Source organism: Zea mays, chromosome 5 (assembly GCF_902167145.1).
Source record: "Zea mays cultivar B73 chromosome 5, Zm-B73-REFERENCE-NAM-5.0, whole genome shotgun sequence".
Taxonomy (NCBI): Eukaryota; Viridiplantae; Streptophyta; class Magnoliopsida; order Poales; family Poaceae; genus Zea; species Zea mays.
In genome coordinates, this window is record NC_050100.1 from 58,236,216 (window position 1) to 58,300,492 (window position 64,277).

General features: G+C 52.6%; 1 protein-coding gene across 2 annotated transcripts; it reads right to left on the minus strand.

Moving 5' to 3' along the window:
* Window positions 1-32,753: 32,753 nt before the first annotated feature.
* On the minus strand, window positions 32,754-39,690 carry LOC100501494 (uncharacterized). 2 transcript variants are annotated; one of them, XM_020537505.2, is made up of 10 exons: window positions 39,283-39,690; window positions 38,860-39,136; window positions 37,374-37,649; window positions 36,776-36,873; window positions 36,381-36,636; window positions 36,152-36,289; window positions 35,666-35,993; window positions 35,357-35,559; window positions 34,873-35,069; window positions 32,754-34,767 (listed from the first exon to the last, which is right to left on the minus strand). In XM_020537505.2, the coding sequence occupies exons 2-10, from the start codon at window positions 39,053-39,055 to the stop codon at window positions 33,160-33,162; spliced, it is 3,300 nt and encodes a 1,099-aa protein (XP_020393094.1). In that variant the 5' UTR covers window positions 39,056-39,136; window positions 39,283-39,690; the 3' UTR covers window positions 32,754-33,159. The 2 variants fall into 2 exon arrangements, with proteins under 2 accessions (XP_020393094.1, XP_020393093.1); XM_020537504.2 differs by having other exon boundaries at window positions 36,409-36,636; window positions 39,283-39,688.
* Window positions 39,691-64,277: the final 24,587 nt, after the last annotated feature.

Genomic DNA, 64,277 nt, shown 5'->3' on the forward strand with positions numbered 1-64,277 from the left:
GAGCGTGCAACTGCCCTGCGGTTACGCGCCCCTCCATTTTCGGGGTAACCAGCGTTTAGGAAGGCGAACCGCCGTGCAAGGGGCATGCAACCGCCCCACGGTTAAGCGCCCCTTCATCTTCGCCATATCCAGCGGTTAAAGAGGCGAACCGCCGCGCAAGAAGCGTACAACCGTCCCACGGCTGTGCGCCCCCTCAACTCCCGCTGCAACTGGCGGTCCAACTCGGGGGGCCTAGGCCCACATGTCATGCAACCGGCGTGTCGGTTACCGCGTGCGAAGAAACCGCACCGCCGCTTGCGCCAATGCCATGTCTTCTCGGAGCTGTCACGGGAGTCTGAAAAGATAAATTTTTCAGAACCAGTGCAGCGACTCGAGGCAGCCCCACACATGGCCCAACAGTGCCATTAAGTACGATGGTCACGGGCCAGTCGGCCGTGGGAATAGGCGCAGCAGTTGGCATGGCCATAGGCGGGCCGACAGTAATTACAGCAACAGGCGCGCAGAAGCAACAGTCCAACCGCCAATCAGACTCTGGTCCCACCTGCAGGCTCGCATCCTCCCCTGAGGCGGGCCCGGGGGCCACTGTCGGTACCCTAAATCAGGGGTACCCTCTTCTACAGCATGAATACGCCGCACCCATGCGACGTCTCCTAGCCACACGAGGGACAGCGCCTGACCCCACCGCATGGGCAGGCCAAAGGGTGCCACGTGGCAAGAAAAGACAACACATCCCAGTAAGTCCGGACCCCCTCAGAAGGACACCGGACCCCTATACATATAAGTCTGGAGCCTCAGGGTATGTCCGAACCTCAGCAGGGTTCCGAAACGAGGAGGACCCTGGTATGAGCAGGGGTCCGGTGCTGACACGTGTCCGGGCCTTGCCCTCCACTTCCCGCTCAGACGGAGACCCGCTGCTTGTGGCCCATGACATAAGCTATCGGGCCGAGCCTGACGTGAAGTCGTGCAGCCCCTGCATTTATTGAGGAAAGGACGCGTCGCCTGCCACTGCACTGACGGGCGACGTTCCCTCTCAGCATTTAATGTGTCCCGTCCCATCCGCTGGAAGGCGGCGTCAAGGTCATCTAGCAGGCGGCGCGCCTGCTGGGTCTGCTGGCAAACAGTGCGCCCGTGCCGAGCGACGCGCTATACTCATCCTCCCTTATACAAGAAGCTTTCCCTACATGCTGAGGATACGCGGATCTCCCCGTTCATTCCAACGATCAAGCAAAACGCCTAAGCCCCTCCTCATCTCAGGATTTAGGGCGGGTGCACTCCGCCACCCGACCGGAGATCTACTCTCCGACAGGAAACTAAACTCTAAAGTAGATGTCTCTTATAATTTTCAATCTTGTTTGTTAAATTTGTATTAATTTGATACAATCAATTTAAATTTATCTTTAAATATTATACTTCTAGCGGGGACAGATTCCCCACAGGGTTCCTTGAGAGCACCTAGAGGGGGGTGAATAGGTGATCCTGTAAAAACTTGAAAACTTAAAGACACAAACTTGATTAAGTGTTAGCACAATGAAATCAAGTGGCTAAGGAGAGCTCTTGTGAACCACAATTGACACAGTGAGAACAAGCACAAGAGACACAAGGATTTATCCCGTGGTTCGGCCAAGTACAATACTTGCCTAGTCCATGTTGTGGCGTCCCAATGGACGAGAGTTGCACTCAACTCCTCTCAAGTGATCCAATGATCAACTTGAATACCACGGTGTTCTTCTTTCTTTACTCTTTCCCGTTTGCGAGGAATCTCCACAACTTGGAGCCTCTCGCCCTTACAATGAGATGATCACAAAGAAGCATAGATGTAAGAGTGGGAAGAGCAACACACACAAGCCTCAAAGCATGAGCACAAACACGCACACAAGTCACAACTTGAGCTCTAAAATCACACAAAGAGTTCTCAACTCAAGAGGAGCTCAAATTGCTATCCCAATGAATCAAATGCGCTAGAGAGATGTCTTGGTGCTAAGAGATGATCAAAGAATGCTTGGTGTACTCCATGCGCCTAGGGGTCCCTTTTATAGCCCCAAGGCAGCTAGGAGCCGTTGAGAGCAATCCAGGAAGGCAAACCTTGCCTTCTGTCGACTGGTGCACCGGACAGTCCGGTGCACCACCGGACACTGTCAGGTGCAGATTTCTTTCCTATTCTGGCGTAGCCGACCGTTGACGATTTGGAGCCGTTGGCGCACCGGACACTGTCCGGTGCCCGCATCAGACCGTTGGTTCGGCCACGCGTCACACGCGGATTGCGCGGCCGACCGTTGGCTCGGCCGACCGTTGGCTCACCGGACAGTCCGGTGAGCCACCGGACAGTCCGGTGATTTTTAGCCATACGCCGCCGTTGAGTTCCCGAGAGCGGCCAGTTGACCAGCGCCAGCCTGGCGCACCGAACACTGTCCGGTGCACCACCGGACAGTCCGATGCACCCAGACTGAACAGAGTCTTGGCTGCTCGAGCCAAGTCTTTTCCATTTGTTTTTTTCTCTGATTCTAGCACTTAGACAGATATGATAGTACACAAAAACCAATGTACTAAGTCTAGAATCATTCCTTTGTATTGATTTGCACTTTGTCCATCATTTGTCATAGTTTAACACATAACCATTTGTGTTGGACACTTAATCACCAAAATACTTAGAAATGGCCCAAGAGCACATTTCCCTTTCAATCTCCCCCTTTTTGGTGATTTATGCCAACACAACACAAAGCAACATATAGAAGTGCAACATCAATGCAAATTAGAACAAGAATTTGTTTTGATTTAAATTTGGCATATTTGGATCATTCTTTGCCACCACTTGGTTTGTTTTTGCAGATCAAACTCAATTTCCTATCTCTAAGTCAAATTCACTTGTTGAGGCATAGAGAAAGGTATTCTAAGAGAAATTGATCAAAGATTCAAAACTCCCCCTTTTTCCCATAATCAAACATTCTCCCCACAAGAGACCAACTTTTGAGAAGAAGAGACATTAAGAGAATTTTGCCAAAACAAAAACTCTAACTCTACTATTTTCAAAATTCTCAAGTGGTAGCTGATCCATTTCTTGCTTTGGCCTTATTTCTCCCCCTTTGGCATCAAGCACCAAAACGGGATCAATCTTGGCCCTTTAAACCCCATTGCCTCACCAAAATCTTCAAATAAGAATAAAAGGCAATAAGAGTATGGAGATGAACTTGGAGTTAGTAACCCTCTCATCGGAGTGCAGTGGAAGTCTTTCATGGTCCAAGTCCACCTTTCCCTTTCAATACACCTTTGAGACTAATTTAAGAACACTCAAGTACATGGTTAGTCTCAAAGAGTCAAGTTGTGGCATGCCTCCCCCTAAATATGTGCATCACTTGCAAATGGACTTGTGAGGTCCGGGGAGTGCTTGTACAATTTGAGCACCATAAATAAACAACAAAATGCATAAGGAACATGATCAAGGCATAAAACACATGGATGCTATAAATCAATCCAAGTTTCACGAATCTAAGACATTTAGCTCACTACGCAGCCTGCAAAAGGTTGACTCATCTAGAGGCTTGGTAAAGATATCGGCTAGCTGGTTCTCGGTGCTTACATAAAACACTTCGATATCTCCCTTTTGCTGGTGGTCTCTCAAAAAGTGATGCCGGATGTCTATGTGCTTAGTGCGGCTGTGTTCAACAGGATTATCTGCCATGCAGATTGCACTCTCATTATCACATAGGAGTGGGACTTTGCTCAGATTGTAGCCAAAGTCTCTGAGGGTTTGCCTCATCCAAAGTAGTTGCGCGCAACACTATCCTGCGGCAACATACTCGGCCTCAGCGGTGGATAGGGCAACAAAAGTTTGTTTCTTAGAACTCCAAGACACCAGGGACCTTCCTAAGAATTGGCACGTCCCTGATGTACTCTTCCTATCAACCTTACATCCAGCATAATCGGAGTCTGAATATCCAATCAAGTCAAAGGTAGACCCCTTTGGATACCAGATCCCGAAGCAAGGCGTAGCGACCAAATATCTAAGAATTCGCTTCACGACCACTAAGTGACACTCCCTTGGATCGAATTGAAATCTAGCACACATGCATACACTAAGCATAATATCCGGTCTACTAGCACATAAGTAAAGCAAGGAACCTATCATAGACCGGTATGCTTTTTGATCAACAGACTTACCTCCTTTGTTGAGGTCGACGTGTCCGTCAGTTCCCATTGGAGTCTTTGCGGGCTTGGCGTCCTTCATCCCAAACCGCTTGATCAAGTCTTGCGTGTACTTTGTTTGGGAGATGAAAGCGCCGTCCTTGAGTTGCTTCACTTGGAACCCAAGGAAGTAGTTCAACTCGCCCATCATTGACATTTCAAACTTTTGAGTCATCACCCTGCTAAACTCTTCACAAGACTTTTGGTTAGTAGAACCAAATATTATGTCATCGACATAAATTAGGCACACAAATAAATCACCATCACAAGTCTTAGTGAATAAAGTTGGATCGGCTTTCCAAACCTTGAAAGCATTAGCAATTAAAAAGTCTCTAAGGCATTCATACCATGCTCTTGGGGCTTGCTTAAGTCCATAGAGCGCCTTAGAGAGCTTACACACGTGGTCGGGGTACCGTTCATCCTCAAAGCCAGGGGGTTGCTCTACGTACACCTCCTCCTTGATTGGCCCATTGAGAAAAGCGCTTGTCGGCGTTTCGACCCCGGGGGGTCCCTGGACCGACGAGTAAATTATCGCTGTGTGTCCCAGCCCAGATGGGTCGGCGCGAGACGGAGCATAAGGGAGAACGATAGGGGGAATCGCGGCCTCGTGTTGTCCTACGCCTAGGGCGAATGCGCTTGCAGTAGGGGGTTACAAGCGTTCGCGAGAGAGAGAGAGAGAGAGCCTGTGCGTCAGCCCGTCCTCCCGCGCGGCCACCTTCTCGTACGAGGGCCCTGGACCTTCCTTTTATAGATGCAAGGAGAAGGCCCAGGTGTACAATGGGGGTGTAGCAATGTGCTAACGTGTCTAGCAGAGGGAAGCCAGAGTCCTATGTACATGCCGACGTGGCTATCGGAGAGGTTTTGGCGCCCTGTTCATGTGATGTCGTGGCCATCGGAGGAGCGCTTGAGCCCTGTAGGAGCACAGCTGTCGGAGCTGTCGGGTCCTTGCTGACGTCTCCTTGCTTCCGTAGGGGGCTGAGAACCGCCGTCGTCATGGAGCACGCGGGGTGCCATCATTACTTGTTTACCGGGGCGAGCTAGATGGGACGTCGGTCTTGTTCCCTGTAGCCTGAGCTAGCTAGGGGTAGGGTAATGATGTACCCCCCTGTGACGTGGTCGGTCCGAGCCTAAGGTCGGGCGAGGCGGAGGCTCCTCTGAGGTCGAGGCTGAGTCTGAGCCCTGGGGTCGGGCGAGGTGGAGACCGTCGTCCGAGGTCGAGGTTGAGTCCGAGCCCTGGGGTCGGGCGAGGCGGAGTCCGTCGTCCGAGGTCGAGGTTGAGTCCGAGCCCTAGGGTCGGGCGAGGCGGAGACCGTCGTCCGAGGTCGAGGTTGAGTCCGAGCCCTGGGGTCGGGCGAGGCGGAGTCCGTCGTCCGAGGTCGAGGTTGAGTTCGAGCCCTGGGGTCGGGCGAGGCGGAGACCGTCGTCCGAGGTCGAGGTTGAGTCTGAGCCCTAGGGTCGGGCGAGGCGGAACTTCCTATGGCGCTTGAGGCCGGACTTGGCGGCTGTCAGCCTCACCCTGACGGGTGGCACAGCAGTCGAAGCAGCGCAGGCGGCGCTGTTTTCCTGTCAGGTCAGCCAGTGGAGGGGCGAAGTGACTGCGGTCACTTCGGCTCTGTCGACCGAAGAGCGCGCGTCAGGATAAGGTGTCAGGCGATCCTTGCATTGAATGCTCCTGCGATCCGGTCGGCTAGCGAGGCGATCTTGGCCAAGGTTGCTTCTCCGCGAAGCCTGCCCGAGCTGGGCCTCGAGCGAGTCGGAGGTGCGCCCGTTGCTTGAGGAGGCCCTCGGGCGAGGCATGAATTTACCTGGGTCTGCTGTTTCTGCCCGAGGCTGGGCTCGGGCGAGGCGAGATCGTGTCCCTTGAGCGGACAGAGCTTTGTCATGTGTTGCGCCCATCAGGCCTTTGCAGCTTTGTGTTGATGGTGTTTACCAGCCGAGTTTAAGAGTCTTGGGGGTACCCCTAATTATGGTCCCCGACAGTAGCCCCCGAGCCTCAAAGGGAGTGTGTGTACTCGCTTGGAGGCTTTGTCGCACTTTTTTGCAAGGGGACCGGCCTCTCTCGGTTGCACTTTGTTCCGGTGGGTGCGCGCGAGCGCACCCGCCGGGTGTAGCGCCTGAGGCCTCGGAGGAGTGGTTTGACTCCTTCGAGGTTTTAATGCCTTTCGTGATGCCTCGGCCGGTCTGATTGTTCCCTCATGCGAACTGGTCGTAGCCCAGGTGCATAGTCAGGTTCTGAGTTCTCGGGCTGGTATGTTGACGCCGTCAACGGTTTGGCCGGAGCCAGGTTTGTGAGAGCAGCCCCCGAGCCTCCGCACAGAGCGAGAGGACGGTCAAGGACTGACTCGGCTTTTTTTTCATACGCCCCTTTGTCGCCTTTCCGCAAGGAGGAGGGGGGAAAAGCGCCATGTTGCCCTCGGAGGGCGCCGAACATGGTGTCTCCAGTGAGTTGCTAACGGGTGATCCGAGTGGACGCCCGTGCCCCATTCGATAAGGGTCGGCTAGTGGCCCAGAGGCGCGCTCCAAAAGTACCTGCAGGTGATTTGCCGGACCCGGTCCCGTTTGATAGGGTCCGAGGGCTCGATGCCTCCCTCTGATGGGATTCCGTTACAGAATCACTCCTGCTGGTCTTGGAAATATCCTAGGGTACCTCGGGAACGTAGCCTGAGCCTCGGCCATGTATCGGACGTACCCAGAGTCATCCCTTGCTCTGCGTGTTCTGAGGCGGCTGTCGAACCCTTCGGGGGGCCAGCCTGCGAACCCCTGATCAGTAGTGGGTGCGGAGCCCGAGTGGCCTGAGGCGGCTGTCGAACCCTTCCAAGGGGCCAGCCTTCGATCCTCTGACCAGTAGTGGGCGCGGAGCCCGAGTGCTCTGAGGCGGCTGTCGAAACCCTTCCGAGGGGCCAGCCTTTGAACCTCTGATCAATAGGAGGGCTCGGGGCCTGCTTCCTTCACAGAGAAGGATCCCTTTCGGAGTATCCCCTTTCCTGGTCCCTGTAGCAAGAGAGAGAAAGGGGAAGAGGAAAAGGATACAAAATTGAACGATGTGGCGCACCTTTTTTGACGCGGTCATCATGGCGGCGGTGAAGCGTCGCCCGCTTCGCATGCCAAAGGTGTCGCGTGCCCTGCCGCGGAGTTAATGCGACGGGACGAGTGGTTCGCGGGGCAGTCGTTGCGCGAGCCGTTCGAGGAACGGAACACGGGTGCGTCGTCTTCACGCCGTGGGAGAGGGCTCTCTCGCTGTCCCAGGAGAGGACATGAGCCTGCAGACGATTTGACTGCTGCTTCCGCCTGCCGCCGCCATTACTGCCGGCCCACTTTTGGCATATCGACCGTCGCGCCTTCTCCCGCGGCTGACTGACCCGTGACCGATGTGCTCGGTTGGCACTGTTGGGCCATGCGCAGGGTCGCCTCGAGTCGCGACACCGGTTCCGCAGTCGAGAAGGCGCGATACTGGCACAAGTGGCGGTGCAGTTTCTCGCACGTAGTAACCGGCACACCGGTTACATGACGTGTGGGCCTGGGCCTCCATGTTGGACGCGTCGAAGTCGAAAAGGTGCATCCCCTTGGTTCAGTTGCATGCCGCCTGCATGGCGGTCCGCCCTTTCGCCCGCTGGTTTAGGCGAAGATGGAGGAGCGCTTGTAACCGCTGGGCAGTTACGCGCTCCGCATGCGGCGGTTTGGCTTCTTCTGTCCTGGGCCAGCTCGCATGACGCGTGGGACCTAGCCCCCGTGTCGTAGGGGGAGGACCTTGGAGCGTCTCGGTGAAGACTTGGCTCGCAACGCCTGAGGACGCAAGTGGGGAGAGTCGCCTTTAAAAAGGGGGCGACCCCTTAGGTGGCAGCCATGCCTTCGCACTCCCCTCATGCATCGCGTCCTTCCACCTTCCGAGCCCCCGGATGGGGAGCACCCGCGTTGCTTTTGTCTTGCTGTCGTCGGAGGAGCGCAACTTCGCGGAAGTTGGTACCTTTCAGCCATCGCTCGGCTTCAAGGATTTTCATCAGGCAGCCCGGATGCATCCCCTCGCCGATGGTCACCCAAGACGGTGACCACCAGTTTGATGGTGGGGAGAAGCAAGCCGGGCTGCGACCTCTGCCCCGCCCTCAGCTTCAAGGATCTTCATCATCCTTGCTGGGGCAGAGGGCGAGCTGAGCCGGAGCTCTACCTCCCGTACGGGTCGACGGTCCACCTCCTCCTTCAGCATTCAGGGGAGAGGGCGCTCGCCGGCTTAGCGGAAGGGGCACACTTCGACAACGCGGGGCTGATCGGCCGCAAGCGTCGTCAGCTCCAGCATGCCTGGTTCGCTAGCTCAGCTGGCTCTGGCACAGCTTTCGGTGCCACCTCCCACCGCTGGGCGGGGTGCGGCTATCTGCCCGCCGTACGGGCGGCTGTTGCGCCGCGCGCACCAGGGGACCGCCCAAGACGTTGCGCGCTGCTAGGGCGGCGTTCGTGTTCTTGGGCTGTCCTGCCCTTGCTCCGGTACGACGCCTCCGCGCGGAGGTCGGTGCTCGCCTATCCGGGAGGACCCGAGTGGGGATCTGCCGGTGGGAAGATGGCTGCCGTTGTCGGTGCTGAGGTGGTGGCGGATGAAGAAGTCCTCGTCGCCGACGAGATCGCCGCCGCCATCTGCGCTCTGGGCCTCCGGCTCTTTGGCTTTGATAGCTTGTCCTCGCCCCTCGAATGGGGACGTGGGCGAGGGCCTTGTTGCAGCAGCGTCTGCCCTGAGGTCATCGCTGCTGCTGTTTGGCCGCCCGGAGCAGAGGTCGTTGTCGCTGCTGCCGGAGCGGGCGGCGGCGAGCCACCTAGGATTTTGTCGCCCCGCAGGCCCTCCAATGTGGGGGGTTGTTCGTACCTGCGGGGGTGGAACCGGAGTTCCGTTTGTAATGGCACCTTGAGTGCCGGTGTCTATTCATTGTGGCTGTCGGGGCCTGAACATCGAGGTATTTGAGCGCAATACCGTGTTTCTTCCTCATTTCGAGCACTAGGACTCGCCTGTCGGCTAGCTGAACCGCTTAACCAAGTGTGAGTTGCTCTGTGCGGAAGGTGACGAGTGAGGTATCCGTATCCCGGAGGCGTAGGAGTCCCTCGGCTCGGTCGGCCTTGCCACCCGAGGCTTCTCCTGCTCAGTTAAAGAAACCCTCGGTCGCTCTGTGATGAGCCGGAGCCGGAGGCAACAGTGTCAGCATGGACAGAGGCGGAGTCGGCTCGAAAAGAAAACTTTGTCGGTCCAGGAGCGGATGACTTCCCAGGCCGAGGAGGTGTAGCAGCGGCGGCTGGAACCTGGCCGGGTCGTCCACTGGCGGGACCAACGCTGGAGTCGGGTTGCCGAGGCCATGAGCCGGGCTGATGTCCTCGGGGGACAGCTGGCTGAGGCTACGGGGCGGCTGATCAAGTCGTCTGCTTGGGCCGGGTTTCTGGAGGAGACCCTGGCGGCGATGGCCCAGGCGCGGTGCTGACGTCTTCCTTCGAGGGGGAGATCCTCTGACCGTGTCGCCGTCCGAGGCCGGGTCGGATTCCGCCGAAGGTGGAGGAGACGCCGAGGGTGCTGCTGCCCCCTATTGATGTCTGAACCTGCAGGATCAGTTTGTCTGTAGTGTGCGTATGTTTTTTGTGGCCGCCGAGGCCCAGACATGTCATTGTCGTGTTATAAAGCTGCGTTTCTTTTCCTCTTGTTTTGAGTATCAGGACTTGCTCGTCGGTAGCAGAATCCTTTATCCGAGCGAGAGTTACTCTTCACGGAAGGTGATGAGTGAGGTATCCGTATCCTGGAGGCGTAGGAGTCTCTCAGCTTGGTCAGCCTTGCCTCTTACGTGTACTCTTACTCGTCCGTAGGATTCTGTTATCGATATAGTCGATAAGGCACGAAAAATCGTTTCGGCAGAAAAGCTTTCGAGCGTTAAGACTTGTTCGGCTAGCGGAATCGCTTATCTGAGCGTGAGTTACTTATCGCAGAAGGTGATGAGTGAGGTATCCGTATCCCGGAGGCGTAGGAGTCCCTCGGCTCGGTCGGCCTTGCCGCTTACGTGTACTCCATCGTTTTCAGGATCCCACTATCAAAGTAGTCGAAAAGCACGAAAGATGTTCTGGCAGAAAGACTTTTTCCGAGGAAAATTTTAACACAGAGGGGGCTCCCCCTTCTAGCCCCCGAGGGAGGGTCGGGCTTTGCCGAGGCAAGGCTGACCCTTCCTTGATGGTTAGACTTTATTTGTGTATGTAAACGAGGTATATGAACGACTTGAAAACATCTTAAGGGTAGAAGCGACGTAGCTGTCGGATGTTCCAAGCGTTGCTGTAGACCTCGCCTTGACTATTGGCCAACTTGTATGTTCCAGGCTTCAAAATCTTGGCGATGATGAACGACCCTTCCCAGGGAGGTGTGAGCTTGTGGCGCCCTCGGGCGTCTTGTCGTAGCTGAAGCACCAAGTCGCCCACCTGGAGGTCTCGGGACCGAAACCCTCGGGCGTGGTAGCATCGCAGGGACTGCTGATACCGCACCGAGTGTAGTAAGGCATTGTCCCGAGCCTCTTCCAGCTGGTCCAATGAGTCTTCTCGGTTGGTCTGGTTGCTTCGGGCGTCGTATGTCCTCGTCTTTGGGGAGACGTATTCTAAGTCTGTGGGCAAGATAGCCTCGACCCCATAGGCTAGGAAAAACGGCGTGAAGCCCGTGGCTCGGCTTGGCGTCGTCCTCAGACTCCAGACCATCGAGGGGAGTTCCTTCATCCATCGCCTGCCAAACTTGTTGAGGTCGTTGTAGATCCTCGGCTTGAGTCCCTGTAGAATCATGCTGTTGGCACGCTCTACCTGCCCATTCGTCATGGGGTGAGCTACGGCGGCCCAGTCCACCCGGATGTGGTGGTCCTCGTAGATGTCCAGGAACTTCCTGCCGGTGAACTGGGTGTCGTTGTCGGTGATGATGGAGTATGGGAATCCAAAGCGATGGATGATGTTGGTGAAGAACGCCACCGCCTGTTCGGACCTGATGCTGTTTAGGGGTCGGACCTTAATCCACTTGGAGAATTTGTCGATAGTGACCAGCAGGTGCGTGAAGCCCCCGGGTGCCTTCTGCAAGGGACCGACGAGGTCCAGACCCCACACAGCAAATGGCCAGGTGATGGGTATTGTTTGCAAAGCCTGAGCGGGCAGGTGCGTCTGCTTTGCGTAGAATTGACACCCTTGGCAGGTGCGTACAATCCTAGTGGCGTCGGCCACCGCGGTTGGCCAGTAAAAACCTTGTCGGAAGGCGTTTCCAACAAGGGCTCGAGGCGCTGTGTGGTGACCGCAAGCCCCCGAGTGTATTTCTTGTAATAACTCCTGACCTTCGGCGATGGATATGCATCGCTGGAGGATGCCTGAGGGGCTGCGGTGGTAGAGCTCCTTTCCGTCACCTAGCAAGACGAACGACTTGGCGCGCTGCGCCAATCGCCGAGCCTCGGTTCTGTCGAGGGGTAGCTCTCCTTGGTGGAGATACTGCAGGTACGGGGTCTGCCAGTTTCGATTAGGCGGGACCCCATTCCGCTCTTCCTCGACGCGCAGTGCCTCACCCTCGGCGGCCGAGGGTGCCTCGGGCTGGGCCGAGGCCTCCTTGGGCTCGGGCGTGTCGTCGGTCTTGACAGAGGGTTGATGTAGGTCTCGGAAGAAGACGTCCGGAGGAACCGTTGTCCGCCCCGAGGCTATCTTAGCCAGCTCGTCCGCAGTCTCGTTGTATCGTCGAGCGATGTGGTTGAGCTCGAGCCCATAGAACTTGTCCTCCAGGCGCCGAACCTCGTCGCAGTAGGCTTCCATCTTCGGGTCGCGGCAATGGGAGTTCTTCATGACTCGGTCGATGACAAGCTGCGAGTCGCCCCGAGCGTCGAGGCGCCGGACCCCTAGCTCGATGGCGATGCGCAACCCGTTAACTAGAGCCTCGTACTCGGCCACGTTGTTGGACGCCGGGAAATGGAGGCGCAGCACGTAGCAGAGGTGCTTCCCGAGGGGTGAGATGAAGAGCAGGCCCGTGCCCGCTCCTGTTTTCATCAACGACCCGTCGAAAAACATGGTCCAGAGTTCCGGTTGGATCGGAGCTGCTGGAAGCTGGGTGTCGACCCATTCAGCCACAAAGTCCGCCAGGACTTGGGACTTGATGGCCTTCCGAGGGGCGAACTAGATTGTCTCGCCCATGATGTCCACCGCCCACTTTGCAATCCTACCCGAGGCCTCTCGGCACTGGATGATCTCCCCCAGGGGGAAGGATGACACCATAGTCACCGGATGAGACTCGAAGTAGTGTCACAACTTTCGCCGTGTCAGAATTACCGCGTACAGTAGCTTCTGAATTTGCGGGTAGCGGATTTTGGTCTCAGACAGTACCTCACTGATGAAGTAGACCGGCCTCTGGACGAGCAATGCATGCCCTTCTTCTTGTCTCTCGACTACGATCGCGGCGCTGACCACCTGAGTGGTTGCGGCTACGTAGATCAAGAGGGCTTCTCCCGCAGCGGGGGGCACCAAGATGGGCGCGCTTGAAAGGAGCGCCTTTAAGTTCCCGAGGGTTTCCTCGGCCTCGGGGGTCCAAGTGAAGCGCTCGGCCTTCCTTAAGAGGCGGTACAGAGGTAGGCCTCTTTCGCCGAGGCGCGAGATGAAACGGCTCAGAGCCGCAAGGCATCCCATGACCCTCTGTACTCCTTTCAAGTCCTTGATGGGGCCCATGTTGGTGATGGCCGTGATTTTCTCCGGGTTGGCCTCGATGCCCCGCTCGGAGACGATGAACCCCAGGAGCATGCCTCGGGGGACTCCGAAGACACACTTCTCGGGATTGAGTTTTACGCCTTTCGCCTTGAGACACTTGAATGTCGTTTCAAGGTCAGAGAGGAGGTCGGAGGCTTTCCTCTCTTGACTACGATGTCATCGACGTAAGCCTCGACCATTCGACCAATGTGCTCTCCGAACACGTGGTTCATGCACCTTTGGTATGTCGCACCCGCGTCCCTCAAACCGAATGGCATAGTGATGTAGCAGTGCATGCCAAAAGGTGTGATGAAAGAAGTCGCGAGCTGGTCGGACTCTTTCATCCTGATTTGGTGATACCCTGCGTAGGCATCAAGGAATGACAGGGTTTCGCACCCAGCAGTGGAATCCACGATTTGATCGATGCGAGGCAGAGGGTAGGGAACCTTCGGACATGCTTTGTTTAGACCAGTGTGTAAGGAAAAATGGACCCCGGGCCATTTGGCTAAATGAGTTTTGGTGTTTGATGATTAACACAACCTGTGAACTAATGTGTTTGCTAGTGTTTATGTTTATAGTTCACAGGATGCGAAGAGGATTGGACTAAGACACTGAGGATGCAACACCTCAAATGAAGACATAAAAAGAGCTTAGAAGTCCAAGACTCAAGACCAAAGGAGCCCAAGAATAAAATACAGAAGACCTAGAAGATGGGCTGTCAGCTGGCGCACCGGTGGCACACAGTTGGCTCACCGGTGGCGCACAGTTGGCGCACCGGTGGCACACAGTTGGCTCACTGGTGGCACACAGTTGGCGCACCGGTGGCACACAGTTGGCTCACCGGTGGCACACAGTTGGCGCACAGGACAGCCAACAGAGTTTTCTGAGAGAAGGCACTGCACCGGACAATCACTATTCACTGTCCGGTGCACCTAACGACTAGCTCAGAACTAGCCGTTGGCTGCACAGCGTTGGCGCACTGTTGGCGCACTGTTGGCTCACCGTTGGCGCACTGTTGGCACACAGTTGGCGCACCGTTGGCTGACAGGACTGTCCGGTGTGTCAGAACTAGCCGTTGGCTGCACAGCGTTGGCACACTGTTGGCGCACCGTTGGCGCACCGTTGGCTCACCGTTGGCGCACCGTTGGCTCACCGTTGGCGCACTGTTGGCACACAGTTGGCGCACCGTTGGCTGACAGGACTGTCCGGTGTGCCACCCTTACAACAGTCTGCTTTCCAACGGCTAGTTGAGTTGGGGCCTATATATACTTCATCCAATCAACCATTTGAAGGTGTGGGAGCCCAAGCAACATACCAAGGCATATTGTAGACATTTCCAAGTGCTCAAACACCCAAGTGCTTAATAGAATCACTCGGTGATTAGCGTAGGTGCTTTGCGAAGTGCTTAGGTTAGTTAGACCGCTTTAGCGCTTGCTCTAGGTGAACCCTAGATTGTTGAGTGAGTTTAGATAAACCTCACAACCCCTCGGCTCTTGCGTGAGCCATTGTAATTGTACCGAGTGGGGCGAGAGTCTTGCGAGACCGTGACAACCGCGTTTGTGTCACGGCCGCCACCGTGTACCGGAGGGAACGAGGCCCGCGGCGTTTCGGCCGGAAGCTCGATAGTGGAGACGGCGGGGAGCGTCCGAGAGGAGCCGGAAGCGGAGCACCACTTGCGCGTGGAGAAGGCCCGTGGCTCTCTACGGAGTTACTCGACCGAGGTGCTTGGCCCTCGCGTGGGCTTCCCTTTGCGTAGGGGCACCAACGAGGATTAGTCGGGACCTTGCGTGGTTCCGGATACCTCGGTAAAAATACCGGCATCATCCACGAGAGTTTGCTTCTCTACTTTTCTCTTTAAGTTTCCGCATTTATATTAAGCATTTAAGTTTCAATCTTGTATACATATTTATTTAGTGTAGATTGAAACTTAGCCATTGCGGTAGAGATAGCAACACTTAGACAAAACCTAGTTTGCACTTTCTAGTTTGATTATTTGCATAGGTTTTGCTCTAGGGATTTAATTGTGGCCTAGTTTAGTTAAAGTTTTAGAAGTCCTAATTCACCCCCCCCCTCTTAGGCGTCACCCGTTTCCTACAAGTGGTATCAAAGCCCGGTTTGGCTCATTTGAAACGCTTTAGCTTCACCGCTAAAAGAGTCGACGCTTTTTGGAGGAAGGGATGGATACCCATAGGCCACCACACTTCGACGGCACTAACTTCCCATATTATAGTGCTAGAATGGCTTGTTACCTAGAGGCCGTTGATCTAGGTGTTTGGAGAGTCACTCGTGACGGGATGAAACCCCTCAAGAATCCCGAGAAACCCACCACGAGTGAGGAAAAAGAAATTCATTTAAATGCTAGAGCCAAAAATTGCTTGTATGAATCTCTTAGCATGGATATTTTTAATCAAGTATTTACCTTAAAAACTGCTAATGAGATTTGGCTAAAATTGCATGAGCTCCATGACGGCACATCCAATGTCCGTGAGCAAAAACATTGCCTTGTCTTAAATGAGTATAATTCTTTTGCTATGAAAGATGATGAGCTTGTTAGAGACATGTATTCTCGTTTGAATCTAATTATCAATGAGCTCAATTCGATTGGCATTAATAAGCTAGGTGATGCGGACATTGTGAGGAAGATTATCTCCCTGCTACCACAACAAAGATATGGGAGCATCATCACCATCCTTCACAACATGGAGGACTTGAGCAACATGACCCCGACCATTGTGATTGGGAAAATCGCGGCTTTTGAGATGTCGCGAAAAATGAGTCGGGGAGAGGAGCCAACATCCTCAAGACCATATGCTTTTGCATGTGATGATAGGAAGGGCAAAAAGAAGGCTCCCACTCTAAGTTCCTCAAGCGAAGAAGAGGAAGAAGAAGAAAGTGATGATGATGAAGATAATCAGCCATGCACATCATCCTCCGAGGACGAAGAAACAATCCGACGCGTCGGAAAGGTAATGAGGATGATCCGCAAGATTAATCTAATGGGTGTGCCCCTGCAGGTCGAGGATCTTCTCTTTAACATTGACAGGAAAAAGCAAAGGAAGAGAGGATGCTTCGCATGTGGGGAGAAGGGCCACTTCAGGGACAACTGTCCAAATATGGCCAAACCCAAAAAGGAGAGGAGCAAAGGCAAGGCGCTAACAAGTGTTAGAACTTGGGATGATTCTTCAAGTGAAGATGAACCTCCAAGGACGCATAGCCACCGGTCCTCATCACGCTCATCACGGTCATCACACAAATGCCTTATGGCAAGAGGTAACCAAAGCATTCCATCCTCTAGTGATGAAAGTAGTAGTGATGATGAAGGTGAGGGAAAGCCCTCTGTAGATGAGCTTGCGGAAGCCGTAGAATTTTTCCAGGATGTTTGCACTAAGCAAAAAGCTCAACTTAAAGCTTTGAAAAATAAGTTGATTAGCTCCCAAAATGATTATAAAGGTTTGCTAGAAAAATTTGAAACTTTTGCAAACTTAAATAGTGAGCTGTCAACTAAAATTGAGCTATTAGAATCTAGTGCTCCATCCACTGCTACCGATGATAGCCTTATTAAAAAGAATGAAAAACTTAAGGCTAAGTTAGCTAGCTCCCAAGAAGCTATTGAAAATTTGCTAGAGAAAATGGAAATTCTTAGCATACACAATAATGAGCTAACTACTAAGCTAGAAAACATTGGTAGCACCCCAGCAGCATCTTTAGTTGAAATACCTGAAATAATTAAGAAAGATGCTTCTACTTCCTGCTTTGATTTAATTGATGATTCTAACTCCTGCAACCAAGTCGTTGTTGAGAATATTGTTGTAGAGAAATGTTCGGATGAGGTTGCAAAGGAAAATGAACAATTAAAGCAAGAAGTGGCTCGCCTTGGAAAGGCTTTGTATGACAAGAAAGGCAAAGCCAAACAAATCCGACCTCCACAGGATAACACCACTGCGGGAGTGAACAAGCCTGTAGAGGGAGAAACTGTGATTTGTAGGCTATGCCACATGGAAGGCCACAAGTCTTTCCAATGCAAGGTGATGACCGGGGATAATCAAAGGCAAAAGCTCCAGCAAAAGCCATCAAGCAAAATCTTCAGCACCTACATCAAAAAGGTGAACAAAAAGGATGCTACACCATATTTGATCAAGAAGAAAAAGAATGGAAAGGTGATAGCAATCAAGGCCAACAAGCAAGGCAACAAAGGAAAGGGGGCCAAACGCATCTGGGTGCCAAAGGAAATAATTTCAACCATGAAAAGCACCAAGAAGGTTTGGATCCCAAAAGGGAAGTGAGTGGACCGAAGGTCTGCGGGAAATTTGGAGACTTCGCAAAGTTGGGATGTATATCATGGGATACATCATATTGGATCAAGTTTATTGCCAAGTGGGTTAGTGAAAATTTTGGACCCAAATTTCCCACCCATGACTAAGGTAACTAGATTTATTGTATCTCTTGTTTTTAGATATGCGTATCTATTTACCTTGTATCTAGTTTACCTTTCTTGCCTAGTATTACATTTGTTATTTACCTTTGTTTTAAATTATGCATACTAGGTGAATCATATGGTAGGATTGCTTGTTTTAAATTCATACACTTAAGCAAACCTACATGGCTTAAAATATTTATTTAAGCACGACACATAGCTTCTATATCACTCCATAGTAAATGATGCATCAATTGAAAATTTTGATTTCTACAAGTTGTATCATTTAACTTATATGTGCCAAAGTTTGGATTATAGATAATTTGCCCCTCTTGGTATCAAATCAAAGTGCATGTCTCCAACAAGTATTCAAAACTTGTATGCACATCTTCAGGGGGAGGTTACTCTATAATCTAATACTTTGAGACTAACACCTTTTCAAGTCTATTTCATGTGATAGTCTCATTGTAAGGAAAATGAGGTCCCCGGAGAAAGACAACAATCTTCCACTGCAAAATCTCCAAGAACTCTCATGTCTCTCAAGCTCGCCATTGAATTTCAATCGGTATCTTTTGAGACTACATCTAGTATCATTTACATGTCTTCTCCAATATTTGATTAGACTATATTTCATATCATATACTTCCATGTTGCTAAAAATGCATAAGTGGTTAACTCATATTCTGTTACCTATGCATAAGGGAAGTTAGTCTTTTCAAATCATGTCTTGCACCTCTAATTTTCACATGCTTTTTCCTAAGATCTCTATCAAGGGGAGCTTTTCTTCATCTCTAAAGGGGGAGAAAAACTCTTTCTAAAGGAGAATACTCATTTAGGGGGAGTAATCTTTTGAGGACAAGCTTTTATTTACTTCCTACATGCTTTTAATGTCTTCCTTTTCGGTGGTTGATGCCAAAGGGGGAGAAGTTTAGGGACCAAAGCAATGAAAACTATATCAAACAGCAAACACCACAAATTTAAAATTTTATATCTACAAATGGTATTTCAAGTGGTTTTGGTTATTTGGTCCTAAAATAGGAAGTAAGTGAATTATGGAGTTAGGGGGAGGCTTAAGTCCATAATATCACTAAGTGGGGATAAAACATGCATCCTAGCAAGTAGATTGCATATTTTCATTCAAATGTTTGTTATATTTGCTTGCTTTGGTTGTGTTGTCATCAATCACCAAAAAGGGGGAGATTGTAAGGAAAAATGGACCCCGGGCCATTTGGCTAAATGAGTTTTGGTGTTTGATGATTAACACAACCTGTGAACTAATGTGTTTGCTAGTGTTTATGTTTATAGTTCACAGGATGCGAAGAGGATTGGACTAAGACACTGAGGATGCAACACCTCAAATGAAGACATAAAAAGAGCTTAGAAGTCCAAGACTCAAGACCAAAGGAGCCCAAGAATAAAATACAGAAGACCTAGAAGATGGGCTGTCAGCTGGCGCACCGGTGGCACACAGTTGGCTCACCGGTGGCGCACAGTTGGCGCACCGGTGGCACACAGTTGGCTCACTGGTGGCACACAGTTGGCGCACCGGTGGCACACAGTTGGCTCACCGGTGGCACACAGTTGGCGCACAGGACAGCCAACAGAGTTTTCTGAGAGAAGGCACTGCACCGGACAGTCACTATTCACTGTCCGGTGCACCTAACGACTAGCTCAGAACTAGCCGTTGGCTGCACAGCGTTGGCGCACTGTTGGCGCACCGTTGGCTCACCGTTGGCGCACTGTTGGCACACAGTTGGCGCACCGTTGGCTGACAGGACTGTCCGGTGTGTCAGAACTAGCCGTTGGCTGCACAGCGTTGGCACACTGTTGGCGCACCGTTGGCGCACCGTTGGCTCACCGTTGGCGCACCGTTGGCTCACCGTTGGCGCACTGTTGGCACACAGTTGGCGCACCGTTGGCTGACAGGACTGTCCGGTGTGCCACCCTTACAACAGTCTGCTTTCCAACGGCTAGTTGAGTTGGGGCCTATATATACTTCATCCAATCAACCATTTGAAGGTGTGGGAGCCCAAGCAACATACCAAGGCATATTGTAGACATTTCCAAGTGCTCAAACACCCAAGTGCTTAATAGAATCACTCGGTGATTAGCGTAGGTGCTTTGCGAAGTGCTTAGGTTAGTTAGACCGCTTTAGCGCTTGCTCTAGGTGAACCCTAGATTGTTGAGTGAGTTTAGATAAACCTCACAACCCCTCGGCTCTTGCGTGAGCCATTGTAATTGTACCGAGTGGGGCGAGAGTCTTGCGAGACCGTGACAACCGCGTTTGTGTCACGACCGCCACCGTGTACCGGAGGGAACGAGGCCCGCGGCGTTTCGGCCGGAAGCTCGATAGTGGAGACGGCGGGGAGCGTCCGAGAGGAGCCGGAAGCGGAGCACCACTTGCGCGTGGAGAAGGCCCGTGGCTCTCTACGGAGTTACTCGACCGAGGTGCTTGGCCCTCGCGTGGGCTTCCCTTTGCGTAGGGGCACCAACGAGGATTAGTCGGGACCTTGCGTGGTTCCGGATACCTCGGTAAAAATACCGGCATCATCCACGAGAGTTTGCTTCTCTACTTTTCTCTTTAAGTTTCCGCATTTATATTAAGCATTTAAGTTTCAATCTTGTATACATATTTATTTAGTGTAGATTGAAACTTAGCCATTGCGGTAGAGATAGCAACACTTAGACAAAACCTAGTTTGCACTTTCTAGTTTGATTATTTGCATAGGTTTTGCTCTAGGGATTTAATTGTGGCCTAGTTTAGTTAAAGTTTTAGAAGTCCTAATTCACCCCCCTCTTAGGCGTCACCCGTTTCCTACACAGTGTAGTCTACACACATCCACCATTTCCGACCTTTCTTTTTCACAAGCACAGGGTTGGCTAACCATTCGGGATGGAATACCTCCTTGATGAACCCTGCAGCCATCAGCTTGTGGATCTCCTCGCCTATGGCTCTGCGCTTTTCTTCGTCGAATCGGAGCAGAGGCTGCTTCACGGGTCGGGCTCTAGCTCGGATATCCAGCGAGTGCTCGGTGACGTCCCTCGGTATGCCAGGCATGTCCGAGGGACTCCACGCAAAAACCTCGGCGTTTGTGCGGAGAAAGTCGACGAGCACTGCTTCGTATTTGGCGTCGAGCTCAGAGCCGATCCGAACTTGCTTGGAGGCATTGTTGCTGGGGTCGAGAGGGATGGACTTAACTGTCTCAGCTGGCTCGAAGTTGCCGGCGTGGCGCTTCGCATCTGGCACCTCTTTGGAGAGGCTTTCCAGGTCGGCCATGAGGGCCTCGGATTCGGCGAGGGCCTCAGCGTACTCCACACACTCCACGTCGCATTCGTACGCGTGTCGGTATGTGGATCCGACGGTGATGACCCCGTTGGGGCCCGGCATCTTGAGCTTGAGGTAGGTGTAGTTGGGGACGGCCATGAACTTGGCGTAGCATGGTCTCCCCAGCACTGCGTGGTAGGTTCCTCAGAACCCGACCACCTCAAACGTGAGGGTTTCCTTTCGGAAGTTGGAGGGAGTCCCGAAGCAGACGGACAGATCAAGTTGTCCAAGGGGCTGGACGCGCTTCCCGGGGATGATCCCGTGAAAGGGCGCCGCACCGGCCCGGATTGTGGACAAATCGATCTGCAAGAGCCCGAGGGTCTCGGCGTAGATGATGTTGAGGCTGCTGCCTCCGTCCATGAGGACCTTGGTAAGCCTGACGTTGCCGATGACGGGATCGACAACGAGCGGGTAGTTTCCCGGGCTTGGCACGCGGTCGGGGTGGTTGCCTTGGTTGAAGGTGATGGGCTTGTTGGACCAGTCTAGGTAGACTGGCACTGCCACCTACACCGAGCAGACCTCCCGGCGTTCTTGCTTGCGGTGCCGAGCCGAGGCTTTCGCCACTTGCCCACCGTAGATCATGAAGCAGTCATGGACCTCGGGGAACTCTTCTGCCTTGTGGCCCTCCTTCTTGTCGTTGTCGTGGGCTTTGCCACCTTCCGTCGGTGGCCCGGCCTTGTGGAAGTAGCGCCGAAGCATGACACACTCCTCAAGGGTGTGCTTGACGGGACCCTGATGATAGGGGCACGAATCCTTGAGCATCTTGTCGAACATGTTGGCGCCTCTAGGAGGTTTCCGAGGGTTCCTGTGCTCAGCGGCGACGACAAAGTCTGCGTCGGCGGCGTCGCGTTTCGCTTGCGACTTCTTCTTGCCCTTGTTCTTGGTGCCATGCTGAGTGGACGCCTCGGGGACGTCTTCCGGCTGGCGCTCCTGAGGTTGCTTGTCCTTCCGGAAGATGGCCTAGACCGCCTCCTGACCAGAGGCGAACTTGGTGGCGATGTCCATCAGCTCGCTCGCCCTGGTGGGAGTCTTGCGGCCCAGCTTGCTCACCAGGTCGCGGCAAGTGGTACCGCCGAGGAACGCGCCGATGACATCTGAGTCGGTGATGTTGGCCAGCTCGGTGCGCTGCTTCGAAAATCGTCGGATGTAGTCCCGCAGGGATTCTCCCGGCTGCTGGCGGCAGCTTCGGAGATCCCAAGAGTTCCCAGGGCGCATGTATGTGCCCTGGAAGGTGCCGGTGAAGGCTTTGACCAGGTCGTCCCAGTTGGAGATCTGCGCAGGAGGCAGATGCTCCAGCCAGGCTCAGGCGGCGTCGGAGAGGAACAGGGGGAGGTTGCAGATGATGAGGTTGTCATCGTCCATTCCACCCAGCTGGCAGGCCAGCCCGTAGTCCGCGAGCCACAGTTCTGGCCTTGTCTCCCCCGAGTACTTGGTGATGGTAGTCGGGGTTCGGAACCGGGTCGGGAACGGCGCCCGTCGTATGGCCCGGCTGAAAGCTTGCGGACCGGGTGGTTCGGGCGAGGGGCTCCAATCCTCCCTGCTGTCGTAGCGTCCCCCACGCCTAGGGTGGTAGCCTCGGTGCACCTTATCGTCGAGGTGGGCTCGACGGTCGCGGCGGTGGTGCTCGTTGCCGAGGCGTCCCGGGGCCGCAGGCGCTGTGTCCCGCGTGCGCCCGGTGTGGACCGAGGCCTCCCGCATGAATCGGGAAGTCGCGGCACGATGCTCTGGGGGGTACCCTTGCCTTCGGGAGGCAGAGCTTTCGGCCCGTCGGACCACGGAATTCTCCAGGAGATTCTTGAGCTCTCCCTGGATACGCCGCCCCTCGGTGGTGGATGGTTCCGGCATCGCTCGGAGTAGTATTGCTGCTGCAGCTAGGTTCTGACCGACCCCACTGTAAGCTGGGGGGAGCCTTGCCCTGGCATCATCGGCGATGCGGTGCTGGACGTCCTGGGCCAGATGACGCACTTCTCCGGCCGGAGTTCAGCCTGCCCACTCCTGCCCGATGTTCTGCCGGAGCGGCACAAGTTGTCCTGCTTCCTCGTCGAGCCTGGCCTGCATCTCGCGGATTTGCTCGAGCTATGCGTCCTGACCCTCCGCAGGGACTGGGACCACAGCTAGCTCCCGAAGGATGTCAATGCGAGGCACAGGCCTTGGGGGATCGCCGTCCTCCGGCATACCAAGGTGGTTGCCTTCGTCGAAACCCCCTAGATCGACATGGAAACATTCGCGACTTGGGCCACAGTCCTCGTCGCCGAGGCTGTGGCTACCATCGGAGCAATCGGAGAGGCAGTAGTCACATGCGGTCATGAAATCCCGCATGGCACTGGGGTTACCGAGCCTGGAGAAATCCCAACCATAGTCGGGCTCGTCATCTTCCTCAGAACCCGGGGGGCCGTAGGTTGAGACGGCTGTCAGTCGGTCCCAGGTTGATCACATATGATACCCCGGAAGGTTCGGATATTCCTTTATGAAAGCATCCACCGAAGCGGTGTCACTTGGTGGGTCAAAGCTGAATCTAAAAGGCACAGGATGAAAAACGGACGGTACCTCTTGATCGGCGGATGGTGACGAAGTCGCATCGGGGACGGATTGCATCGTTATCTCAGGTACGAGGCTAACACCCAGCAAGTCCTTCGCGACCGTGCTGGCGTCGTCCGTCTGCTTGGGGTTGGCGTGTTGCGGGGAGACGACGCTCGTCTTCGTCTCAGACACGAGGTCAACACCCGACGTGTCCCCCGCTGGGGCGCCGGCGTCGTCGACTCGCTCGACAGCCAACGAGGTACCGCCTCCTGCTTGGCCATGGTTGCCCCGCCTCCTCCTCCGTCGGCGGGGAAGGTGACGGGACAGACCCGAATGCTGTTCTTCCGTCACGCGGGGAAGACGTCGTCGATTCCGCCACCGGCGGGCGGGCTGACGGTCGCCATTGTCGTTGTCGCGCGGCGGAGGAAGGAGTATCATGCCGTAGGTGCCGTCGAGGGACATGAACTCAAGACTCCCGAAACGGAGCAACGTCCCGGGTTGGAGAGGTTGATGGAGACTACCGATCTGGAGCTTGACGGGAAGTTGTTCGTCAACACGTAGCAGGCCCCTACCTGGCGCGCCAACTGTCGGCGTTTCGACCCCGGGGGTCCCTGGACCGACGAGTGAATTGTCGCTGCGTGTCCCAGTCCAGATGGGTCGGCGCGAGACGGAGCACAAGGGAGAACGATAGGGGGAACCGCGGCCTCGTGTTGTCCTGCGCCCAGGGCGAATGCGCTTGCAGTAGGGGGTTACAAGCGTTCGCGAGAGAGAGAGAGAGAGAGCCTGTGCGTCAGCCCGTCCTCCCGCGCGGCCACCTTCTCGTACGAGGGCCCTGGACCTTCCTTTTATAGATGCAAGGAGAAGGCCCAGGTGTACAATGGGGGTGTAGCAATGTGCTAACGTGTCTAGCAGAGGGAAGCCAGAGTCCTATGTACATGCCGATGTGGCTGTCAGAGAGGTTTTGGCGCCCTGTTCATGTGATGTCGTGGCCGTCGGAGGAGCGCTTGAGCCCTGTAGGAGCACAGCTGTCGGAGCTGTCGGGTCCTTGCTGACGTCTCCTTGCTTCCGTAGGGGGCTGAGAACCGCCGTCGTCATGGAGCACGCGGGGTGCCATCATTACTTGTTTAACGGGGCGAGCCAGATGGGACGCCGGTCTTGTTCCCCGTAGCCTGAGCTAGCTAGGGGTAGGGTAATGATGTACCCCCCTGCGGCGTGGTCGGTCCGAGCCCAAGGTCGGGCGAGGCGGAGGCTCCTCCGAGGTCGAGGCTGAGTACGAGCCCTGGGGTCGGGTGAGGCGGAGACCGTCGTCCGAGGTCGAGGTTGAGTCCGAGCCCCGGGGTCGGGCGAGGCGGAGTCCGTCGTCTGAGGTCGAGGTTGAGTCCGAGCCCTAGGGTCGGGCGAGGCGGAGACCGTCGTCCAAGGTTGAGGTTGAGTCCGAGCCCTGGGGTCGGGTGAGGCGGAGTCCGTCGTCCGAGGTGGAGGTTGAGTCCGAGCCCTGGGGTCGGGCGAGGCGGAGACCATCGTCCGAGGTCGAGGTTGAGTCCGAGCCCTGGGGTCGGGCGAGGCAGAGTCCGTCGTCCGAGGTCGAGGTTGAGTCCGAGCCCTGGGGTCGGGCGAGGCGGAGACCATCGTCCGAGGTCGAGGTTGAGTCCGAGCCCTGGGGTCGGGCGAGGCGGAGCTTCCTATGGCGCTTGAGGCCGGACTTGGCGGCTGTCAGCCTCACCCTGACGGGTGGCACAGCAGTCGAAGCAGCGAAGGCAACGCTGTTTTCCTATCAGGTCAGCCAGTGGAGGGGCAAAGTGACTGCGTTCACTTCGGCTCTGTCGACTGAAGAGCGCGCGTCAGGATAAGGTGTCAGGCGATCCTTGCATTGAATGCTCCTGCAATCCGGTCGGCTGGCGAGGCGATCTTGGCCAAGGTTGCTTCTCAGCGAAGCCTGCCCGAGCTGGGCCTCGGGCGAGTCGGAGGTGCGCCCGTTGCTTGAGGAGGCCCTCGGGCGAGGCGTGAATGTGCCTAGGTCTGCTGTTTCTGCCCGAGGCTGGGCTCGGGCGAGGCGAGATCGTGTCCCTTGAGCGGACAGAGCTTTGTCCTGTGTTGCGCCCATCAGGCCTTTGCAGCTTTGTGCTGATGGTGTTTACCAGCCGAGTTTAAGAGTCTTGGGGGTACCCCTAATTATGGTCCCCGACAGCGCTCTTCACATCCATTTGGAACAACCAGAAAGAATGGTGAGCGGCATAGGCTAACAATATGTGAATTGACTCTAGCCTAGCCACAGGAGCAAAAGTCTCCTCAAAGTCCAAACCTGCGACTTGGGCATAACCTTTTGCCACAAGTCGTGCCTTGTTCCTTGTCACCACCCCGTGCTCGTCCTGTTTGTTGCGGAACACCCACTTGGTTCCCACAACATTTTGCTTGGGACGTGGTACCAGTGTCCAAACTTCATTTCTCTTGAAATTGTTGAGCTCCTCCTGCATGGCCAACACCCAGTCCGGATCTAGCAAGGCCTCTTCTACCCTGAAAGGCTCAATAGAAGAGACAAAAGAGTAATGCTCACAAAAATTAACTAATCTAGAGCGAGTAGTTACTCCCTTGATAATATCACCCAATATCTGGTCGACGGGATGATTCCTTTGAATCGTCGCTCGAACTTGAGTCGGAGGGGCATGTTGTGCTTCTTCCTCCATAACATGATCATCTTGTGCTCCCCCTTGATCACATGCCTCTTCTTGATGAACCTGTTCATCGTTTTGAGTTGGGGTTGCACCATTGTTGAGGAAGAAGGTTGATCTTGCTCCTTTTGTTCCTGAGGTCGCACATCTCCAATTGCCATGGTGTGTATGGCGGCCGTTGGAACATCTTCTTCATCTACATCATCAAGATCAACTTGCTCTCTTGGAGAGCCATTAGTCTCATCAAATACAACGTCGCTAGAGACTTCAACCAAACCCGATGATTTGTTGAAGACTCTATACGCCTTTGTATTTGAGTCATAACCTAACAAAAACCCTTCTACAGCTTTGGAAGCAAACTTAGAATTTCTACCTTTCTTCACTAGAATGTAACATTTGCTCCCAAAAACACGGAAGTATGACACATTGGGTTTGTTACCGGTTAGGAGTTCATATGACGTCTTCTTGAGGAGGCGATGAAGGTAGACCCGGTTTATGGCGTGGCAAGCCGTGTCCACGGCTTCCGACCAAAACCGCTCGGGGGTCTTGAACTCTCCAAGCATCATCCTCGCCATGTCAATGAGTGTCATGTTCTTCCTCTCTACCACACCATTTTGCTAGGGTGTGTAGGGAGCGGAGAACTCGTGCTTGATTCCTTCCTCCTCAAGGTACTCCTCCACTTGAAGGTTCTTGAACTCGGACCCGTTGTCGCTCCTTATCTTCTTTACCTTGAGCTCAAACTCATTTTGAGCTCTCCTTAGGAAGCGCTTGAGGGTCCCTTGGGTTTCTATTTTATCCTGCAAAAAGAATACCCAAGTGAAGCGAGAAAAATCATCAACTATAACAAGACCATACTTACTTCCTCCTATGCTTAGGTAGGCGATGGGTCCGAAGAGGTCCATATGAAGTAACTCCAGAGGTCTTGATGTGGTCATTACATTCTTGCTGTGATGAGCACTTCCCACCTGTTTACCTGCTTGACAAGCTGCACAAGGTCTATCTTTTTCAAAAGTCACATTTGTTAGTCCTAACACATGTTCTCCCTTTAGAAGTTTGTGAAGGTTCTTCATCCCCGCATGTGCTAAACGACGATGCCACAGCCAGCCCATGCTAGTCTTAGCAATTAACCTTGCATCTAGACCGGCCTCCTCTTTTGCAAAATCAACTAAATAAAGTTTGTCATCTAGTACACCCTTAAAAGCTAATGAACCATCACTCCTTCTAAAGACAGACACATCTACATTTGTAAATAAGCAATTATACCCCATATTACATAATTGACTAATGGACAACAAGTTATATCCGAGCGATTCTACTAAAAACACATTAGAAATGGAATGCTCGGATGAAATTGCTATTTTTCCTAGTCCTTTAACCTTGCCTTGGTTCCCATCACCGAATATGATTGAATCTTGGGAGTCCTTGTTCTTGACATAGGAGGTGAACATCTTCTTCTCCCCAGTCATGTGATTTGTGCATCCGTTGTCGATAATCCAGCTTGAGCCCCCGGATGCATAAACCTGCAAGGCAAATTTAGGCTTGGGTCTTAGGTACCCAACTCTTGTTGGGTCCTACAAGGTTAGTGACAATAGCCTTAGGGACCCAAATGCAAGTTTTATCTCCCTTGCATTTTCCCCTAATTTCCTAGCAATTACTTTCTTATCCTTTCTACAAATTGCAAAGGAAGCATTGCAAGCATGATAAATTGTAGAAGGTTCATTACTTGCTTTCCTAGGTACATGAACAACATTTCTCCTAGGCATATGATGAATAACATTTTTCCTAGGCATATCATGCACAATAGAAGAACTAGAAGCAGACATAGCATATGAATCATAAGAATAATTCATATAAGCATTTCTAGAGAATTTTCTATCACTATAAATGAAAGCATGATTCTTTTGAACACTATTAGCCATAGAGGCCTTCCCTTTCTCCTTGGCGGAGATGGGAGCCTTATGACTTGTTAAGTTCTTGGCTTCCCTCTTAAAGCCAAGCCCATCCTTAATTGAGGGGTGTTTACCAACAGTGTAGGCATCCCTTGCAAATTTTAGTTTATCAAATTCATTTTTGCTAGTCTTAAGTTGGGCATTAAGACTAGCCACTTCACCATTTAGTTTTGCAATAGAAGTAAGGTGCTCAACACATGCATCAATATTAAAGTCCTTACACCTATTGCAAATCACTACATGTTCTACACAAGAACTAGATCTATTTTCTACTTCTAGCTTAGCATTTAAATCATCATTAACACTTTTTAAACTAGAAATAGTCTCATGGCAAGTAGACAATTCACAAGAAAGCATTTCATTCCTTTTAACTTCTAAAGCAAGAGATTTTTGGACATCTACAAATTTATCATGCTCTTCATACAAAAGATCCTCTTGCTTTTCTAACAATCTATTCTTGTCATTCAAAGCATCAATTAATTCATTGATTTTATCAATTTTAGTTCTATCTAAACCTTTGAATAAACTTGCATTGTCTATTTCATCATCGCTAGATTCATCATCACTTGAAGAAGCATATGTAATAGTATTCCTAGTGCATACCTTCTTTTCCTTTGCCATGAGACAGGTGTGATGCTCGTTGGGGAAGAGGGATGATTTGTTGAAGGCCGAGGCGGCAAGTCCTTCGTCGTCAGATGAAGAGCAATTCGAGTCCCACTCTTTGCCAAGGTGTGCCTCGCCCTTCGCTTTCTTGTAAGTCTTCTTCTTTTCCCACTTCTTTTCTTGATCCTGGTCACTATCATTATCAGGACAGTTAGCAATAAAGTGACCAACCTTACCACACTTGAAGCAGGAGTGCTTCCCCTTCGTCTTGCTCTTGTTGGGATGCTCCTTGCGACCTTTGATCGCCGTCTTGAAGCGCTTGATGATGAGGGCCATTTAATCTTCATTCATCCCGGCCGCCTCAACTTGCGCCACCTTGCTAGGTAGCGCCTCCCTGCTACTCGTTGCTTTTAGAGCAATGGTTTGAGGCTCGTGGATTGGGCCATTTAACGCCTCATCAACATATCTCGCCTCCTTGATCATCATTCGCCCGCTTACGAACTTTCCAAGTATCTCCTCGAGCGTCATCTTGTTGTACCTAGGATTTTCACGAATAGAGTTTACAAGATGCGGATCAAGGATGGTGAAGGACCTTAGCATAAGCCTGACGACGTCGTGATCCGTCCATCTCGTGCTTCCATAGCTCCTTATTTTGTTGACCAGGGTCTTGAGCCTGATGTAGGTTTGAGTTGGCTCCTCCCCCCTGATCATCGCGAATCTTCCTAGTTCACCTTCCGCCAACTCCATCTTGGTGAGCATGGTGACGTCGTTCCCCTCATGCGAGATCTTGAGGGTGTCCCAGATTTGCTTGGCGTTATCCAAGCCGCTCACCTTATGATATTCTTTCCTGCACAATGATGCTAACAACACAGTAGTAGCTTGTGCATTTTTGTGAATTTGTTCATTGATAAATATGGGACTATCTGTACTATCAAATTGCATTCCATTTTCTATTATCTCCCATATGCTTGGATGGAGAGAGAACAAGTGACTACGTATTTTGTGACTCCAAAATTCGTAGTCCTCTCCATCAAAGTGAGGAGGTTTACCAAGTGGAATGGAAAGCAAATGAGCATTGGAACTTTGTGGAATACGAGAATAATCGAAAGAAAAGTTCGAGTTAACCATTTTCTTTTTCTCCTCGTATTCGTCGTCCTTTTGGGAAGAGGAAGACTCGTCGCTGTCGTAGTAGACTATCTTCTTGATCCGCCTCTTCTTCTTCCCGTCCTTCTTCTTTTGACTCGAGCCGGAGTCAGTGGCTTTGTCGTCCCTCGGCTCGTTGAAGATGGACTCCTTCTCCTTATCGTTGACCACCATCCCCTTTCCCTTAGGATCCATCTCTTCGGGCGATTAGCCCCTTTCGTGAAGAGAACGGCTCCGATACCAATTGAGAGCACCTAGAGGGGGGGGTGAATAGGTGATCCTGTAAAAACTTGAAAACTTAAATACACAAACTTGATTAAGTGTTAGCACAATGAAATCAAGTGGCTAAGGAGAGCTCTTGTGAACCACAATTGACACAGTGAGAACAAGCACAAGAGACACAAGGATTTATCCCGTGGTTCGGCCAAGTACAATACTTGCCTAGTCCACGTTGTGGCATCCCAATGGACGAGAGTTGCACTCAACTCCTCTCAAGTGATCCAATGATCAACTTGAATACCACGGTGTTCTTCTTTCTTTACTCTTTCCCGTTTGCGAGGAATCTCCACAACTTGGAGCCTCTCGCCCTTACAATGAGATGATCACAAAGAAGCACAGATGTAAGAGTGGGAAGAGAAACACACACAAGCCTCAAAGCACGAGCACAAACACGCTCACAAGTCACAACTTGAGCTCTAAAATCACACGCAGAGTTCTCAACTCAAGAGGAGCTCAAATTGCTATCCCAATGAATCAAATGCGCTAGAGAGATGTCTTGGTGCTAAGAGATGATCAAAGAATGCTTGGTGTACTCCTTCATGCGCCTAGGGGTCCCTTTTATAGCCCCAAGGCAGCTAGGAGCCGTTGAGAGCAATCCAGGAAGGCAAATCTTGCCTTCTGTCGACTGGTGCACCGGACTGTCCGGTGCAGATTTCTTTCCTATTCTGGCGCAGCCGACCGTTGATGATTTGGAGCCGTTGGCGCACCGGACACTGTCTAGTGCACACCGGACAGTCCGGTGCCCCCATCAAACCGTTGGCCCGGCCACGCGTCACGCGCGGATTGCGCGGCCGACCGTTGGACCCAGACTGAACAGAGTCTTGGCTGCTCGAGCCAAGTCTTTTCCATTTGTTTTTTCTCTGATTCTAGCACTTAGACAGATATGTTAGTACACAAAAACAAATGTACTAAGTCTAGAATCATGCCTTTGTATTGATTTGCACTTTGTCCATTATTTGTCATAGTTTAACACATAACCATTTGTGTTGGACACTTAATCACCAAAATACTTAGAAATAGTCCAAGGGCACATTTCCCTTTCATTCCTCACGGGAATAAATTCCCCAACGGGGACGGGAGAAAAAGTTCCCCGCGGGGACAGGGAGCCATTCCCCGACGAAGAAATCACCGTTGCCATCCCTATACGAGCACCATACATAAAATTATCCAAAGTCATAAATATATTTTTTAAAAATTGTGAATATACTTTATTTTATTAATTTATTAATATATCAAATTATAAGTTTTGATTCATCTTATGATGAAATATATACAAAATAAAAAAATATAATATATGATTATTTTTTATATATCTCCTAATATATGACAAACTAGACATTAAAATCTAATATATTGGTAGAGTAAATATGGAAGTATACCTATATTTTTTATTACTTTAGTTAGTTTGGTTGAATAAGATTGTATAGAAAGCTTGATTACACATTAGCATCCTTGTTTCCCGCAAAAAATATATTATATCTGTTGAAAATTCTCTAATAGAAAGTTGTATGTATGAAATATTATTGTCTCGAAAATCTCTCGGGTCAAAACAGAACAGGTGGGTTCCTAATAGAAAGTTGTATGTCTCAATGAACAAGATCATTTTTAATACAGAGGTGTTTAAATGCACTAAAGCTAATAGTTAGCTGCTAAAATTAGTTAGATATCTAAACAGTCTATCTAATAATTTAGCTATAAGCTACTTTTAGTAAATTAGCTAATAGTTAGCTAACATTTCGTTAGCTAGCTAATTCTACTAATAATTTTTTAGCCAACTAGTTATTAGCTCTAATGCATTCAAACACCACATAGTACTGTTTGAGGATAGAACTAAAAATTGACATGTCTCACATAAATAAATTAAATATAAGATAATTATTAACTAATAAGGACTAATCAATCGTAACCACCAATTAGCCATTATTAACATTTATTAAGTCTTTCTAATTGGTACCGGAAAACATGAGCTAATTACTAGCTGAATGTATCCAAACATGTCATTGGTTGTGTGTTTGTTAGAGTGGATTTTAGTACCATGCAAAATCTTTGAAAAATCCTAACTTTAAAGGGCCTGTGTAGAATATCCTAATGCTTCAGGCTGAGCCAAGGGGAGCGGTCATGGGCTTCTCCCTAACCTTCCCATAATGTGTTATATATACACATATAACATAAATCATATAATTTTTTTTGTTCAAAATAAATTTCTTTATTTAAGTAAAAATTTGGCTTATTTTTTGAAGCGTCAAATTTGTCGCTAATAATAAAATCAATGAATTTTCTCACCGGATAGGTGTCGTTCAAAATAAATTTCTTTATTTACTTGTTTTTGGAAGCGTTAAATTTGTCGCAAATAATAAAATCAATGATTTTTTCTCACAGGATAGGTGTAGTTCAAAATAAATTTAAGTAAAAATTTGTCTTATTTTTTGAAGCGTCAAATCTGTCGCTAATAAAATCAATGTTTTTTTCTCACCGGATAGGTGTCGTGTGTACCGTGTGCGGCGAATTTGATGCTTCGAACCCAGTATACAACCATCTAGAGTATTTACTATCATTTGCAGATTATGACTGTGATTTAATAAAAAAACCTTGTCAAATTGTGTAAAAGTCTCAACTGCAACCACTAAAAAAGTCTTTTAGCTACAAAATTTATCAAAACACATCTATAAAATTAAATATGAGATTATTTTAAGTGGAGTTACTTGATCATCTATATACACATCTACGCGTGTGTATATACCTTCACTTTATAGTATTGATAAATTGCTTGGCTCTTCCTACTCTCTAATTCTGTATCGGCCCCTAAGGTCGAAGGGCCGTTTTAGAACCCAGTATTTTTTTTTCACGATCGGGCCGTAGCACAGAAATTTTAGAACCCAGTAATTTCATAGCCACAGTCACATAAATCAATTTATTCTAAAACGCAATCGCAGTCACATAAATCAATTTATTCTAAAATAGAAAACGTAGGAGATAGAAAAAGAAACTCCCATTTTAAAAGGGACCGAAATGGATATGGATAGTTCCTGAATATTAGTGTTGGCCCCGGCCGGCACTAGTCACATGACATCCTTCGTCTGTGACAGTCTCCATTGCCGCCGCCGCCACAGAAGACGCAAACAGAGGAGCAGTGTGCAGGAAAACCAAGCAGAGCCCTTCCTTCCACCTTTCAGACCCCCTGCTCTGCTCAGTCAAAATCCTACATCATTTTTTTCTCCAGCAAACCTATATAGTAACTAGACTACTAGATCAAACACCCTGCACCGGCGATCTTAGTCTACATTTACGCCGGCGAGTCACACTCACCTCACAGTTGCTTGTTCATATGTGCACACCCTTCTCCCACGGTGGAATTTCCACCCTACTACAGTACTACTACTACTCTACCACGATCTCGGGCAGCTTCAGCATGCTGTGGCCGCAGCAGCTGCTCCTGCTCGCCGCCGCCGTCCTGGGGCACTTCACGTAGCTCCGGCAGCACGGGCCGGTCTCCCTAGCACGCGCGGCCTGCACGCTCGAGCAGGCGTCTCCACCTTTGACGCCGCAGCAGTTCTTGCTCGCAGCGCAGTCGGTGGGAGCAGCGCCGCCGCCGCCGCCGCAGTCTTTCGCCTTCCTGCAGTGCTCCCCATTGTGTTGTTCCTCGCTGTGGTGGTGGCCTTCGTCTTTGGGCAGGGCAGCGATTGAGATCGTGACCTCTTCAACTGGCTCGGCCGCGACCTTGTCCTTGCCGTGAGGCTCATGGCAGCAGTGGTGGCTGTGGTCGTGGCAGTCCTTCTCAGGTTCCTCGATCTCCCCAAGCTCATGCTGTCCGTGCTCATGGTCGTGGTCATGGCAGTGGTGTGTTTCCACAGCGTGCACAGTTTGGTGCTCACCATGGCACTCATGCTCGCAAGCATGCTCAACAGCGGTGTCTGAATGGCCGTGCTCCTCGCAGTGGCTGTGCGCATCATGTTCATGGCAGCCATGCTCACCTGTAGCGTGTGAGTGGCTGTCCCCTTCGCAGTGCCGATGTTCGTGTCCATGGCCATGGCCATGGCAAGCAGCCTCACTGTCAGCACACGGAGTCTTGGGCTCTTTGCAGTGGCTATGCTCATGGTCATGGCACTCGTGCTTGCTGGTGAAGCGCGGGCTGCTGAGCTCTTTGCAGCGGTCATGGCTATGCCCATGGCCATGGTCATTGCAACCGTGGCTCTCTACAAGCAGCAGCTGGTTGCCTGCCTCTTCGCAGTGGCTATGGGTGTTGCCGTGGTCATGGCAGACATGCTTTTCTGTAACCACATGGCTGCTGGGCTCTTTGCAGTGGTTATGGCTGTGGCCGTGATCATGACAGGCATGCCTTTCCGGCCGGTGGTTGCTCGGCTCTTTGCAGTGGGTGTGGGCATGGCCATGATCACTGCAAGCATGCTTACCAGCAGACGGCGATTCCTTGGAACAGCCTGCCGTCGACTTGTTGCACGGGCCATCTGAACAGTGGTGGGAGACACAATGCTTCTTCCTGGCGTGTGAGTGTGACCCATGCTGCGACGAGGCACAGCACTTCTTCACCTTCCGGCCGCCGTTCGATTCCGATCTCAGCAGCAGCATGCTGTACATGATCACCAGCATGCATGTGCCGACGTCCGCGAGGACGGCTGCCCAGATGAGCGGATGCCCGGCGAGCGCGAGCCCGACGATCGCAAGCTTGGTGATCACCGAGAAGACGATGTTGACGACGATCGTCCGGTGCGTCCTCCGCGCCAGCTGGACGGCCATCGGGATCCGGCGGATGTCGTTTGACATCAGGGTTATGTGGCTCGTCTCCATCGCAACCGCTGACCCAGATACCCCCATCGAGACTCCGACGTCGGCCTTGGCCAGCGCTGGGGCATCGTTCATGCCGTCGCCGATCATCAGAGTCGGGCCATGCTTTGCCTTGAGCTCGTCGACGATCCTCACCTTGTCCTCTGGAAGAAGCTCAGAGTGAACCTCATCAAGTATGTTCCCAAGCTGCCAGAAGACAGAAGACAAGCCGCGGTATTATAAGCTGCCATACTGTATAGAAATGATAAAAGTGCACAGCACCAACACTGCCATGTGTTTTTCTTTTCTTACCTGGTTCTGTGCATATGAAGCTGCTGCAGAACTATCCCCAGTAAGCATCACTGACTTGATGCCCAGCGACCTCAGCTCCCTGATGGCCTCATCTGATCCAGTTCGGCAGGAATCCGAGAGAGTGAATACTCCGATTAACTGCCCTTTGCAGGCAACGTATCCGACGGTAACTCCTTTCATATCTTTCATGTCAGGAACTAGAGAAGAAAGAAAGGGCCATGGAGTTATTCATAGGTTAAATATGAAAGTTGCAGTATTTACAGCAAAAAAAAAGTTCAATAGAAACTGTGTTTTGTTTGTTACAGAATAAAAACACAAAAAATCCTTTCTTTTTAGTTAAATGGCTAATGCAACCATGTTCCAGTAATCCAGTCAGACAACAATATGGGTGAAGGACAAAACACAAACATTTTTAGAGTTGATAATTGTTAATTAATATCCCTGAAACAAAAAAAAAAACTTGCTACTATATGTGTTAACCAACCTGTTTCACATGAGGCCCTTGACAAAATCCTCTTGTTCCCAATATACACACCTTCCCCATCGATCTCACCGTAAATCCCCTCACCGGGGAAGATTTGGAACTCGGCGACATTATCAGATTTGGGTCCAACTGACTTCGACTGGGCATAATCAACCAGCACAGACGCCATTGGGTGGCTCGATCTGCTCTCAATGCTCGAGACCCTGCAGCAGCCATGAAGTCGAGCTCACATTACACACCCAAATTTGAGGAACGCTGCGCAAGGCGCAGACCATGCATGCACAGAGGACAACAGCGGCACGCACTCACCAGTAAAGGAGCTGTGGCGTAGTGACGCGCTCGCCAACCGCCTGGAACTCCTCGACGCTGAACTCCCCTCGAGTGATCGTACCTGTCTTATCAAAGGCGGCAATCTTGATCCTGGCCAGGGTTTCGAGGACGTCCCCTCCTTTGATGAGGAGCCCCGTCCTCGCGGCCGTCAGGAGAGCGCAGAAGGTGGCCACCGGCGTCGACAGCACTAGTGCGCACGGGCACGCGCTCACCAGCAGGACCAGGGCCAGTTGGAACCAGTGCTTGAGGTTGTGCGCTCTCACCACCACAGGAACCACCGCCACCCCCGCAGCCATGACCACAACAGCTGAAGGTACGTACAAGATCCAACAAGATGACGACGAACAGTAAGGAAAAGGAGCCGCCGTCTTGTGTAACTAACTATTTGCGTTGGTAATAAACATCTAGAAAAGTAAAACTATCTGCACTGATCGTAGGAACCGTCTCGTATATTTGGCTTCTTACCGGGCGTATAGTACTTGGCGCACGTATCAATCAGCCTCTGAGTTCGGGACCTACTGTTCTGTGCTTCCTCAACCATCCTCGCCATCTTAGCGACGGCAGAGTTGTCCGCCATGGCAGTTGTCCTGACAGCGATGTAGCCTGCCACACAGAATCACGACAGGATCAGAAAGCTGCAACTAACACGCATGATACGGCGGAGTGCTGTTGTGTGATATATATATTTATATACCATCGATGTTGAGCGTGCCGGCCCAGACCTGGGACTCCGGCTGCTTGGCGACCGGGAAGGACTCCCCGGTGAGGGTGCTCTCGTCGACCTCGCTCCGCCCGTCCACGACCACGCCGTCGATGGGCACGACCTCCCCGGCTTTGACGGCTAGCACCGTGCCCACCTTGACGTCCTGAGCCGCCACCACCTCCCCCGTCTCTGCTACGACAGCCTTCTGTGGCGCCATGCTCATCAGCGACGACATCCCAGCAGTCGCCTACATACGTACGTGACGTGCGTGCCAAACAGTCATTTAGAACTAAGAGGTCTCACCACTATCATTACTTGTTGTGTATGCAAATGCAATGCAAGAACAAAACTGCTGAAAAAAGAGACGGAAGCAGGTGTCTACCTACCTTGTGGCTCGCCCTGGTCTCCAGCCATTCGGCCGTAGTGAACAGGAACACGATGAACCCAGCCTCGGAGTAGTCCTTGAGAGCTATCGCCCCGGAAACTGCAAGCAGACCAAACCGAGACAGACGTTAAGCAGAACAGAAAAACAAGCGAGTGTTGTGAATACAATAACAGTTAACAAGCCTGTGTGTGTGTGTGTTTTTTTGTATTTTATTCGAAAGGAAAGGAAAGGAAAGGAAAAAGGCTTATTAGTGCAGTGGAAAGGTTAGGCAGGTGAGACAGGAACTTTTGTTGGTGCCGGGTCTGTGCTGCCCTCCCTCGTCCCTCCCCACTACGGAGCCATCACATTGGTCCAGGGAAAGAAAAGAAAAAAAAAACAGGTTGCGCGGCTCCCCTTTCTCTGCACACACCCATCCATCCTCGCTCACTCACATGGACATGGACATGGACAGGTATACGTGCGGAATTATTAGCCTAGCCCCCAGACCCAGAGTGCGCGCGGGTATCTGTCGGGGGCTTTGCATGAGCAACAGCAACAGATGATTACGACGCCATCGGCCGGCCATCCGTGTCAGTCAGTCAGTCTGGGATTGTGTTTACCTGCGATGAGCATGAGTATGTTGACGTCGAGGGTGAGCCTCCGCGCGGCCGCGAAGCTCCTGAGGGCGATCGGCGGCAGGCCGGCGGCCGCCGCCGCCAGCGCGCACCACTTGAGGGGAGGCCAGAGGCGCTCGAAGAGCGAGACGACGAGGAGGAGCCCGCAGAGGAGGACGTACGGGCTCGGCCATCTCTTGCTGCCGGCTGCCTGCCTCCCGTCCGACCCACCGCCGTACGCCCGCACGGACGCCTCTAGCCTCGCCTGGTTCAACGCCTTCACTGATGTTCAAGAACGAAATCCGGTCAACCAAGGTTCAGCAAAAAGATAGAAAGAAAGAAAGAAACCGGCAACTCCATATGTAGAGAGCATGCAGTTGTTGTTGTTGTAGTAAAAAAGAAACCGGCAAAAAAAATTCACTTTTTTTGGTTTTATAAATGTTGTTAGGGACGATTGGGAAAACTAGGGGGTCTTGGCGATTTCAACCCGACCGCGCCTGAGAGGTGGAGACCGATCGACGACTTGTCTTGGCATCAATCAGGTGGGAAATCTGTTGTGTGCTATCTGCTATCGCATCCCCGTGACAGCAACCACCAGTCTGTACGATCTCCGTCCACGCCACCGACATTTTCTTCTTCTTCTTCTGTTTCGCTTTGTTTTCGCACCGGCGATCCAGTTCTTGAACGCTCGAGAGCATTGGTGGTGCAGAACTGGACTGGAGTGTCTCGCGGCCACTGCTGACTCCATGGTAAGCAGTAAGGAAAAAAAAAAACAGCAGCAAGCAGTAACGGCCATGCTATATGATTGCTTGCTACGGTGACGCCGCCCAGCACTGGCACTGCAGCCCCACACGTTCCCAAAAGAAAAGAAAAAAAAATGGACAAGCCCTGCTGCTAGTCTGCTACAGAACTATTATAGTAGCGGTCCCCGGAAAAGGAGGAAGGGATAAAAAGACGAGCTTCTTTGCGTGTCGCTTTGCAAAGGAACGATCTTTTGGCGTGATCCCCTGCATTGGTAAACATATTCCCAGCCCGGATGCTCTTGCTGCTTAGGCATGAACAAAGAGTACGATCATTTTTCTGCCTTTTTCTTTTTTGTTGTTGTTGTGCGTGTGTGATTTTATTCTAGGGCTAGGAGGAGGAGGAGTGGTGGTGGAAAACGCGCAGGATTGCGTGTCGTGTGGGATTGGCGTCGGCGTCGGCGGCCGCGGCTATGATTGATTTATTAATAACGTCGTTCGTCGGCCGTATGTGCAGGTGGAGTCGGGCGGGGAGGCAGCGGGCTGCGGCCGGGGACTAGTACTAGGTAGCAGTAGTCCAAGTCCGGCGGTCCGGCCGCGTCTCCGGCGGCGAAGAGGTAGGGGCGAGCGAGGAGCCAGACACCGGCGCGCGTGGCGTGGCGTGGCGAGGCGGAAACGGAACGACGGTCGGTGGTTGCAGAACAAGAAGAAGAAAGACTGAAGGGGAAGGGCGTGGCCGTGGCGTGGCGTACCGATTTGCGCGGGCGAGGTGGCGGCGGCGTCGTGGAGCACGATGACGGTGCGGGACGGGACGATGACGGTGACGGTGCGCACGCCGGGCAGCGGCCGCAGCAGCTTCTCGACGAGGGGCACCTCGGAGGGGCAGCAGATCCCCAGCACGTCGAAGTAGCTCTTGTGCAGGGTCCCCGCCGCCGCAGCGTCCCCCATTGCGCCGCCCCGCGCCGGTTCCTCTGTGCCCCTGTGTCTGTTGTCCCGCTCCCGCCGCAGAGGAGGAGGAAGCGGCCAAACCTACACGAGGAGAAGTCGAGCGGTGGTTTGAGCGGAGGCCAGGGGGGTGGGGGCAGCAATCTTGGCGTGCGCGCGGCCGGGGGTTTTGTTTCGGCCGGGCCGGGTTACATAAATAAACATGCAAAGAAAGCCCGCCGGCGACTTACCCCGCTGGCGGCCGGGTGAGTCCGGGAGGGAGGGGAGGGGGGGACTGGTGCGGATGGCAGGAGCGGTTGCGTTGGCCTGGCCGTCTGCGGAAGCGGAGGGGAAAGGAGAGAGGAGTGGGAACTGGGAAGCTGGAGGGCGGGTATTTATGGATGGACTCGGCCATGGCCCGCGCTCGCTCGCTCGCTGTGACTGGAGCGGGTGGTGGTGGTGGACTGGTGGGTGGGTGCCGACGCGTGAGGCACACACACAGCGCACTGGCGGCACCGGTGGTGGTAAGTTGCGGAGACGGCAGCGGAGGCCAGGCCGCCGGACGGTGAAACGGACGCGTGCGTGGCTTTGGCTTGGCAGTTGGCACTGGCAATGCCATGCCATGGCATGGCATGGCGTGGCGCGCGGCACGTGACGTACGCGGCTCTCGATCGGTCGGTCGTCTTGAGTATATATATTATCATCGACGACGCTCCGTGCCGTGTCGTGCTAGGAGGCCCTCCCCCGCACCCAAAAAAAAGAAAAAAAAATTCAGGCCGGCTGCAACAAATTTTTTTCCAAAAAAAACGGATGCAAAGGTGGCGGATCGGACTCGTCCAGACGGCGGGTGATACGCATGAGTCGTCCATCCACACCTTCTACCCCATGCATCCGTCCGTCGTCATCGGCATGGATCAACTCCACGTACGGTGCCGTGACATCTACGGGTTAGCACGAATATTTTGACAGAAAAATATACTGCAGGATAATGTGTAGTTATTATCTAGTGTTATAAATATTATTACTGCTTTATATGTACTCCTTTATATGTGTGTGCATATATATAATCCCAAACAAAGAATCCCATAGAGAGATGGGATGGCCTTTTTTCCCCCTTGAGAATTCGAGTCCGGAGGTTGAGTGACGGATACGCCATGCTTTTATTTCGTGACAGCCTTTTTGTACACAACAAGGTGCCGCACAAGCACAGGCACGTACGCCTCGCGTGCATCACGTTTCGCACGCCCAGTCACACGCACCGTGCCCCGGCGGGGACGGGGAGGGAGGACAGACAGTAGCGACGGACACACATGGGACGAGCAGCTGTTTCATCTGTCCGGTTATTTACCTCCCATCTTTTTTATTGTATGGATGGATGACAACGACGCATGTACAATCTAGATATTATACTGTGGTTCTTTAAGCGCTAAATACATCTACGAAACTCATTCATAAACTCAATGTATTTAAGTTTAAAGATACGACTTATTTATATGAGTTGTATGGACATAACTATGTGTAAACTTAGAGAACCGTGTTAGAAACGTTCATTCATTAAGATACTGTCTCTTTTTTTTACACTTATTCCTTGATATCTGTTAAGATACAGAATTTGGCTATGCCCTTAGTCGTCCTCCCTAGAACAGTACTTCCAGGATACATCCACGGGCCATCAGTCATGCAGGAGCGTAAGTAGGGCTGGGCGTTCGGGTTTACCCGGTATTTTGGGCCGGATTTTTTGGGTTTTTTATATTTCGGCCTTCTAACATCTATACCCGAACTCTTACCCGTAATTTCGGGTACCCGTAATTTTGGGTACCCGTAATTTCGGGTACGAGTTCGGGTAATAGCAAACTACCCAAAACAGTGAAACAATATTCAACGGTAGTAGAGTAGGATATTTAATATTCAAGAGAGCAAGATTTAACATTCAACAGTGAAAAAGTGAATCAATATTTAATATTCAACAGTAAGACAATATTCGCTCTCACACATAACAGAGAGTAGTAGGCAGTGAAACATTGATAGTGATATTCAAAACACTCGACCAGACACCAGATGCAGTGAAACCGTGATAGTGAAACAATATTTGTTCTCCATAGTCCATAGTTCCATACGTGTAGTTTGTAGAGTAGCAGACAGCAGCACGGATAGTAGGTAGGCAGTGCAGTCCTTTCTGCAAAACCGGAGCCACCGAGCCAGACTAGCTTTTGCCAGTGAGTCCAAGACGAACTATCCGAAAGCAACAGCGCAGGTCGCTGCTCCCTAAAAAATAAAGATTCAGCTTGGCAACATGGATGAATGCAGTTTAATATTGTCGGCGTTTCGAACCCGGGAGTCCCTGGACCGACGAGTAAATTGTCGTCGCGTGCCCCAGCCCAGATGGGTCGGCGCGAGACGGAGCGCGAAGGGGGGAAGAAGCCGGAGGGAGACAGGCGTGAGAGGTGAAACCCGCAGCCTTCGTGTTTGTCCCGCGCCCAGGTCGGGTGCGCTTGCAGTAGGGGGTTACAAGCGTCCACGCGGGAGGGAGCGAGCGGCCTGACGCGAGCGCCGTCCCGTCCTTCCCCGCGCGGCCAACCCTCTGTAAGAGGGCCCTGGACCTTCCTTTTATAGGCGTAAGGAAAGGATCCAGGTATACAATGGGGGTGTAGCAGTGTGCTAACGTGTCTAGCGGAGGGGAGCTAGTGCTCTAAGTACATGTCATCGTGGCAGCCGGAGAGGTTTTGGCACCCGGTTCGTGTGGTGTCGTGGCCGTCGGAGGAGCGCCGGAGCCTGGCAGAAGGACAGCTGTCGGGACCGTCGGGTCCTTGCTGACATCCTCTTGCTTCCGTAAGGGGGCTGAGAGCCGCCGTCGTCATAGAACATGCGGGGCGCCATCATTACTTGTTTGGCGGAGCGAGCCAGATGGGACGCCGGTCTTGTTCCCCGTAGCCTGAGTCAGCTTGGGGTAGGGTAATGATGGCGACTCCTGTGACGTGGTCGGCCCGAGCCCTGGGTTGGGCGAGGTGGAGGCTCCTCCGAGGTCGAGGTCGAGTCTGTCTTCCGAGGCCGAGGTCGAGTCCGAGCCCCTGGGTCGGGCGAGGCGGAGACCGTCGGCTGAGGCCAAGGCTGAGTCCGAGCCCTGGGGTCGGGCGAAGCGGAGTTCGTCGTCTTCCGGGGCTGAGCCCGAGTCCGAGCCCTGGGGTCGGGCGAAGCGGAGTTCATCGTCTTCCGGGGCTGAGCCCGAGTCCGAGCCCTGGGGTCGGGCGATGTGGAGTTCGTCGTCTTCCGGGGCTGAGCCCGAGTCCGAGCCCTGGGGTCGGGCGAAGCGGAGTTTCCTATGGCGCCTGAGGCCGGACTTGGCTGCTGTCAGCCTCACTCTGTCGAGTGGCACGGCAGTCGGAGCGACGCAGGCGGCGCTGTCCTCTTGTCAGGCCTGTCAGTGGAGCGGCGAAGTGACTACGGTCACTTCGGCTCTGTCGACTGGAGGGCGTGCGTCAGGATAAAGGTGTCAGGCCACCTTTGCATTAAATGCCCCTGCGATTCGGTCGACTGGCATGGCGACTTGGCCAAGGTTGCTTCTTGGTGAAGACTGGGCCTCGGGCGAGCCGAAGGTGTGTCCGTTGCCGTAGGGGGTCCTCGGGCGAGACATAAATCCTCCGGGGTCGGCTGCCCTTGCCCGAGGCTGGGCTCGGGCGAGGCGCGATCGCGTCCCTTGAATGGACCGATCCTTGACTTAATCCCACCCATCAGGCCTTTGCAGCTTTGTGCTGATGGGGGTTACCGGCTGAGATTTAGGAGTCTTGAGGGTACCCCTAATTATGGTCCCCGACAGTAGCCCCCGAGCCTCGAAGGGAGTGTCAATACTCGCTTGGAGGCTTTTGTCACACTTTTTTGCAAGGGGACCAGCCTTTCTCGGTTGCGTTTTGTTCCGGTGGGTGCGCGCGAGCGCACCCGCCGGGTGTAGCCCCCGAGGCCTCGGAGGAGTGGTTTGACTCCTTCGAGGTCTTAATGCATTTCGCAATGTTTCGGCCGGTCTGGTCGTTCCCTCATGCGAGCTGGCCGTAGCCCGGGTGCACGATCGGGTCCCAAGTTCTCGGGCTGGTATGTTGACGTTGTCAACGGTTTGGCCGGAGCCGAGTTTGCGAGAGCAGCCCTCGAGCCTCCGCACAGGGCGAGAGGACGGTCAAGGACAGACTCGACTTTTTTACATACGCCCCTGTGTCGCCTTTCCGCAAGGAGGAGGGGGGGAAAAGCGCCATGTTGCCCTTGGAGGGCGCCGAACATGGTGTCTCCAGTGAGCTGCTGACGGGTAATCCGAGTGGACGCCCGTGCCCCATTTGTTAGGGGTCGGCTAGAGGCCCGGAGGCACGCTCCAAAAGTACCTGCGGGTGATCTGCCGGACCCGGTCCCCTTTTGACGGGGTCCGAGGGCTCAATGCCTCCCTCTGATGGGATTCCGTTACAAGATCGTTCCCGCTGGTCTCAGAAATGTCCTAGGGTACCTCGGGAGCGTAGCCCGAGCCTTGGTTATGTATCGAACGTACCCAGGGTCATCCCTCGCTCTGCGTCTGAGGCGGCTGTGAACCCTTCATGGGCCAGCCTACGAACCCCTGATCAGTAGTGGGCGCGGAGCCCGAGTGGCCTGAGGCGGTCGTTGAACCCTTCTGAGGGGCCGGCCCTCGAACCTCTGACCAGTAGTGGGCGTGGAGCCCGAGCGCTCTGAGGCGGCTGTTGAACCCCTCCAAGGGGCCAGCCTTCGAACCTCTGATCAGTAGGGGGGCTAAGGGCCCGTTTCCTTCGCGGAGAAGGATCCCTTTCGGGGTATCCCCCTTTCCCGGTCCCTGCTGTAAGAGAGAGAAAGAGGAAAAGGGAAAGAATACGAAATTGAGATGACGTGGCGCACCTTTTTTGACGCGGTCATTATGGCGAAGGTGAAGCGTCGCTCGCTTCTCCTGCCAAAGGCGCCACCTGTCCCGCCACGGAGTTAATGCGACTGGGCGAGTGGTTCGCGGGGCAGCCGTTGCGCGTGCGCGAGCCGTTCGAGAAACGGTCGTTTCGCTTTGAGTTTTGAGTCCCGCGGCGGGTTCGGGCGACGCGTTGAACGGGTCTCGCCTGGGTCTTTATATACTCGGGGGAGGGTCTGGTGACGGTTCTTTGCTCTGCTTCTTGCCTCCTTCTTAGGTTTTCGCAACCTGAGGGATTAGCCAGAGAAAAGGAAACCACCCACCCAGTCCTTTCCGCCGCCACCTCTTTTGCTTGGTGATGGCCGACCGGGTGACCATTATTCTGCCGCGTGACCCATGGCCTTTCTCCACAGTCACGACGGATGACCTGGAGGACCTCGTTGCTGAGGGTTTACTTCACCCTCTCTCTGATGAGAGGCAGCCGGAGTGGATCCCCCCCCGAGCGGAGCCGCCCCGTCCCTGCCGCCGGGGTACGTCGTGAGCTTCGTCTCCTTCCACGAGCGGGGATTCGGAGTGCCGGCAAGCCGCTTCATGCGGGCGATTCTGCATAACTACGGGGTGGAGCTGCACAACCTCAGCCCCAACTTCATCTCGCAAACCGCCATCTTCGCAGCAGTTTGCGAAGGATACTTGGGGATCGACCCCCACTGGGACCTGTGGACTCATTTCTTCTCCGCGGAGCTTTTTGCTTCGCCGACGGGGGAGAGAAGGGTCCGCGCGGCAGTGCGGGCCGGCGGCTGCATCCTCCAGCTGAGGCAGGCGCGGGCGTCGCAGTATATTCCCGCCGTCCTTGCGTCCTCGAATAAAGGGTGGCAGCGCCGGTGGTTCTATCTCCGGAATGACGACGGGAGGCTCCCGTCGTTTTCTCAGCGAGTGGTCACCGTCGCCGCCGATGCTTGGCGCTACGGGACCCCGCACGACAGACAGAAGAATCTCGAGCCCCTTCTCAAGGCCCTAGAGGTGTTGCGGAAAGGAGGGCTCACCGCTGCGGGAGTGATTGCCGCCATTCATCGCCGGAGGGTGCTTCCCTTGGCGGAGCGGCGGTTGCCGCTTTGGGAGATGACGCCAGAGGCTGACTTGGAGGGCTCGCGGATGTCTTCGGATCCCCTTCCCGTCGACGTTCTCCACGGGCGGGTGGTCGTCACGTTGGGAAAACCGGACGCCAGCGCCCTCTCTCAGCCCTTGATGCGTCCCGACCGCGGGTGTGTGTCCCTGGTGAGTGTCCGCTCCTTCTTTCTTCTTGCGTCCGATTGCCCTTGGTCCTTACGGTCGAGACTTTTCATCTGTCTTCAGGAGGTAGGGTGTCACAAGCCTTCCCGGCCACGGGTCCCGGAGGACGCGGTGGACTGAGCAGCGCGGCGGGTTGCCGCGGAGGAGAAGAAGAAGAAAAAGGACGCAAAGAAGGCTCGGGTCCGCGAGCGGACGCAGGCCCGAGACGCCTTGGAAAAGCTCCATCGTCGGCAGGAGAGGGATGGACTCCCAAGGGAGCCGTCGCCGGAAACGCCTGATGATGACGACGATGATGAAGACGATGACGAGGATGATGACATGGCTGCCCGCCTTAGCCTCAGCCCGGGTTTGAGGCTAGGCCAGGAGTCGTCAAGCCAGCCCCCGAGCGGGCTGGCGCCGTCAGTTCCCGGGGTCAGGACGCCGAGGTCCCGACCCGAAGAGCGGGGGCAGACCGAGGGGGTACTCGACCCCTCGGCTGGGGAAGTTGAGGTGACCCCAGGGAGTTAGGCCGAGGTGCCTGTTCCTCGAAGACCGTTGCCCGTGCCGGCAGCGCAGGAAGGCGACCCTCAGGTCGCCGTGGCAGCGCCTGGGCAGTCCGTCTCCCGGGCGTCTAGGGTGCCCAAGGCGAGGATGGTACTAAAGCTGGCGGCGGGGCGGACCTCGGCGGTACCTTCGGGGGTCGAGATCCGAGAGACCTCCCCACGGGCGCGGTTGATCATGGCCCGGAGTGGGTAAGTACCTTAGAATGTCTTCGTCTCGGCTCCTCCTTTGTATGTCCCGACCCTGACTTTCCTTTCCTCCTCAGCAAGCGGAGTCATGGCCTGACCGATCTGGCTCCCAGGAAGGTCCTCAAGACGGCGTCGGCTTCCGCAGCCGGTGCCGTGCCGGCCCCCGCCGTTCAGCTAACCTTTTTGCAAGACGCCCCACAGCGGAGGGCTCAGGCGGCACCAGTTGCGGTGGAGCGAGTTCCCGAGGCCGGCTCTTCTGTTGAGGGGGTCGTCGCGCTGGGGGAGGCGGCTGGCGCGGATGTGGCCTCGGGCCCACCAGACATGCCGCCGGCGCTAGCGCCAGCTGCTGCCGAAGCCGCTGCCGTCCTGGTTGTGGAGCGACCTGTCGCCGCCGACGCTGAGATGGCCGAGGCGTCGCTACTTGGTGCCTCGGAGGAGGGGGGCGTGAAAACGCGACCCGTCCCGCCGAGTGGCAGCCTTGTCCCTGCGCGGCGGAGCTCCGAGGGGCGGCGCAAGTTGCTCCGGTTCCGGACCCGTGAGGCTTCAGATCCCTTCTTCGTTCTTGACGATGAGCGGGAGGAGCAGTCTTGGGACGAGCTCCGCGAGTGTGCCGAGGCAACGGTGGGGTCGCTCCGGTCCTCCTTGGAGGTCTTTTGCAGGGACGTCCCCAAGATCCTCCAGGTAATGATTTCAGGCATACCTTTTTGTGATCAAGGCGTCCTTTGTGACGCCCCGCTTCCTTCCCTCAGGATCTGACGGATCTGGGAGCCGCCAAGTCATCGTTCATCCGCCACGAGGTCGATGTCTGGGGCTCGCTGCGATCCCTGAGGACCTCGCTTGCCAGGGCTACCGCGCGCCTCTCCCAGCAGGGCGCCGAGGTGGCGGACCTTCGGTTGCTCTGTGCCGATCTGAGAGCAGAGGCAGCAGCGGCACGCGCAGAGGTGCAGCGACGGCAGTCGAAGTTTGACCAGGTCGCCGATGAGCGGGATCGATCTCGGGGCCGGGCCGCCGAGGCCGAAAGCCGGGCCGGAGCCCTTGCAGCAGACCTAGCCGTAGCCCAAGCCGCATCCTCGGAGCAGCGTGCCCGAGCCAGAGGTATGTCCTGGCTGTTTTCGGTTTTCGTTTCAGCTCGTTTCCTCCACTTGTGTTTGAGGCCTTGCGCTCTGGCTGTTCGCAGAGCTCGAGTCTGCCCTTGATGAGTCCACCGGGGCGCTTGCCCAGGCGGCCGAGCAGAGGGAGGCCGACCACACGGCCATGTCCGAGGCCATCTCGGACTTCTGCCGGGTCTTTGGCTTCGGCGACGTACCCTCAGGAAGCTCTCCTCAAAGTCGCCTGCAGGCCTTGGGTGACCATGTGCGCGGCAGACTCCGTGAGGCGCTACATCACGGCGTCAGGCGGTCCTTCATCGTGCTTGCTTCCCACTACATCGTGGATCTGGAGCGGGTCAGCGAGGGGTATTGCCTCCCTGACGAAGATGAAGCCGCCCTGGCTGAAGTCCAGAGGCTCGACGCGGCCGCCGCGGGCCCGAGCGCGGTGCTGGCAACCACCTTCGAGGCAGAGATCCTCCCGCCTGCGTCGTCGTCCGAGGCCGGGGTGGACTTTGCCGAAGGCGGGGACGAAGCCGAGGGCGCGGCTCCTTCTCCGGGCGACGCCTAACTCTGTCAGAGCAGTTTTCCTTGAATGCACGTGTGTCTTTTGCGGCCGCTGAGGCCCGAACACTTTATTATCGTAGTATAAAGTCGTGCTCCTTTTCCTTTCATTTTGCGTGTCCGGCCCCGTTCGTCAGTAGCAGGGTGGCTTGCCCAAGTAGGAGTCATTTTTCGTGGTAGGTGGCGAGTGAGGTATCCGTATCCCAGAGGAGTAGGAGTCCCTCGGCTCAGTCAGCCTTGCCACTTACATGCGCCCGCGTTCGCTTCTTGGGGTCCTGCTACTGATATAGCCAGGGAACGCAGAAGCCTTTTTGATTGAAAATTTCGGCGCAGAGGGGGTTCCCCCCTTTTAGCCCCCGAGGGAGGGTCGGGCTTTGCCGAGGCAAGGCTGACCCTTCCTTGACGACTAGACTTTGTGTGTGGACGAGGCGTACGAATAACTTGAAAGCATCTTAAGGGTAGAAGCGACGTAGTTGTCGGATGTTCCAAGCGTTGCTGTAGACCTCGCCTTGATTGTTGGCCAGCTTGTACGTTCCGGGCTTCAGAACCTTGGCGACGACGAACGGCCCTTCCCAGGGAGGCGTGAGCTTGTGCCGCCCTCGGGCGTCTTGTCGCAGCCGAAGCACCAGGTCGCCCACCTGGAGGTCTCGGGACCGAACCCCTCGGGCGTGGTAGCGTCGCAGGGACTGCTGGTACCGCGCCGAGTGTAGTAAGGCCATGTTCCGAGCCTCTTCCAGCTGGTCCAGTGAGTCTTCTCGATTAGCTTGATTGCTTTGGTCGGCGTAAGCCCTCTTCCTCGGGGAACTGTATTCTAAGTATGTGGGCAAGATGGCCTCGGCCCCATAGACTAGAAAGAACGATGTGAAGCCCGTGGCTCGGCTCGGCGTTGTCCTCAGACTCCAGACCACCGAGGGGAGTTCCTTCATCCATCGCTTGCCACACTTGTTGAGGTCGTTGTAGATCCGTGGCTTGAGTCCTTGCAGGATCATGCCGTTGGCACGCTCTACTTGCCCATTCGTCATGGGGTGAGCCACGGCGGCCCAGTCCACCCGGATGTGGTGATCCTCGCAGAAGTCCAGGAACTTTCTGCCGGTGAACTGGGTGCTGTTGTCGGTGATGATGGAGTTCGGGACCCGAAGCGATGGATGATGTTGGTGAAGAACGTCACCGCCTGTTCGGACCTGATGCTGTTTAGGGGCCGGACCTCGATCCACTTGGAGAATTTGTTGATGGCGACCAACAGGTGCGTGTAGCCCCCGGGTGCCTTCTGCAAGGGGCCGACTAGGTCCAGACCCCACACAGCAAACGACCAGGTGATGGGTATGGTCTGCAGGGCCTGAGCGGGCAGGTGGGTCTGCCTTGCGTAGAACTGACACCCTTCACAGGTGCGGACAATTCTAGTGGCGTCGGCCACCGCCGTCGGCCAGTTGAAACCTTGTCGGAAGGCGTTCCCAACAAGGGCTCGAGGTGTTGCGTGATGGCCGCAAGCCCCCGAGTGTATCTCTTGTAGGAGCTCCTGGCCTTCGGCGATGAAAATGCATCGCTGGAGGATGCCTAAGGGGCTGCGGTGGTAGAGCTCCTTCCCGTCTCCCAGCAAGACAAACGACTTGGCGCGCCGCGCCAACCGCCGAGCTTCGGCTCGGTCGAGGGGTAGCTCTCCTCGGTGGAGATATTGCAGGTACGGGGTCTGCCAGTTTCGATTAGGTGTGACCCCGCTCCGATCCTTCTCGATGCGCAGTGCCTCACCCTCGGGGGCCGAAGGTTCCTCAGGCCGAGCCGAGGGTGCCTCGGATTGAGCCGAGGGTGCCTCGGGCTGGGCCGAGGCCTTCTCGGGCTCGGGCGTGTCGTCGGTCTTGACGGAGGGTTGATGCAAGTCTCGGGAGAAGACGTCCGGGGGAACCGTTGTTTGCCCCGAGGCTATTTTAGCCAGCTCGTCCGTAGTCTCGTTGTAGCGCCGGGCGACGTGGTTGAGCTCGAGCCCGTAGAACTTGTCTTCCAGACGTCGAACCTCATCGCAGTAGGCTTCCATCTTCGGGTCGCGACAGTGGGAGTTCTTCATGACTTGGTCGATGACGAGCTGCGAGTCACCGCGAGCGTCGAGGCATCGGACCCCTAGCTCGATGGCGATGCGCAACCCGTTGACCAGAGCCTCGTACTCAGCCACATTGTTGGACGCCGGGAAGTGGAGGCGTAGCACGTAGCGTAGGTGCTTCCCGAGGGGCGAGATGAAGAGCAGGCCTACGCCTGCTCCTGTCTTCATCAGCGACCCGTCGAAGAACATGGTCCAGAGTTCCGGTTGGATCGGAGCTGTTGGGAGCTGGGTGTCGACCATTCAGCCACAAAGTCCGCCAAGACCTGGGACTTGATGGCCTTCCGAGGGGCGAACGAGATTGTTTCGCCCATGATTTCCACCGCCCACTTTGCAATTCTACTCGAGGCCTCTCGGCACTGGATGATCTCCCCCAGGGGGAAGGATGACACCACATTTACCGGATGAGACTCGAAGTAGTGTCGCAACTTCCGCCGTGTCAGGATCACCGCGTACATCAGCTTCTGAATTTGTGGGTAGCGGATCTTGGTCTCGAACAGTACCTCGCTGATGAAGTAGACTGGCCTCTGGACGGGCAATGCATGCCCCTCTTCTCGTCTCTCAACTACGATCGCGGCGCTAACCACCTGAGTGGTCGCGGCGACGTAGATCAAGAGGGCTTCTCCGGCAGCGGGGGGCACCAAGATGGGCGCGTTCGTGAGGAGGGCCTTCAGGTTCCCGAGGGCTTCCTCGGCCTCAGGGGTCCAAGTGAAGCACTCGGCCTTCCTTAAGAGGCGGAACAGAGGCAGGCCTCTTTCGCCGAGGCGCGAGATGAAACGGCTCAGAGCCGCAAGACATCCCGTGACTCTCCGTACGCCTTTCAAGTCCTTGATGGGCCCCATGCTGGTGATGGCCGCGATCTTCTCCTGGTTGGCCTCGATGCCCCGCTCGGAGACGATGAACCCCAAGAGCATGCCACGGGGAACCCCGAAGACACACTTCTCGGGATTGAGCTTCACGCCTTTCGCCTTGAGACATCGGAATGTCGCTTCAAGGTCGGAAAGGAGGTCGGAGGCTTTCCTCGTCTTGACTACGATGTCATCGACGTAGGCCTCGACCGTTCGACCAATGTGTTCGCCGAACACGTGGTTCATGCATCGTTGGTACGTTGCACCCGCATTCCTCAAACCAAACGACATGGTGACATAGCAGTACATGCCGAAAGGTGTGATGAAAGAAGTCGCGAGCTGGTCGGACTCTTTCATCCTAATTTGGTGATACCCTGAGTAGGCATCGAGGAAAGACAGGGTTTCTCACCCAGCAGTGGAATCCACGATTTGATCGATGCGAGGCAGAGGGTAGGGAACTTTCGGACATGCTTTGTTTAGACCAGTGTAGTCTACACACATCCGCCATTTCCCTCCTTTCTTTCTCACAAGCACAGGGTTGGCAAGCCATTCGGGATGGAATACCTCTTTGATGAACCCTGCCGCCATTAGCTTGTGGATCTCCTCGCCTATGGCTCTGCGCTTTTCTTCGTCGAATCGGCGCAGAGGCTGCTTCACGGGTCGGGCTCCAGCTCGGATATCCAGCGAGTGCTCGGCGGCATCCCTCGGTATGCCGGGCATGTCCGAGGGACTCCACGCGAAAACGTCGGCGTTCGCGCGGAGAAAGTCGATGAGCACTGCTTCCTATTTGGGATCGAGCTCGGAGCCGATCCGGATTTGCTTGGAGGCGTCGTCGCTGGGGTCGAGAGGGACGGATTTAACCGTCTCCGCTGGCTCGAAGTTGCCGGCGTGGCGCTTCACGTCTGGCACCTCCTTAGAGAGGCTCTCCAGGTCGGCGATGAGGGCCTCGGATTCGGCGAGGGCCTCGGCGTACTCCACGTACTCCACGTCGCATTCGTACGCGTGTCGGTACGTGGGGCCGACGGTGATGACCCCGTTGGGGCCCGGTATCTTGAGCTTGAGGTAGGTGTAGTTGGGGACAGCCATGAACTTGGTGTAGCAGGGCCTCCCCAGTACTGCGTGGTAGGTTCCTCGGAACCCGACCACCTCGAACGTGAGGGTCTCCCTTCGGAAGTTGGAGGGCGTCCCAAAGCAGACGGGTAGATCGAGTTGTCCGAGGGGCTGGACGCGTTTCCCGGGGATGATCCCGTGAAAAGGCGCAGCGCCTGCCCAGACCGAGGACAGATCGACACGCAGGAGCCCGAGGGTCTCGGCGTAGATGATGTTGAGGCTGCTGCCTCCGTCCATGAGGACCTTGGTGAGCCTGACGTTGCCGATGACGGGGTCGACAACGAGCGGGTATTTCCCTGGGCTCGGCACGCGGTCGGGATGGTCGCCCTGGTCGAAGGTGATGGGCTTGTCGGACCAGTCTAGGTAGACTGGCGCCGCCACCTTTACCGAGCAGACCTCCCGACGCTCTTGCTTGCGGTGCCGAGCCGAGGCGTTCGCCACTCGCCCACCATAGATCATGTAGCAGTCGTGGACCTCGGGGAACTCTCCTGCCTTGTGATCTTCCTTCTTATCGTCGTCGCGAGCCCTGCCACCCTCCGCGGGTGGCCCGACCTTGTGAAAGTGGCGCCGAAGCATGGCGCACTCCTCAAGGGTGTGCTTGACGGGCCCCTGATGATAGGGGCACGGCTCCTTGAGCATCTTGTCGAAGAGGTTGGCACCTCCGGGAGGTTTCCAAGGGTTCTTGTACTCGGCGGCGGCGACAAGGTCCGCGTCGGCGGCGTCGCGTTTCGCTTGCGACTTCTTCTTGCCTTTCTTCTTGGCGCCGCGCTGAGTTGACGCCTCTGGGACATCTTCTGGTGGGCGGCCCTGGGGCTGCTTGTCCTTCCGGAAGATGGCCTCAACCGTCTCCTGGCCAGAGGCGAACTTGGTGGCGATGTCCATCAGCTCGCTCGCCCTGGTGGGGGTCTTGCGCCCTAGCTTGCTCACCAGGTCGCGGCAGGTGGTGCCGGCGAGGAACGCGCCGATGACATCCGAATCAGTGATGTTGGGCAGCTCGGTGCGCTGCTTTGAGAATCGCCGGATGTAGTCCCGGAGAGACTCTCCCGGCTGCTGTCGGCAGCTTCGGAGATCCCAGGAGTTTCCAGGGCGCACGTACGTGCCCTAGAAATTGCCGGCGAAGGCCTGGACCAGGTCGTCCCAGTTGGAGATCTGCCCCAGAGGCAGGTGCTCCAGCCAGGCCCGAGCGGTATCGGAGAGGAACGGGGGGGAGGTTGCGGATGATGAGGTTATCATCGTCCGTTCCACCCAGGTGGCAGGCCAGTCGATAGTCCGCGAGCCACAGTTCCAGTCTCGTCTCCCCCGAGTACTTTGTGATAGTAGTCGGGGTTCGGAACTGGGCCGGGAACGGCGCCCGTCGTATGGCGCGGCTGAAAGCCTGCGGACCGGGTGGTTCGGGTGAAGGACTCTGATCCTCCCCGCTGTCGTAGCGTCCCCCACGTCTGGGGTGGTAGCCTCGGCGCACCCTCTCGTCGAGGTGGGCCCGATGGTTGCGGTGATGGTGCTCATTGCCGAGGCGACCCGGGGCCGCAGGCGCTGTGTTGCGCGTGCTCCCGGTGTGGACCGAGGCTTCCCGCATGAATCGGGAAGTCGCGGCGCGATGTTCCGAGGGGCACCCCTGCCTTTGGGAGGCGGAGCTTTCGGCCCGTCGGACCGCGACGTCCTCCAGGAGATTCTTGAGCTCTCCCTAAATACGCCGCCCCTCGGTGGTTGATGGCTCCGGCATTGCGCGGAGAAGTATTGCCGCTGCAGCCAAGTTCTGGCCGACTCCACTGGAAGTGGGTGGCGGCCTTACCCTGACATCGTCGGTGATGCGGTGCTGGAAGCCCTGGGGGAGATGACGCACTTCTCCGGCCGGAGGTTGGCCCGCCCATTCCTGCCCGATGTCCCGGCGGATCGGCTCAAGTGTTCCTGCTCCCTCGTCGAGCCTGGCCTGCATCTCGCGGACGGGGACCACAACTAGCTCCCGAAGGATGTCAACGTGAGGCACAGGCCTAGGGAGATCACCGTTCTCCGGCATACCAAGATGGTTGCCTTCGTCGGGACCCCCTAGATCGACGTGGAAACATTCACGACTTGGGCCGCAGTCCTCGTCGCCGAGGCTGCGGCTACCGTCGGAACAGTCGGAAAGGCAATAGTCGCATGCGGTCATGAAGTCCCGCATGGCACTGGGGTTACCAAGTCCGGAGAAATCCCAACAGAAGTCGGGCTCGTCATCTTCCTCGGACCCCGAGGGCCCGTAGGTCGAGACGGCCGTCAGCCGGTCCCAGGGTGACCGCATACGATACTCCAGAGGGTTTGGACTCGCCTCTATGAGAGCGTCCACCGAAGCGAAGTCGCTTGGTGGGTCGAGGCTGAATCCAAAAGGCGCGAGATGGGAATCGGTCGGTACCTCTTGGTCGACGGGCGGTGACGAAGTCACGTCAGGGACTGACTGCACCGTCGTCTCATGTACAAGGGTGACGCCCAACAAGTCCTTCGCGAGCGTGCTGGCGTCGTCCGTTTGCTTGGGGTTGGCGTGTTGCGGGGAGACAGTGCTCGTCTTCGTCTCAAACGCGAGGTCGATGCCCGACGTACCCCCCGTTGGGGCGCCGACGCCGTCGACTCGGTCGACAGCCGACGAGGTGCCGCCTCCTGCTTGGTCTTGGTTGCCCCGCCTCCTCCTCCGTCGGCGGGGGAGGGGACGGGACGAGCCCGAATGTTGTTCTTCCACCACGTGGGGAAGACGTCGTCGATTCCACCGCCGGCGGGCGGGTTGTCGGCCGCCATTGTCACTGTCCCGCGGCGGGGGAAGGAATATCATGTCGTAGCTGCCGTCGAGGGACATGAACTCAAGATTCCCGAAACGGAGCACCGTCCCGGGCTGGAAAGGTTGCTGGAGACTGCCCATCTGGAGCTTGACGGGAAGCTGTTCGTCAACACGCAGCAGGCCCCTACCTGGCGCGCCTACTGTCGGCGTTTCGAACCCGGGGGGTCCCTAGACCGACGAGTAAATTGTCGCCGCGTGCCCCAGCCCAGATGGGTCGCGCGCGAGACGGAGCGCGAAGGGGGAAGAAGCCGGAGGGAGACAGACGTGAGAGGTGAAACCCGTGGCCTTCTTGTTTGTCCCGCGCCCAGGTTGGGTGCGCTTGCAGTAGGGGGTTACAAGCGTCCACGCGGGAGGGAGCGAGCGCCCTGACGCGAGCGCCGTCCCGTCCTTCTCCGCGCGGCCAACCCTCTGTAAGAGGGCCCTGGACCTTCCTTTTATAGGCGTAAGGAAAGGATCCAGGTGTACAATGGGGGGTGTAGCAGTCTGCTAACGTGTCTAGCGAAGGGGAGCTAGTGCCCTAAGTGTATGTCAGGTTTTGGCACCCGGTTTGTGTGGTGTCGTGGCCGTCGGAGGAGCGCTGGAGCCTGGCGGAAGGACAACTGTCGGGGCCGTCGGGTCCTTGCTGACGTCCTCTTGCTTCCGTAAGGGGGCTGAGAGCCGCCGTCGTCATAGAGCATGCGGGGCGCCATCATTACTTGTTTGGCGGAGCGAGCCAGATGGGACGCCGGTCTTGTTCCCCGCAGCCTGAGTCAGCTTGGGGTAGGGTAATGATGGCGCCTCCTGTGACGTGGTCGGCCCGAGCCCTGGGTTGGGCGAGGTGGAGGCTCCTCCGAGGTCGAGGTCGAGTCTATCTTCCGAGGCCGAGGTCGAGTCTGAGCCTCTGGGTCGGGCGAGGCGGAGACCGTCGGCTGAGGCCAGGGCTGAGTCCGAGCCCTGGGGTCGGGCGAAGCGGAGTTCGTCGTCTTCCGGGGCTGAGCCCGAGTCCGAGCCCTGGGGTCGGGCGATGCGGAGTTCGTCGTCTTCCGGGGCTAAGCCCGAGTCCGAGCCCTGGGGTCGGGCGAAGCGGAGTTCGTCGTCTTCCGGGGCTGAGCCCGAGTCCGAGCCCTGGGGTCGGGCGATGCGGAGTTCGTCGTCTTCCGGGGCTGAGCCCGAGTCCGAGCCCTGGGGTCGGGCGAAGCGGAGTTTCCTATGGCGTCTGAGGCCGGACTTGGCTGCTGTCAGCCTCACTCTGTCGAGTGGCACGACAGTCGGAGCGGCGCAGGCGGCGCTGTCCTCTTGTCAGGCCTGTCAGTGGAGCGGCGAAGTGACTACGGTCACTTTGGCTCTGTCAACTGGAGGGCGTGCATCAGGATAAAGGTGTCAGGCCACCTTTGCATTAAATGCCCCTGCGATTCGGTCGGTTGGCGTGGCGACTTGGCCAAGGTTGCTTCTTGGTGAAGACTGGGCCTCGGGCGAGCCGAAGGTGTGTCCGTTGCCGTAGGGGGTCCTCGGGCGAGACGTAAATCCTCCGGGGTCGGCTGCCCTTGCCCGAGGCTGGGCTCGGGCGAGGCGCGATCGCGTCCCTTGAATGGACCGATCCTTGACTTAATCGCACTCATCAGGCCTTTGCAGCTTTGTGCTGATGAAGGTTACTAGCTAAGATTTAGGAGTCTTGAGGGTAACCCTAATTATGGTCCCCGACAAATATTTTCTATTACCTATTTTTTCTCATGGAGTAAGCGTGGGATCCAATAGCTAGAAAGTAAAAATAATTGCATACAGTTGGTTATAGTACATCACAGTGTTTATAAAAGTTTCTGACCTTAATTAAACATTAAAATGTTCTGCAGGAGATGATAACTGCCAGCGCTAAGCCTACCCGGCTACAAGCACAAAAGTATTTCTTCTCTATTTCAAGCATTGTTATCTATCTGAATTGAAAATACATTGCTTACTTTTGATGAATTCTGGAACTTATTTCTACAGAGTGCAAACGAGAAGAATTTTCTTTATGATATTGTTGCTAATGGTCGTAATGGCGGCGGCCGGCGGCTGTAATTTCCAGTATTGGAGGTACATTTGATTTCTCTTGTTTTATTTCGGGTAGAATGGGTACTTCGGGTACCACGGGTTACTACCCGATTAGGCCCGAACTTAGTTCGGGTATTCAGTTTCGTTACCTGCTAAATCTGTTCGGGTAACAGGCTTCGGGCTAAACGGATACGGGTTCGGGTATTTCGAGTTTAGGGCTTTGGGCTCGGATTTTATACCCAGATCTAGCGCCAAAGGCCACAAAAGATGTAGCACAAGCATCACACGGTGAGATGACATACACAAAAAATATTTGGTTTCTAAGGATCATTTTATTTTATTTTAGTCTTTAAATTATTAAATATAAAAATCTAAACTCTATTTTAGTTTCTATATTTAATAATTTATTAACTAAAATAAAAATAAAATGAAAAAACTAAAAATTAGTTTATAAAAACCAAACACCCTCGCAACAGCCCGTGCCTCTGCAGTCTATCTGTAGTGGAGCACCATTATCGTTCAGAGAGACGTGTTACCAAAAAAGCAAACGGCAGATGTTACTGAGCTGAATCCACTCAAGAAAAAAGCTGAGAGCTTTACCGTCTCATCCCTTTCAAACGTGTATGTACATATACCTTCCACTGCTGTAAAAGTAGGAAGACGCGAGTGGCCAACAAACTGCCAGCAATGGCCTCGACCTATTTACTACAGTATGCATCTATATCTATTCTCGAGTCATCACTCAGACCCTGTTTCTGTTTGGAGTAATAGTTAGCCGCCTAACAAATTGTTACCTAGAGTGAGTCCTAATAAGTCCGCCCCAGCTACTCCACTGTATGTATGCAATCGCTGCAAGCAAAATAAATAATATATGCAAATGTCAAATCATCTTTATATAACTTTAACACTTACTGTATCTTTTTATTGTGTTCATCATTCTGCCCAGAAAACCCATGATCTAAAGAGTCGGAGCATGGGCATATATAGACAGACTATGCACAACCAAATAATATTTATTCAATGCTTTTCCAATCCTTGTTGTTCCACAGATAATTTGGGTTCACCAACACTAATCTTTGGGTTCACATACACTAATCTTTCACCAACTGATAGCATGCATCTTCACCTTTCGACAGATAATTTTTTTCTCTCTCCAATCTTTATTCAATGCTTTTCCAATCCTTGTTATTCGACAGATAATTTGGGTTCACCAACACTGATCTTTGGGTTCACCAACACTAATCTTTTACCAACTGATAGCATGCACATTCCCCTTTCGACAGATAATTTTTTTCTCTCCAATCTTTATTCAATGCTTATTTTCCAATCCTTGTTATTCGATTTCTTGTGTTGTATAGGGAGACAAGGTACCGACATAGGTAAGAACCCAATTCACAACCAAATAATGTGTATGTAGACTCTTTTGCCTCACCAAAAAAGAAAACAGTTTCGTGGAAATTAATCTAAAGGCCAGATAATTTCTCAAGCATACATGGAATTAGTTTTATGTTTGTCGCTAGCGCAATATCTTGGCCCATAAAGATTATTGTATCATCCGAATATTGTAGAATAGATTATCCATCATCCACAAGATGTAGAACTACCCCACCAATCTGTCTATTCAACATATTGTCAGCACATGGGAAATTAAAGGGCATATCATCGGATTTCGTCAAGACGACATACTTAAGAATCCTGAATTAAGAGGCTAACTTTAGAGCATCTCCAACGGATCCCGATGCTCTTAATCCCAATTCTTAATTTAGGAAAAAAATGAAAACAACCCTCCAACACAAACATTATACATGAACATCCTGAGATTCGGGGACCGCCCTTGATCTAACATTATACATGAACATCCATAGTTGTTGTCAACACGTAATAAGGTTTGTGGCCCCAAGCGCCCCGAAACATATAGGGAAAATATTTCAAGTCTCCAAAGCACCATGTGCCTAAAGATGGCAATGGGTACCCGAAACCCGACTATCCGATAGGTTTTACTCGATATGAAGATGGGTACATGATGATTTCTCTACCCGTGGGTATCTTAATGAGCAAGAACCTCTACTTGTTGGGTAGACGGGTACGGGATGGTACTACCTATACCCGTCTACCCATGGGAAAAATATACTCGCATCAACACCACTATAACCATCTAATAGATCTTATCTTAGCTAAAATAAAACCCATCTCTAGCTATCATTTGTCTAGCTACCAAGTTATGTAAGCATATGATTTGTTATATGTGAAGTTGAACTTGTTTTTTATGTTTATTTAATAGTTTGAGTGATTGGTATATTGGAATTTAAGACTTTCCTAGCGGGTACGGGTTACCCGACATGTAAAATTACCCACACGAGTACGTGTATGGGTAAGATTTTATACCCGCGAGCATATATGGGTAACCCGACGGGTAGATTTTTTATGGGTACGGGTATGGAATGGTACTACCCGACGGGTATGTACCCGTTGCCATACCTACATGTGCCTTAGTGCTCTAACTAGCGCTGGAAATGAGCCATGCCGAGCTCGTCTCGACTCGGCCACTCAATGAGCTGATGTAGGAGGCTTGGTTCGGCTCGTGAGCTGCACCTTAATAAATAATATTGCATTATATAGTGATTTAATAGTATATCTTTTTAGATAATGAGAATGTAGTTCCCGACCTTTGTCTAAAGAGACTACAACCGATTTATTACAAATTCAAACAGGATCGACACTGTCTAAAATCTCAAAGAAAACAAAACAAAGTTTGGAACACGAGACTAAAAGAAAAGTCTGTATGCAGATCCCCATCCATGATGTCTAAACGTGTGTATCATCAACTCCTCCATATTACGACATGCCATGTTTATTAGTTATTGATCTTCATCCCTATGTTGTAGTTGAGCCCAGAACTGGAGCCAATGCATAGCCCGAAAAACCACCTGCAAAGAAGTTTTTATTAGAGCATTATCAAATTGCCCAACATATTGCCGAGGCTGCAAGAATAAAGTATCTTCTCATTGTATTATCCAATCCGGTTATCCAAGAACCAAAGATATGTCTAATATTGTTTGGTGAACGAATGCCATATCTAATCCGAACCAAGCGCTAAATAAATTTAGCAAGTTGGCAATGGAAAAAAAGATGATCAATTGTCTCATTTTGATTACAAAAAGAACATTTTGCATTGCCTTTCCAATTATGCTTGAGTAGATTATCTTTGGTGCACGATGTAAATACCACATGAAGATTTTAATCTTCAAAGACATCTTAGCCTTCCAAATATGTTTGTGCCACGCAACATTCCATTAGTTATTAGCCTCCTATACATGGAATGAACTCTAAAAGAACCGTTTGCCGTCAAATAATAATATAGATGTGAAAAATATAATCATTATTAAACATTAGAAGTTAAATTATCTAACATTATCATTATTATATAGTTTAACTAATTTTGCATAACTAGCGAGTCAGAAGGAACCGACTCGGCTCGTTGAACTAACGAGTTCGAAAACCCGACTCAACTCGTAACACTTCGAGATGAGACGTCCTAAGCTCGAGCCAGCTCGCAAGCCTCTAGTTTTTTTTAGCCCAGCTCTAACCTAAGAATGGCCCTCCCGCCAATGGGCGGGTGTGCCTGGACACATCGATAAAGCTAAGTCTTTAGAGCATTAATTATATGCCCAAGCACTTGTAAGGCAGCCCGCAGGCCCCACGGGACATTTGATAGTACAACTTGTCATGATGGTTTAGAGATCCTTACCGACGTGTGATTTTGAGGTTGTTAAACCAGATCTATTTGGAAGTTTATCAAACAAACTTTCCATTAGGTTTGTTGTGTATACATCCAGTGAAGGTGATTTCATCCATGATTCTGCTCGACTGCTAGATGAGTGAATAGTAAGCTAACTAGCTAAATCAGGCATAGCTAGCTAGCGTGGCGTGGCAGGCGGGTTAGTTATGATGGCGACCAGCAAAGAGAGACGAAAGGCAGTACAACAAGGTAGGAGTCGGAGTACGGGTGAGGCATCGTACGTGTCAGCTGGGACGTCGCCGGCTAGCTCTTCGTGCAGTGTCAGAGAGACGACAAGGACAAAGCCGACAGGGATATCGTGAGCGGCCGGCCATGCCCGCAGCTAGCATGCATGCAGCAGCGCCAGCTGAGAGGGAATCCGGCAGCTCCCAATTCCCAAATAGTATGGTGCGCATGCACGTGGAGAGCAACAGCTTACAGTACTCATCTAGCTAGTCTCACGTCGAGTCGGTTTAGAGATGGAAGGTCCAGCAGGCAATGAAGCAGCCCTGGACGATGAGATTGACGTAACGTTTGTTTCAGTTTTTTTTTTCGGTTTATGGCCACCAAAAACTATCGTAAACCGTAAAACGTTTAGTTTTTCGGCCGGTTTCTATAAAAAATCGGTTGGATAAAAACCACAAAAAAGCAACATAAACACATAGTCAATCAAATCATTATAATAGTAAGAATCTATTATTTTTAGATTTTTAAACTTTATAGATATCTTCATCCTTCTCTGTACATAATTTCTATGATACTTAGATTTTCTCCACAGCCAAAATTTCCCCACAGTCAGATTCTCATGAAAGCCACTCACAAAAAAGCTGGATCAAACATACATTGAAAAAGGTGGTGAGAGAATATTTCTAAATAAATACTCCTGCAAATTTAGAACCACCACCACTTTAGACGCTTTATATGTTGTTCTCAATAAAGCAAGCTTTTATCACGTTTCAAAATCATTGCATCGCGTCCAGTGGCGGCCCTCAGATTTTAGAGACCCGGGGCAAAATTTAAATAGAGACCCATACAATTATTTTTTAATGTATAAAATATTAATATAAGTACTTAAGAAACATTTAAAAACATTCATATCAATATAAACACTCAATAAAATTTGGTTGTTCTTTAATATTACCATTTTTAGTAGGAGATGAATTAAATTTAGGCTCATGATCATTCACACCATGTTATCTTGCGTTGTTGTCTAAGGCGTCTCGCCTCTCGCACCCTTGATAGGCACATTGGACGTACAATCACGAGCTCTTACCTCTAGTACGAGTAGAACCAATTAGTTAAGAATTAACCAAATGTATTTCATATTTGATTATATATATATATATATATATATATATATATATATATATATATATATATATATATATATATATATATATATATATATGGCGTCGAATGGATGGGGCCCTCGAAGATGAGGGACCCGGTGCGGCCGCCCCGTTCGCCCGCCCGCCCTTAGGGCCGGCGCTGATCGGACCGGCACAATCGTTTTTAAAAAAAGCACTTCTGGCACAGACACATCCTACACAGTTTAAATCACGGTCAGTTAGTTTTAATCAACACGTAGACTACATTAGTAAAACTTTTACTAGCCACCTGCACTAATTATTGACAAACCACAACAACAACCGTATTCTAAAAAGGTAACATATATATCTAGCATGAGCCTTTATTTCACATAGGTTGTATATGAACTACCAGAGTTTATAAAAGAACTCTGAAAAAAATACATATATATTCTTTCCAAACTTCTTTGATTATATATAAAATTTTAAGTTCAAATTCATATTACATAAAGAGTAATAAAAAAAGATAAAATTCTGACAAAATTAAATTAGAAAAAATCAGCTAAAATGTTCACTTTTTTATTACGGATTTAAACTTAAAATTTTGTATATAACTGGAAGTGATAGAAATTTGACATTGTTTCGTGAAAAGTTATCACCTCGATGTGTACAAACCTAGCCAATCTCCGTAAAAGTTTCATGATTTCATATGGAGGTCGGCTAGATTTATACACATAGTGCACGAAGCAGTGTCAAATGTTTATCAGAGCCTCTACATATGATGTCATGACTTCTCGGAAAGTTTCATGATTTTCTAACTTTGTTTGTGTTTTATACAATTTTAAAACAATTGGATCGCAAGTTCCCAGTCATGTTTCGTGAATATGATGTTCGAAATTTCTGGTCTGTTCCTGAATTAGGTCGTAACTTGTGCTCAATAACATGATTATCATTTTTGCATTCATTGTTTTTCATTTTTCAAGTGCCTTGCAGTTCAATTCCGAATTATCCAAATAAATTCGATTAAATGAAATAAATCTAATAGGTATACCAAACACTTTGATAATTGTGTCAAAATAGAACATGTGTCACACCCGATTTTGGAAGGTAAACCGAATGGAAACCATGTACGTGTCAAGATTAGAAATTCACGTAAACATCGATTACATAAATGACTCATCATAGCATAATGCTTCGAATAACAATAAAGAGTAAGTAATAATACTAAAGACTAGAGTCATTTACATTATATAAATCAAAGTGCACATAATAGAAACATAGCCAACGTAAATAAATCTATCACAAGCAGCTGACTTGGGGAGGTCGCTAACCTAATCCTTGAACTCGTCGAAGTCCTAGAACTCCTAGAGATTCGCCTCAACATATTATTCTTCTTCTTTACCTGAGCATAGAATGCAACCAAGGCAACCTAGTGTTTTGTGAAAGCAAGGGAGAGTACACATCAACGTACTCAGCAAATGTCCCGTTTGACTGAGGTGGACTAGCTTTATATGGGGTTAGGATCATAGCAGTTGCTTTTAGTTCGTCATAGATTTATTATTAGTACAAGCCAAATTTAGCAATAACCAACCCGTGAATCATTTTCTCATCGAGGAACATCATTATCATCATCGTACCAATAGAACCATTGTATCTCAGACCATTTGTATCTCTAATCAAAGGAGTTTCAAAAGCCACTCATAACTGTGAGTACGACTGGTATATCAGTTTCATGCCTTTGCAGACACTACCAGAATCGTATTGTTTGCCGAGTGTCTGGCAAAGCCTTTACCAAATATTACACTCGGCAAAGAATACTCGACAAACATTTTATCGGCGAAGGGTTCTTTGCCGAGTACTTTTTTTCGGACACTCGGCAAAGACTTTGCTGAGTGTCGAAAAGCACCCTGCAAAGAAAATCACTCAGCAAATTAAGAATAAAAAACCCAAAAAATAGCAAAACATTTTTTAAAATTATAGGAACAACCCTCCAACCACTACCTGTTGGGGGTCTTCTTTCCCGCCGAAGGTCCCCAAGGCGAAAACACCTTCGGCAAAATACTACAAAGGTATACACGACATGAAGATACAACCAGAAGATGATGCGGACAGGAGCCGAAGCTATGATTGAAGGAGCTTCGGCTTCGCATTATGATGAAGGCGAAGGACGATACCGACTTAAGGAGGAAAAGACTATCTAGTTCTTAATAGTTCACATTATGATTACAATTAGTTACCTGAGATATGAATGTAATTTTGTCCGGGTTGCGTCCCGTGCCTATAAATAGATGAACAGTACCCCCGTACTGTTCACGCTAGATTGTAATCACTCTTGTGTCGCTCTCGCATCGTCACCTTCCAACAAGCCGAAGGTATCAATATAATATAAATATTGTTGATTGTTTATTCATATTTGTAAAATGAGAATATAAATAACTTGTTGAATCATAATCGTTATTTATATTCTTTTGTATCTCATGTACTCTTATTTATATTTGTTCACTGAGATGATGAAGGTATGCCCTTCATGACACTCGTCTAGAGATCATTATATCCAAAAGGAAATAATGCTTCGAAGGCGAAGGTCTTTAATTATTGATGATCGTGTTGTCTTGTTCTTAATGCGAAGCATTTAAGAGAAAGGACCAACATTGGCGCCCACCTCCGGTAAACTCACTTCCACAGTTGTGACGATGGCTTCGCAAAACAACCAAGCTGTAGCACCTTCGGCCACGAAGCTGGTGCT

Excerpts from the sequence above, each read along its gene's own strand:
- LOC100501494 (XM_020537504.2), bottom strand. The coding sequence starts at position 39,655 with ATGGCATGGCATTGCCAGTGCCAACTGCCAAGCCAAAGCCACGCACGC. Across the intron at positions 36,637-36,775 it reads AGACCAGGGCGAGCCACAAG|GCGACTGCTGGGATGTCGTC; the intron begins GTAGGTAGACAC and ends GTACGTATGTAG. Across the intron at positions 36,290-36,408 it reads CCAAGCAGCCGGAGTCCCAG|GCTACATCGCTGTCAGGACA; the intron begins GTCTGGGCCGGC and ends TCTGTGTGGCAG.